At 40.2% G+C, this 72,089-nt stretch overlaps 2 protein-coding genes across 3 annotated transcripts; one reads left to right on the top strand and one right to left on the bottom strand.

The window, feature by feature from the left end:
• The first annotated feature begins 26,131 nt into the window (after window positions 1-26,131).
• On the top strand, window positions 26,132-40,626 carry LACTB (lactamase beta). Its single transcript, XM_065940492.1, has 6 exons — window positions 26,132-26,561; window positions 26,973-27,039; window positions 28,565-28,755; window positions 29,065-29,416; window positions 30,296-30,461; window positions 39,820-40,626. Exons 1-6 carry the CDS (start codon window positions 26,199-26,201, stop codon window positions 40,349-40,351), a joined length of 1,671 nt encoding a protein of 556 aa, XP_065796564.1. The 5' UTR covers window positions 26,132-26,198; the 3' UTR covers window positions 40,352-40,626.
• Window positions 40,627-53,791: 13,165 nt separating this feature from the next.
• RPS27L (ribosomal protein S27 like) lies at window positions 53,792-57,340 on the bottom strand. 2 transcript variants are annotated; one of them, XM_065941254.1, is made up of 4 exons: window positions 57,190-57,340; window positions 56,187-56,295; window positions 55,082-55,192; window positions 53,792-53,989 (listed from the first exon to the last, which is right to left on the bottom strand). In XM_065941254.1, the coding sequence occupies exons 1-4, from the start codon at window positions 57,193-57,195 to the stop codon at window positions 53,961-53,963; spliced, it is 255 nt and encodes an 84-aa protein (XP_065797326.1). In that variant the 5' UTR covers window positions 57,196-57,340; the 3' UTR covers window positions 53,792-53,960. The 2 variants fall into 2 exon arrangements, with proteins under 2 accessions (XP_065797326.1, XP_065797328.1); XM_065941256.1 differs by having other exon boundaries at window positions 56,187-56,291; window positions 57,190-57,240.
• Between the last annotated feature and the right edge of the window lie 14,749 nt (window positions 57,341-72,089).

The following is a 72,089-nucleotide window of genomic DNA, read 5'->3' as shown; positions in this document are numbered from 1 at the left end:
ATATTGTAAAGTAATTAGCCTCCAACTAATAAAAATAAATGGGAAAAAAAAATAAAGCCTCTTAGGACAAAACTTGAAGTTCTTATCTCTCCTGAGGGAAGCTAACCCTCTGACCTCTCACTGTGGAGGATGCTGCTGGAGGCCAAGGCTGTCACTGAGATGAGTTCTTCAGGCCTACAATTGGGGTTGTTTTCCAACATCCTCTTTACTTCCTGTGTAAAATGGCTCTCTGGTCTAGTCTGAAGTCATGTCTGACTTTGAGACTCCATGTACTTTAGCCCAATCTGTCCATGGAATTTCCAGGCAAGAATACTGGAGTTGGTCGTCATTTCCTTCCCCAGGGGATGAAAAGCAGCCCTGTACTTTAGTGTTTCTCTTAAGATGGGAAGATTGGCCCAGTGAACACAGTGTTGAATCCAGAGTGGAAGCCTGAGTCTTAGAATTTGAGGCACTTTCTCTAGGAATCCTTGAGGCATTTGTGTGGATAAGCAACCCAAGGGCAGGAGAAACCCTGGAACAATTAAAGTCTGTTTGGATAAACTTTCCTGGAGCCTGAGGGGAGCAAGATGCCCTTCCCTCATCTGTACCTCAGGAAAGGAGACTGTGTAGAGAAATGAGTTGTTGGGAAGGAATGTGCAAATAAAAAGATGACCTTTGTGTTCTTTTCAAGATTTAGTGATTTCTCTAAAAACATGTTATATGCTAACTTCAGTCACTCTCATGTCCGACTCTGCGACCCCATGGGCTGCAGCACGCCAGGCTTCCCTGTCCATCATCAGCTCCTGGAGCTTGTTCAAACTCATGTCCATCAAGTCAGTGATGCCATACAACCATCTCATCCTCTTGACAGAGGATGTCCTTTTCCTCCTGCCTTCAGTGTTTTGCAGCATCAGGGTCTTTTCCAGTGATTCGGCTCTTCGCATCAGGTGGCCAAAGTATTGGAGCTTCAGCATCAGGCCTTCCAATGAATATTCAGGACTGATTTCCTTTATATTGACTGGTTTGGTCTCTTTGCTGTCCAAGGGACTCTCAAGACTAACTTCTGTCCCCCCAAATTCCTAAAAGTGTGTTAGTTGCTTAGTCATGTCTGACTCTTTGTAACCTCATGACTGTAGCCGGCCAGACTCCTCTGTTCATGGAATTTCCCGGGCAAGAATACTGGAGTGGGTAGCCATTCCCTTCTACAAAGGATCTTCACAACCCAGGAATCGAACCCAAGTCTTCTGTATTGCAGGCAGATTCTTTACCTTTCGAGCCACCAGGGAAGTCCCAAATTCCTAAAGTGAAGCTCTAATCACTAATACTTGGAGGTAGAACCCATTAGGAGATAATTAAGGTTACCTCAGATCATAAGGGTCCAGGGCCCTGATACCATAAGATTAGTATCCTTCTAAGAGACACATGAGGTCCACTGTGTGCTCTAACCAAAAAGAAAGTCTCACCTGAACCCGCCCTTGCTGGCACCATGATCTCAGACTTGCAACCTCTGAAACTGTGAGTAAATAAATATCTATTGTTGAAGTCACTCAATCTACAATATTTTGTCATGACAACCAGAGTTGACCAAATACAAAACAACACTTGGGAATAATATGCCCACCATTTAGTCAGTATCTCCCAATGACCCAAGCCTTGTTTATGTTAGTCTCACTAGATTTGCATCTGTATCAATTTAATCCTCACTCTCCAAGTAAGTGGGTAATAATTTTTGATGTTTTAACAACTGAAATTAGAACAATGAATTCTTTGTATTATAGAATCAAAAAGCAGTAAAGTCCAGAGCTGGGTGGTCTTATACGAAGCACTTACCATCTGAGTGTTAATTTCTCCAGTTTCTCCTACTTCACAGATTGCTTACGAAGATCTTAGCAGCTGCCCACAGTCCCTAATGGAGGGTGTAGGCCCTGATTAAGCAGGTCAGAGTCAAGTCATTTTCCTGGAAGCAAGAATTAGCAGAGACCAGAAAGGAGAGTGTCAAAGAGGTGAGTATCCATGTTCTTAAACCACACAAGGTTCCAGTGCTAAGACAGGGAATAGGAGCTGGACTCAAACAGGAAACACAGGTGAATGCCTTGTTTTAGGGGCAAATGTGCTGGACAGGTAGACAGATAACAGAGCAGAACTGCAGTGGCCATAGCTTGCCTTATAGGATCAGGTAATGTACAAATGGAGTGAGTTGGGTGACTCACCTGTCATGTGGAAATGATTGAGAGCATTACCAAAGGCATGTGTTTGTTTACTAAAACCCCCAACTCCCATACCTCCACCCCCATGATTCAAAGTGCAGGTTGAGAATCACAGATATTAATAATGAAGTAACGGTTTGATGAAGGTCAGGGCTTAGATGTGCATAGATCTCAACTGTGAGATTTCAGAACTTTAGATGTGCATTGGGTTGAATACGATAGTTTTTGTTTGTTTTGATTGGGGTTTTTTATTTATTTTTGACTGTGCTGGGTTTTTCTTCCCACGTGTGGACTTTATCTAGTTGCGGTGCATGGGCTGATCGCAGTGGCTTCTCTTGTTGTGGATCGTGAACTCCAGAGTGTGAGCTCAGTAGTGGTACAAGGGTTTAGTTTCCCGAGGCATACGGAATCATCCTGGACCAGGGGTTGAACCCACGTCCCCTGCATTGGTAGGCAGATTCTTAACCACTGGACCACCAGGGAAGTCCTGGATGCAATAATTATTAACTGCAAATTTGTTTTCATTATTCCTTCCCCTCTCGTAATGTATAATTGAATGTAATGGCCAAGTTTGGAGCTCACTAACCCTACTTCCCATTTGGGAGCCTTCAGTGTTCATCCCAGGATACCCACTTCTCTCCCCACTGCCCCTCTGCTGAGCTCAGAGGTCTCAGATCTCTGACCCTTGGGTAAACAGAATCTGCCAGGATGTTCCATAAGGGCCCACTCACTTTAACAAGTGATTTTAATGAGAAACATCCAGGTGGTGCCAGCAGGATACTTAGGACCAGAGACTCAAGTTTAAAGTCTTAGAATTTCTCTCCCAGTGAAGCAACCAAATTCCGTGTTATAGAAAAGCATATCAAGGAAAATATATCTGTGCAGATTCTCATTAGACCAGAGAATCTATTGTAAGTGAAAAGGGGCAAGGATCCAGAGACCTGCCCAATAAAGACATCTAATCTGAAACAATGAGCCAGAGATTGCTCTGGACTCTGTTGCTTTTGCACCCCAGAGTCATTTGGTTTGAATGACTGCCAAATCCTCAAGTTCAAAAGGCAGTCACAAGTGGGGAAAGAGGTCAGCATTCTTGAGGTTGGATTCCCAGAATTCTTCCATTTATTGTAAGCCTCTCCTTCTAAGGTCAGCCCGCTCTGCTAGTGGTTTGGTTTTAGAGACAGCCCCTCCCTCTACTCTGAAGACTGTGAGAGAGAGTCTGATGGTAAAGTCAGCAACCATACTGTCCATGCAAGGACCTGATCTTGGGTATGTCATTTTCTTCCAGAAGCCACCACATGGTCATGTCTCAGGTTCATAAGGATGGGCAGCTCTCTCACACTGAATGCATCTGTTCTCATTAGGCCTGGCAGAATAAACACTAGAGCAAGCATTTCATTCTTTTTAAGTGTTTGATTGCAATTGAATGTAAACACACATTCAGTTAATAGGAATTTATGTTAGCCATTAAGCTTGTTTTGTCTTTGAAGCCTTTCATTCTTTTGCCCTGCGTGTTAAATGTGCCCTGATGGGTTTTGCCTCCAAATGACCACAAGGAACCAGCCATTTCTTCTTTTTTTTAATTTAATTTAATTTTATTATTTATTTGACTGCATGAGATCTCAGTTGTGGCATGTGGGATCTTTTCTTTCTAGTTTCAGCATGTGAACTCTTAGCTGCGGTATGTGGGATCTAGTTCCCTGACCAGGGATTGAACCCAGACCCTCTGCAATGGGAGCACAGAGTCTTAGCCACTGGACCACCAGGGGAATCCCATGAACCAGCCACTTCTGTTCTGCACTGCCATCACGCTGACCAAGTCACTTTCATGTCTCCTCGGTTACTGTGAGAGCCTCCTTACTACCCTCTCTGCTCCAGTTCTGCACTCCCCTCCCCAACAAAATCTGTTGGCCATGATCTAACCCAAATCTGATTGTGTCAACACCCTCCCCTTGCTAAAAACCTTTTGCTCTTAGGCTAAAACCCAGAACCCTTCCCTGGTCTCTACCTGCCTCTGCCACCTCATCTTGACCCTTTTTTCATCCAGCCGTCTCTGCCTGCAGCCACATTAACCTCACGGCTTTTCCCACCTTTCTCCTCCACTCACCCAATGATTACAGTTCGAATGGAACATCATAGGGAAGTTTCCCATGAGACCCCCTATTTAGGGCCGGTCTCTTTAAGTTTTCACTAACCATGTTTCTTTTCTTAAGAGTAATTACCTCCATTTTTTAAAGGAGTAATTACCTCCACTTTTAATTACACATTCATGAGTGTGATTATTTGATAAAGATTCATCTCCCTACTGGTCTCTAGGCTTTGTGAGACCAGGAACACAACTGCTCACTATCATATCCCTGGGCCCTTACCCCAGTGCCTGGCAGGTAAACAGATTCCCATGGGACATTCTTTGGGTGAATTTCAGAGGTAGACACTAAGTGGAAAACAGACAACTATGAGTAAGAGTTGTTGTTTTAAAAGGTCAGTACATTTGAAGGTAAGGTTAATTATTCTCAAAACTTCAAGACAAGGTTACTCATAAAAATGGACACATGATGGATGAGGGACTTCCAGTGGCTAAGACTCCACACTGCCAATGCAGGGGCCCCAGGTTCAATCCCTGGTCAAGGACCTAGATCCCAGATGCCACAACTAAGAGTTCATATGCTACAATGAAGTTCGAAGATCCTGTGTTGCTGCAACTAAGACCTGGCATAGCCAAATAAATAAATAAATAATTAAAAAAAAAAAAAAAACCTGAAACACATAATAAATGAGATCATCTGTGCACAGAATCCAGGAGAGAGAAAAGTCCTAACAGCTTGTCAAAACCACAGAGGAAAGGCAGAAAAGCCTGGAGTATGTGATCAAAAGTCAGGTGGTGCTAGTGATAAAGAACCCGCCTGACAATGCAGGAGATGTAAGAGACGTGGGTTCAGTCTCCAGGTTGGTAAGATTTCCTAGAGGAGGGCATGGCAACCTACTCCAGTAAGTCTTGCCTGGAGAATCCCATGGACAGAGGAACCTGTTGAGCTACAGTCCATGGGGTCATAAAGAGTAGGACACAAATGAAGCAACTTAGCACGCATGCATACAGTAAGAGGGAGAGAGAGCAGGGAGCGCTGAGGTCCTGGGCTGACCCGGTCTGTCAGACCACCTTAATAGGCACAATTAATGGGGACCGAGGGTGAGACAGATCAGGTTCCATCAAACAACCAGAAGAAATGACTTATTAATGCGCCATGCTGGGGAGTTGGGGTCCACCCAGATCTATAAGTAGAGAGTAGTAACTGACCAATGGCATGTGGTCTGTGTGATGAAAGTGCACGGCATCAACAAGGAGAAAGGCCTGAGTACCAGAGGTTCCCACTCCCTGTTTGTTGGATGGAGGATTGTTGCTTGGCTGGCTCATGTTTGACTGATAACTCTGACCATGGAGATCATCCACACCATGAGGCTCTAGACTCAGTTTCCCCAAGCAGTCCCTGATCATAGACTAGACTTATATGGAGCCTTCCTGCTACAGTGGAGAGAAAAATAGACCCGCTGTGGTTAGCTGAATAATGACCAAAGGATTGGTGAATTGGTTGAATATCATTGGTTGGCCCCCAAAGATATTCACATCTTAATCCCTGGAACCTGTCTCTGTGTTACCTTATGTGGTAAAACGAACTTTGCAGATGTGATTAGTAAGGATTTTGAGGTGGGGAGGTTGTGTTGCATTATCTAGATAAACCAAATATAATCCAAAGGGGGAGGCAGGAGCACAGGGTCAGAGAGAGATGGGGAGATGGCAATGCTGATGGCTTTGAAGATAGATGAAAGGGCCAAAGAATGAAGGAAGGGCGTCTCTAAAAGCTGGAGAACTCAAAGAAATATTCTCTTCTAGAGCTTCCAGAAGAAACGCAGGCATGCCCACACCTTGATTTTAGACCAGTGAAACAAATTTCAGGCTTCTGTTTCCAGAACTGCAAGAAAATACATCTGTAGGGGGTTTTGTTGTTGTTGTTATTATCTTATTGAAGCATAGTTGATTTATAATGTTGTTAGTTTCAGGTGTACAACAAAGTGAATTAGCTCTACATATGTATCTTTTTTTCATATTCTTTTCTCTTATAGGTTATTACAAAATATTGATTATAGTTCCCTATGCTATACAGTAGGTCCCTGTTGGTTACCTATTTTTTAAATATTTATTTATGTATTTATTTGTCTGTCTTGGGTCTTAGTTGTGGCACTCGGGTCTTCATTGCGTGATTAAGTTGTGGGCTCTTTTGGTGTGACACACACTCTCTCGTTATGGCATGTGAGCTTAGTTGCTCTGAGGCATGTGGGATTTTTGTTCCCCAACCAGGGGGTCAAACTCACATCCCCAGCATTGCTTGGCGGTTTCTTAACCACTGAACCACCAAGCAAGTCCCCTTGGTTATCTATTTGATATGTAATAGCATGGTGTGTATTTGTTAATCTCAACCTTCTAATTTATCTCTCCTCCCAGCCTCTTTTCTCCTTGGTTACCATAAGTTTGTTTTCTGTGTCTGTGGCTCTGTCTTGTGTGTAAGTTCATTTGTATCTTATTCTCTTTTAGATTCCACACACAAGCTGTGTCATATTATAGTCTTCTTTCTTTTTCTGGCTTACTTCACTTAGTCTGATCATCTCTAGGTCCCAGTGTGTGTTGCTTGAAGCCACTAAGCTTGTGGCAATTTGTTACAGCAGCAGTAGGAAACTAATACACGGTAATATGAGGATCCGGCCAACAGATTGTTACCTGGATCATGCATAAGTCTCTGGAGAGTTTAACTGCTTTCCTTCAATTCTCCTGGGCCAGACGCCTGCTAGAGGCATAGACCAAGTTTCTGAATCTGCTAAGAACCGGTATGGCTGACCTCAACTTCCCAAAAGGTCCTTCCTTCCCCGCTGGGATGCCTCGCCTCGCCTGGCCTGAGGCACCCCTGGCTCTTCTCTGTAAAGACCACACTGGCCACTGACAGTTACTCATTCGCGGGGGCTGTGAGGGGAGCTCTGGGGACAAAGCACAGCCTGTGGCGCCAGAGAGGCCCGAGTTCAGACCCCTGCTCCAGGCCTGAGATGACCCCTTCCTGATTTTTACTGTGGTTGTGTGGATTGAGAGAGGTGACGCGTGTCTAACACCAAACACGGGATCAGTGCTGGAGTAGGCATCCATTCAAGGTTACCCCTCTCTTCCCACAGGTGCCAGCTCTACCGTGAGTCTTTGCTGTCCTCAGCTTTTTTAATGTAGGTCTTTCCAGCTACTTTCTCTACAGCTTTGCAAACCCAGTGATAGCCCTGTCTCTTCTAGCACCCTAACTGCAGATCAATGCCCTCAGCATCACCCTCCCAGTGACTTGATGTCTAGTTGGAGTTTCCCCAGAAATGTGACCTGAGACAAGGATCCCAGCGATGGTGGTTTGTCTGGGAGATGGTCCCAGAAAATACCAGTGGAGGAAATGTACACATGTCTTTTGATTTGTGCTGGAAAGGAACACCATTTCACCAGCAAACCAAAGGCTGCTTTGTCTGGCATAGGATTTCTATTATACTTTCAAATATCCTACAAAACTACCTCCATCTGGCAAGTTTCAAAGCCAAAATCTGCATATATTAAAGTTTTTTTAAGCCCAAGATAAACTTTTCATCACCTCTAAAACCTTTACTTCTTTCCCCCATTCCATCACCTAAAGGTTACAGCCTCCCAGGGTTACTGTTATTATTACCTGAGAATATTTCCAAATATCCAGATAATTGAGAACCTTAATTAATAAGTCTGGATAGGGACATCCCTGGCAGTCCAATGGTTAAGACTTTGCTCTTCAGTGCAGGGGGCGCAGGTTCAATCCCTGGTCGGGGAGCTAAAAACCCACATGCCTGGCGGCCAAAAACCAAAACATGAAACAGAAACAGTATTGTAACAAATTCAATGAAGACTAAAAGTGGTTCACATTAAAAAAAAAAAAAATCTTTAATAAAAAAAAATAATAAGTCTGGATAATAGGAGGGTCACCGTTTGAAACGTGGGCTGATCATTGCCTGAATAAAGTACAGAGGAGGCATTTCAGATGTGCTCAGTCCTGAAAAGCCGACACTGACATCCTGATGCTGTTCATCATTAAGTGGTATGTATCGAATGCCTGCAAAGTGTAAGGCACTGCGCTGGGTGCTGGGAGGCACTCAGAGAGGCTTGAGAAGGTTTTGGGCAAAAAAGAAGAACTTTCCTTCCCTAAAATAATTCTTAGTCTGTTACAGCTTCCACTGTTAGAGTCTTTTTTTTTTTTCCTGGCCTTATTCGGCATCCCCTTATACAATGAACCTCTCACTAGGAAGGACTGAAGCCTCATATATCATGTGGCTGAGAGGGGCCCTGAGGTCCTGCTGGTGTACAGACAGAGACTCAGAGGGGAGGTAATTATTAGCTGGGAGCGACCCAACCCACAGGTGGTACAGCTTAGTCCTGACATCTTTGTCCCCAGTGTCTGCTTTCTTCACATTTTAAGCAGTTTCCAGACCTTTGCACTTGGGGGTGGGGGAAATTAATTAAGGGTTGGCCTCTGAGATAGCTTTCCAAGAGCACGAACAGGCAAAGTGGATTCCCCCAGCTGTACCTCTTTCCACTTGATAGCTGGCAAGCTCTGCTCCAGTGAGCCCAGCAGACCCTGTGCTGCCTAACCTCCTCTGAACACCCTTCTGTCTCAGTACTGTTTCTTCTCTGACCACTATGTGAATGTGAAAGACGCTCAGTCATGTCTGACTCTTTGCAACCCATGGACTATACAGTCCATGGAATTCTCCAGGCCAGAATACTGGAGTGGGTAGTCTTTCTCTTCTCCAGGGGATCTTCCTAACCCAGGGATCGAACCCAGGTCTCCCACATAGCAGGCGGATTCTTTACCAGCTGACCACTATACCCAGATCCTATAGGAAAATCATTTTAAATGTTCATTCTTGAGACCCTCCCCAAACCTCCTGAATCAGAACTCATCTGTGGGGCTCCAGCCAAGGAAACCACACTTGTAAACAGGCTTTCTGTGTGTTTCAGACCACACCAGAATCTGAGGACCACTCAGTGTGGCTTAGACGACCGGCACCATCTGGCTGTGGCTACCCTCTGACCTTACCTCCATCAGCCAAGTTGAACTGCTCCCTGTTCTAGAAACAGATCTTGTAATGTCAAACCTCTGCATCTTTGCTCACTCTATTTCCCCTGCCTCGTTTGCTTTTCTTTCACTAAACAAGCAAATTCCTGTTCCTCTTCCAAAGCCCTGTTGAAATGTCCCTCAATCTCTGTCACTCCCTGTTAACTCCTTCCCCCAGAAGACTCTCCTGCTCCCTCCTCCCACCTCACAGCTATTGATATCTGCCTCTAGGACAGCACTTTTCTTATTTTACATGTATTTTTAATATTTATGTATTTATTTGGCTGTGTCGGGTCTTAGTTAGGTATCTTTTGTTGTGGTGCGTGGATTATCTAGTTGCAGCACATGAGCCCCGAAGCACAGGGGCTTAGTAGTCGCTGCATGCAGGCTTAGCTGCTTCTCGACATGTGGAATCTTAGTTCCTCAACCGGGGATCAGACCCACATCCCCTGCATTGCAAGGCAGATTCCTAAGCAGTGGACCACCAGGGAAGTCCCACTCTTCTTTTTATATTAATGAGCTCTAAGGCTGTACCTCCAGAGAAGGCACTGGCACCCCACTCCAGTACTCTTGCCTGGAAAATCCCATGGACGGAGGAGTCTGGTGGGCTGCAGTCCACGGGGTCGCTAAGAGTCAGACACGACTGAGCGACTTCTCTTTCACTTTTCACTTTCATGCACTGGAGAAGGAAATGGCAACCCACTCCAGTATTCTTGCCTGGAGAATCCCGGGGACAGGGGAGCCTGGTGGGCTGCTGTCTATGGGATTGCACAGTTGGACACGACTGAAGCGACTTAGCAGCAGCAGCAGCAGCAAGACTGTACCTCAGTCCAGGGCTGAGGGTACACAGCAGGGAGCACACCTTGCTCATTTGTGCATATTAGAAACAGTCACCCCTTCCTTCAGAGCCAGACACACAGCTTGTCAACAGGAGCACAGGCTGCATCCCAGCTCCCTCACCTCTCCACAGACTCCCTTGTGCAGGACAGAGCCTGTCGACTGTGTGCCGAGACTCTCCACCTGTCCTCTCTGCTAACGAAGAGCTCCTGAAGGCCCTGGCACTTGTTCATGTTTGTACATCCCCAGCGTAGATGTCTGGCCCTGTAATGACTCTCTGTGAAAGGTTTTATTAGCTGCAGTGAATTGAATGCAGCCTGTGAACACAGGCAAGCTGACTGCCCACATGTCATCAAATGCTGTGAATTGCAGAAGGCGCTCGGAGCAGCAGAGGCTGGATGAGTTATGTTGTCTATTCTGTTCTCCGTGGATTCTGGATATTTTAACATCTGCAACTGGAAACTGTTTAGAGCTGTGAGACTAAAACAGATGCCTAAAGCTGTCTGTTAGCTCATTCTTTACTTTGTGGACCTGAAAAAAAGAAAAACCATATATATTTTGAATGAAAAGTGGAAGTGAAAGTTGCTCATTTGTGTCTGACTCTTTGCGACCCCATGGACCATGGAATTCTCCAGGCCAGAATACTGGAGTAGGTAGCTGTTCCCTTCTCCAGGGGATCCTCCCAACCTAGGCATTGAACCCAGGTCTCCCACATTGCAGGCAGATTTGATTCTATTATGTTTTGAATAGTAGTCCTTTGTCAGATATGTCTTATGTACAAGTATTTTCTCCCAGTCTGTGGTTGGTCTCCTCATTCTCTCGATACTGTCTTTCACTGAACAGCTTTTAATTTTTAGGAAGTACAGCATAACAATAAATTCTTTCTTATTTAATCATATCATAGGTGTTATTCCTAAAAAGGCATTGCCATACCCAAGGTCATCTAGGTTTCTCCTATGTTTTCCTCTAGGTTTTGCATCCAGATAATTTTGAGTTAATATTTGTAAAGAGTATAAGGCCTAAGTATGTACATATGTATGTGAATGTTCAGTTGTTACAGCACCATTTATTGAAAAGACTGTCTTTACTCCATTGTACTGCCTTTTCTTCTTTGTCAAAGTACAGTTGACTATAACTACGTGGGTCTATTTCTGCAGTCTTTATTCTTTTAAACATTTTTATTTTATATTGGAATAGAATTGATTTACAATGTTAGTTGTAACCATGTTAGACTTGTTAATATTGTAACACAATGTGTTAGTTGTAACCATGTTAGACTTGTTAACATTGTAGCACAATGTGTTACATGTGTTACAATTGTAACACATGTGTTAGTTTCAGGTGTAGGGAAAAGTGATTCAGTTAGACATATACTTATACTCAGTATCCTTTTTCAAATTTTTTTCCCATATAAGTTATTACAGAATATAGAGTTCTCTGTGCTATACAGTAGTCCCTTATTGTTTATCCATTTTTATATAATAGTGTGTATATGTTAATCCGAATCTCCTTATTTCTCCCCTCTCCACCTTTCCTCTTTTTTAATCATGATTTTGTTTTCTAAGTCTGTGAGTCTGTTTCTGTTTTGTAAGTAAGTTCATTTTTTTTAAAAGCTAGTTGAAGTTAATTTCAATCATTTTTTAAAATTTCACATATGAGTGATATTATATGGCACTTTCTGTTTCTGACTTATTGTACTTAGTATAATTTCTAGGTCCATCCCTGTCATTGAAAATGGCATTATTTCATTCTTTGTCATGTCTGAGTACAATTCTATTGTATACATATACATTTTCTTTATTCATTTATCTGTTGATGGATATTTAGGTTGCTTTCCATGTCTTGGCTATTGTAAATATTGCTGCAGTGAACACTGAGGTCCAGGTATCTTTTCAAATTATGGCTTTCTCCAGATACATTCCCAGGAGTGGAGTGGCATTGTTGGCTCTATTTTTAGTTTTTTAAAGAACCTCCATCCTGTTCTCCATAGTGGCGGTAACCAGTCTATATTCCCACCAACAGTGTAGGAGGGTTCCTTTTTCCCCACACCCCTCTCCAGCATTTATTGCTTGTAGACTTTTTGATGATGGCCATTCTGACTGGTGTGAGGTAATACATCATTGTAACTTTGATTTATATTTCTCTAATAATTAGAGATATTGAGCATCTTTGCATGTGCTTTTTGGCCATCTGTATGTCTTTTTGTTTTGTTTTGTTTTTGATATTGAACTTCATGAGCTGTTTGTGTATTTTGTAGATTCATTCCTTGTTGGTCACATCATTTATAAAATTTTCTCCCATTCTGTGGGTTGTGTTTTTTGTTTTGTGTATGGTTTCCTTTGCTGTGCAAAAGTTAAGTTTAACTAGGTTCCATTTGCTTATTTTTGTTTTTATTTTCATTACTATAGGAGGTGGATCCAAAAAGATATTGCTGCAATTTACGTCAGAGTCTTCTGCCCATGTTCTTTCTCTGAGGTTGTTTTTTTCCCTAATATTTATTTATTTGGCTATGCCAGGTCTTTTTATTTATTTATTTATTTATTTTTAATTGAAGGATAATTGCTTTACAATATTGTGTTGGTTTCTGACATACAGCAACATGAATCGGCCATAGGTATACATATGTCCCCTCCCTCTTGACCCTCCCTGTCACCTCCCATGCCATCCTACCTTCTAGGTTGTCAGAGAGCCCCGGTTTGAGTTCCCTGCATCACACAGCAAATTCCCCTTGGCTATCTATTTTACACATGGTGGTGTATATGTTTCTATGCTAGACCCTTCGTTCGTCCCACCCCTCCTCCCTCCCGCTAACCCATGTTCACAAGTCTGTTCTGTATGTCTGCATCTCCATTGCTGCCCTGCAAATAGGTTCATCAGTACCATCTTTCTAGATTCCACATGTATACATTAAATATGATATTTGTTTTTCTCTTTCTGACTTACTTAACTCTGTGAAATAGGCTCTAAGTTCATCTGCCTCATTAGAACGGACTCAAATGCATTCCTTTTTATGGCTGAGTAATACTCCATTGTATATATATACCACAGCTCTGCTCCAGGTCTTAGTTGCAGCACATGGAATCTTCAGTCTTCACTGCAGCATGCAAACTTAGTTGCAACATGTGGAATCTAGTTCCCTGACCAGGATCATACCAGGGGCCCTTTCACTGGGAGCATAGAATCTTAGCCACTGGACCACCAGGGAAATCTTCTTCCCTCCTCTAAGAGTTTTATAGTGTCCAGTTTTACATTTAGGTCTTTAATCCATTTTAAGTTTATTTTTCTGTATGGTGTTAGAGAATGTTCTAGTTTCATTCTTTTACATTAGCTGTCCAGTTTTCCCAGCACTATTTCCCTGTTGTGTATTCTTGCCTCCTTCATTGTAGATTAATTGACCATAGGCACATGGGTTTATTTCTGGGCTTTCTATTCTGTTGCGTTGATCTATAATATAAGAAGTATAAGATATAGACAGAAAAGTACACAGTTCATAAGTGTACAAATTTTCACAACGTGAAAACACTTATGAGACCTTATTTTGGAAAAAAGATTCCTGTTTCTCAAGGGTAATATTTTGGGCAGAACAATTTTTTTGTGAACTGTCATAGATAAACACAGCTGGACGTTAGTTAAATTTGTGAAAGCAGGTTTATTCAGAAACTGACAGTAGAGCGAAAGCTGAGCACCAGTTCTATTTGTGCAGAGGGAACGGAGGAGCAGGAAGGAGGCAGTGAGCAGTGAGTAAGGAAAAACTACAAAGAACTGGACAAAGGTGTTAGTCCACATGAAAGCCATCTCGATTTGCTAACTGGCTTATTGATTGAAGCTTATTAATTGAAAGTTAGGCCTCTACCCTCCCACAGAGACTGAGAGACAGGGGCCCTATCATCAGGTGTTGCTGAAGCAAACAGCAAATGATTCTGGCAGCCTTGGGTTTTTATCAGGCAGACACTTTAAGTTGCCCTTGAACTGTTAGAAACTGTTGGTATTAGTTCAAGACTTTATAGTCAAAGTTGAGGCCTTACATCAAGGAAAGGGCTCAAGGATTTCTCTGGTGGTCCAGTAGCCAAGACTCCACACTCCTATGCAGGAGGCTGGGTTCAGTCCCTGATGTTGGAACCAGATCCCACATGCCACAGCTAAGAAAGAGTTCATGTGCCACAACTAAAGATAGTTAGATCGGTCTCTCAGTCATATCTGACTCTTTGCAACCCCATGTACTGCAGCACTCCAGGCTTCACTGTCCATCACCAACTCCCGGTGCTTGCTCAAACTGATGTCCATTGAGTCGGTGACACCATTCAACCATCTCATCCTCTGTTGTCCCCTTCTCCTTCTGCCTTCAATCTTTCCCAGCATCAGGATCTTTTCTAATGAGTCAGTTCTTTGCATCAGGTGGTCAAAGTATTGGAGCTTCAACTTCAGCATCAGTCCTTCCAATGAATATTCAGGACTGATTTCCTTTAAGATGGACTGGTTGGATCTCCTTGCAGTTCAAGGGACTCTCAAGAGTCTTCTCCAACACTGCAGTTCAAAAGCATCAGTTCTTCGGCACTCAGCTTTCTGTATGGTCCAACTCTCACATCCATACATGACTACTGGAAAAACTATAGCTTTGACTAGATGGACCTTTGTCAGCAAGGTAATGTCTCTGCTTTTTAATAGGCTGTCTAGGTTTCTCATAGCTTTTCTTTCAAGGAGCAAGCGTCTTTTAGTTTCTTGACTGCAGTCACCATCTGCAGTGATTTTGGAGCCCCCCAAAATAAAGTCTGTCACTGTTTTCATTGTTTCCCTATCTATTTGCCATGAAGTGATGGGACCAGATGCCATGATCTTCATTTTTTTTTTTTTAGCAATCAATATTTTTATTTTTTTTTTCCCAGTGGGTTTTGTCATACATTGATATGAATCAGCCATAGAGTTACACGTAATCCCCATCCCGATCCCCCCTCCCACCTCCCTCTCCACCCGATTCCTCTGGGTCTTCCCAGCCCACCAGGCCCGAGCACTTGATTCATGCATCCCACCTGGGCTGGTGATCTGTTTCACTCTTGATAATATACATGCTGTTCTTTTGAAACATCCCACCCTCACCTTCTCCCACAGAGTTCAAAAGTCTGTTCTGTACTTCTGTGTCTCTTTTTCTGTTTTGCATATAAGGTTATCGTTACCATCTTTCTAAATTCCATATATATGTGTTAGTATACTGTAATGGTCTTTATCTTTCTGGCTTACTTCACTCTGTATAATGGGCTCCAGTTTCACCCATCTCATTAGAACTGATTCAAATGAATTCTTTTTAACGGCTGAGTAATATTCCATGGTGTATATGTACCACAGCTTCCTTATCCATTCATCTGCTGATGGGCATCTGGGTTGCTTCCATGTCCTGGCTATTGTAAACAGTGCTGCGATGAACATTGGGGTGCACGTGTCTCTTTCAGATCTGGATTCCTCAGTGTGTATGCCCAGAAGTGGTATTGCTGGGTCATATGGCAGTTCTATTTCCAGTTTTTTAAGAAATCTCCACACTGTTTTCCATAGTGGCTGTACTAGTTTGCATTCCCACCAACAGTGTAAGAGGGTTCCCTTTTCTCCACACCCTCTCTGATCTTCATTTTTTGAATGTTGAGTTTTAAGCCAGCTAAAGATCAGTTAAAGATCCCATATACCAAAACAAAAATCAAAGATCCCACGTGTTGCAGCTGAGACCCAGGGCAGCCAAACAAATAAAAAAGAAGGCACACAGCTGCTTTTAAAAATAGTAAATAAAAAAATAAAAGAAGAGGGCTCAGAGGAGGCTGGTTAGAGTTGGTTGAGGAGAGAATCTTTGTCAGCACAACTGTCCCACAGATTGAGGACTTTAAAAATCATCCCCACCACCACATTATGCAAAAGTAATTAGCTTCATGCATTTCCAAATGCCCTATCCCACAAAAACCACACTAGGTAACATCTAATATGCCTACCAGCTTTGAAATCCTACAGTAATGTCACTGGCTATTTTGTCTCCATTTGAAGATAGAGATAAAGAAACAGGCTGAAAAAAAAAAAAAAAAAAGAAAAGAAACAGGCTGAAAAGACAGACAGTACACAGAGTGCTGGACATGGGGTTGGAAGCTGTAGGAGGTTATGACCTTCCTCTGCAAATTTTCACATGAATGCACACTCCCTTGCCTGTGTTACTTTGCACAGATTCCCAGGAAGACCAGGCAAGGAAGTGGGCAGACTATGGGGTTAACCCTAATTAAAATTCTGATTATGCCATTTAACTTTTTTCCATGAGTCACTTAGCTTCTCCTGGCCTTGCTGAGCTTTGCAAAGTCAGTCTTCAGTGGTTCCTGCTCAAGGTACACGGGCAGCCATACCCTCTAGCACCGGTTCTCCAAGGCTCAGCCAGCTGCATGGCCCAGCAACTGGGAACCTGTACCAACCAGCATTCTCCCTTTCCCCACACCTGCTCCTGACAGTGGGTGTGGGCCTGAAGGACTAGAAGGAAAGGAACCAGGAGATGAAAGAAAGCAAGCAGACAGCTTGGTTAAAAAACAACAAACTGCGCAACTGCCGTTCAAACCCTGCCAGGGCCTCCATGCAAGAGGCACGCTGTCCAACTCCAGGAGAGAGGGCATTAAAATGGACTTGGCAGAGGAAAAAGTACCTAACACAACTGAATATTCCCTAGGAAACACACTATTTTAATAGCTAGGTAAGCCTTAGAAGGTTTTGGACCAAGAAGAGATGTCATAAAGTTCCCTTGTACCTAGTAGGAAAGGGATTTGGCTGAGCAAATTAGATAGCTAGGAAAGACAAACCCTTCTCTGTTTATACTTTGTTGGTTTGAGAACTCTCAAAGGACCAGTTATAGTTGTTAACTACCTCCTGGTGGTGTAAGGAAAGTCCAGACCTTCAGGACCCAGAGGTCTGGCTACCATTTTGGCTGGGGGGAAAATGTGGTTCACTCTTTTGTGGAACTTCCCCCCCCCCCAAAAAAAAAAAATAGTTTTTCTCAATAGTTATCCACATGCCTAACCACAAGAGTCTAGACTTTCTCCTGTTGGTAAAGGGAGGTTTAAAGCATTTCACATGGGGGATAGATATGATTGAGTTTCAAAATATTCATCCTGGTTCCTAACACACCATTTACTGTTTTAGAAAAACTTTTGTATTTTGTTTCTTTTACTTTTAAATAAGCTTTTTTATTTTGAGATAACTAGATTCACATGCAGTTCTAAAAAATAAGACAGAAAGGTCCTGTGTACTTCTTTCTCAATTTCTTCTTGGTAACAGTCTTGTAAAACTGTACTACATTAATCACAACCAGGATACTGACAATGGATGCAGTGAAAAAATAGGAAAGCTCCTTCACTGCAAGGATCTCTCATGTTGCCCTTTTAAAGCAACATCTACTTCCCTCTCACTTCTACCCCCTCCTTACCCCTTGGCAAACTCTAATCTGTTCTCCATTTCTTTACTATTGTCATTTCAAGGATGTTATATAAATGGATCATATAGACCTGTGCCTTAGAGAATTGCTGTTATCACTGCAAAATTCTCTGGAGATCTGTCCAGATTGTTGTCTGTATCAATAGTTTGTTCCTTTTCTGGCTGAGTAGTAATCCATGGTATGGATGTACCCAAGGTTTTTTTGTTTGCATATATATTTTTTTAACTATTCACCTGTTTGAAAGACATTTGGACTATTACGAATACAAGTGATATAAATATTCATGTACAGGCTTTTGTCTGAATATAAGTCCTATTTCTCTGAGCTAAATGCTCAAAATTGCAAATACTAGGTCATATGATATTTGCATGTTTAGTTTTTTTAAATCACCTTGAATCCTTGGAATAAATCTCATTTCATCATGGAGTATATTTCCTTTTACATATTCCTGAATTTTATTTGATGTTTTGTTAGAAGTTTTTGTATCCATTTTCCTGAGGGATATTGTGCTATAATTTTTTGTAGTACTTTTGTCTAGTTTTGATGTCAAGGTTGTTCAGTTCAGTTGCTCAGGCGTGTCTGACTCTTTGCAACCCCATGGACTGCAGCACGCCAGGCTCTGCCATCACCAACTCCTGGAGCTTACTCGAACTCATGTCCATTGAGTCGATGATGCCACCCAACTATTTCATCCTCTGTCGTCCTTTTCTCCTCCCACCCTCAATCTTTCCCAGCATCAGGATCTTTTCCAGTGAGTTGGCTCTTCGCATCAGGTGGCCAAAGTATTGGAGTTTCAGCTTCAACGTCAGTCCTTCCAATGAATATTCAGGACTGATCTCATTTAGGATGGACTGGTGGATCTCCTTGCAGTCCAAGGGACTCTCAAGAGGCTTCTCCAACACCACAGTTCAAAAACATCAATTCTTTGGTGCTCAGCTTTCTTTATAGTCCAACTCTCACATCCATACATGACTCCTGGAAAAATCAAAGCTTTGACTAGATGGACCTTTGTTGGCAGAGTAAGCTCTCTGCTTTTTAATATGCTATCTAGGTTGGTCAAGGTTGTACTACTATATAAAATGAATTCCCTTCTCTTCTATTTTCTGAAAAGGATTCTATAGAATTGGGGCTAATTCTTATTTAAACATTCAGTGGAACTCTCCAGTGAAACTACCTGGACTTGGAGATTTTGCTTGGGAGAGCATTTAAATTATAAGTTAAATACTACCTTATAAAATTATAAAATACTACACTATAACTATTATCCTAACAGTAGTTCATTAGTCATTCAGTTGTGTCTGACTCTTTGCAACCACATGGGCTGTAGCCCATCAGGCTGCTCTTCCATGGGATTTCCCAGGCAAAAATACTGGAGTGAGTAGCCATTCCCGTCTCCAGAGGATCTTTATTCAAATTATGCTTTGGGTAAATTGTGTCAACTTTGTTGATGTTTTCAAAGAGCCAGGCCTTTTTTCATTTATTTTCTCTCTCTCATTTTTTATTTTCAATGTCATTGATATATATTCTTTATTATTCCCTTTCTTCTGATGATTTGGGCTTCTTTTGCTCTTCTTTTTCTAGGTAGGCACTTAGATTATTGATTTGATACATTGACTCTTTCTTAAAAGTATAGCAGCTCCCAATTTATAGGGAGTAGTTCTATAAATTTCCCCGTCAGCACAACTTTATCTCTGTTCCACAAATTTTGATATATTGTATTTCACTTTCATTCACTTGAATGTATTTTTTAAATTTTTCTTGAGGTTCGTCTTTGGCCTATTGATTATTTAGAAGTAGAAAAATATCAAAACAGAGGAAGCGAATATGAAATTCTAAACTGTCAATGCAATTCCCTTGTGTAAGACTCCCTCCATACAGGGTGTTTTTCCAGACATTCGGAAGAATGGTGTGTATCTTGATTCCAAAGATAGATTTGCAGGTCCTGGCATGAAGGAATAGGTTGCCACCTCATGTAGGAGACATGCTTTGTGATGGCTGGTTCTGTAGTAAAGGATTCTTTGATTAAAAGTTAACAGAAACCCATCAGACTAATTTTGGGGAAAAAGGAAAACGAAAGAAGGAATTGGGGAGATTATTGGAAAATTTAAAGGAATTCCTGTAGACATCCCCCCAAACACTGAGAGTCATGGTAAGCTGGAAGCTGAGCCATCAAACTAAAGAAGCTCCTATTCTCAATTGTCTAACAAAGAAACTGCTCTTTGCAGACAAGTTTTCTCTGTTTCTCAGTGCATGAGAGAAAAGGTAGCTATCTGGTCCTCCTGAATCTGCTAGCCCAACTACTCAAGAAAGACTGACCAGAATTTCTGTACCACAGTTACACAGTTCTGGTACAAAAAACCTGATCTGGCCTATCTTGGGTAAGGATTTACCTGTCATCCCATCACTTGTAACAAGTACACAGGCACATGGACTTCTGTCCTCTGCTCAGTAAAAGTTTCTGAAGCAAGCTCTCTCAGAACAGGTTTTGTGAGACAGTATAGGGATGGGATGAACATGAATGACAATGCTGACACAGTATGTGAGCCCTGCATCCAGCTGTTGGATCATGAGAAGGTCCACTGGGAGGTGTGCATGTTCTTGGATCCAAATTGTTTAAGTTCCACCAACCACTGCCCTTTTCTCTGATAAACAAGGAACTCCATGATGCAGTAAGAAAAAATAGCCTGGAATTTCTTCCTAGAGACTTTGAAGCTATGGGTCAGAAACTGCAGGACTTAGGGACTTAAATGATGGGAACTTGGTAAAGGATTGAGCACTCTTAGCAACTAGTACAGTGCAAAGAACACAGCAGTCTTCACTAAATGTGACTGAGTGAATGACAGAATCTTCATAATGACCTGAAAGAACATTGTCAAGAAGAGACTCATCCAGAAATGAGCTGCTAGTGAAATTTGTTTTAAGTTTTTAATTTCACAGAATACATATAAGTGTATTTTTTACATGAGAACATAACAGATAAAACTAATATCCTGACTACCACTTTGAATTACTGCCTACTTTTCCACTCTCCAAGAATAGTCACTAGTATGTTAGATGTATATACCTTGCTAATATTTCCACAAACATATGAAACCACCAGAAATATGTAATATTGTATAGGTTTGAAAAATATATGACTGGTATTAGTCTTACAAATTGCTCTTCAGTTCCCTTTTTTCATTCAAAAAAAAGTCTTTTATTTTTTCTTGTTGACCTAGAAAGAGACCTAGCTCATTCCTTTCAGTGAATGTATGTGCCACAATTTGCCCATCTCCTTACTGAAGGATACTTAAGTTGTTTTCATTGTTTTGTTATCATCAAAAATACTGCAATAAACATCCTTATGTTGTTTCTATATGCACACATGTAGAAGATGGCAAAAAAAAAGTCACAATCTCTACCCTCCTTGTATCCACACACTTTGCAATATGATTTTGCAGCTCTTCCCAACAGATAAAGTCCTTTTCTCCTCCACTTGAATCTAGGATGACCTTGGACTTAATTCCGCCAGTGGAAGGCATGTCAGTGTGCCAATTTCAAGCCTAGACCTCAAGAGGTCTTGAATGCTTCTGCTTTCTATCTCTTGGAGCTTTGTCCAAGCACCAAGTGAATGCATAAACCCAGACCAGCCTGTTGGTGAAAGAGAGACCAAATGGAACAGAGTTGAGCTGTGTCAGCCTAGAGCATCCTACACCAGCCAACCCCCAGTTATCTCAGCACGGGACTGAGCCAGAGGAAATCAGAACCTGCCTAGCTGAGTCCATCCCACGTTGCCAACCTGGAGACCTGTGAGCTAAATAAATACTTGCTCTAACAGTGAAATTTATCTGATTCAATGTGTGCAGATATTTCTTTCGAGTAGATTTTTTTCAAACTTTAGCTTGTATCAGTATCAGCTGGTGGGATTTTAAACTCACTGATTTGCTGAGTACCACTCACCACTCTGATTTAGTAGATCTGAGTGGGACTTGAGCATTTGCATTTCTAACAAGTTCTCAGGCAATGCTAATAATGCTAGGGCCATACTTGGGAAGTCACTGCTCTAGAATATATAACCTAAAAATGGTGTTGCTGGGTCATGAATTATAAGCATGATTAATAGCTAATAGATACTCCCAAGCTACCATCCAAAGTGGATATATGCTCAGGGCGTCCCTGGTGGCTCAGTGATAAAGAATCTGCCTGCCAATTCAGGGGACTCAGGTTCAATCCCTGGTCCGGGAAAATTCCTACATACCGAGAGACAGCTAAGTCTGTGCGCCACAACTACTGAAGCCCACGCACTTAGAGCCCATGCTCTGCAACAAGAGAAACCACTGCGGTGAGAAGCCTGCACACTGCACCTGGAGAGTAGCCCCCGCTCGCCACAACTGGAGAGGGCTCACGTACAGCAATGAAGACCCAGCAAAGCCATAGATAAATAAATTTTTTAAAAAACACTTTAAAAAAACCAAAGTGTATCCTTATAGAAAACTTAAGGGGTAAAAGAAAAAGCCACTGAAACAAAATTTTTAAGCCAGATAGTATGAGGAACAAATGTGAAAAAGAAAGTATCAGTGTGAAGGAGGAAGTAACTCAGTAATTCTTGGGGTTGGAAGGTGGAACAGGAAGCTGATTAACAGTAATACTTATGACCAAAGCACAGAATATGAATGATGAAGTAAACCTGAAATGTTAAGCCAAGAAAATAAATAGTATTTCATAATACTACATATTAGAGTATATGCTAGAGCAGGATAAGAAGCTGCTCTAGAAGAGAATTCCTTTTTCGAAGGAAGTGACAGGGGGAGAGAGATAAGTTCCCGAGTGGTCATTCTGCAGCCTCATCCCTTACCTCACTTTCCCTAGTTCTCCATGCCAGTTTCCATGGTTATCTTTTACTTCCTTTCTTGAAACCTCCTCTCTCCCACCACAGGGCCTTAGGACTTACTGATGTGTGCATGGAACACTTCCTCTTTCTTTCTGCCCTTATTTAACCAAATTAATTTCTATTTAACATTTTAGATCTAATTTCACTTAATCGGGAAAGCCTAATCTCCCAGACTAGATGAAATTTCACCATTATAAACTCTCAACACACTGCATTTCTCCTACACGGCATTTAATATAGTTAGGATTTTACCTTTATTTTTGTGTTTATGTGACTGATGACTGCCTTACCCTCCAGCCTGTGAGTTTCAGGAGGGCTGAGACTGTGTCTCTTCTCATCACCATTGTAATCTCGATATCAACTTTGACAAAGAGCAGATATCCATAAATATGTGTTGCATGAGTAAAATAGGGCTTACAAAAAGCTTTCAGTGAACCTGAGGTCAAGAACCTGAGGTCAATGAGAAACATTCAGAAGAGGGGAAAAAAGAGGAGGAAACAGAATTATTATCTTCAGGATACCACACAGTAGTGGGTCACAGAATAGCAATGATGAGCTCCCATTTGTTTGAACAACCATATCAAAAGAGTACTGGCGAGTGGACCTCTGATCCCCTGGAGAGAAGTTTCCATTGGTGTCCTAGTGGATCCTATCTAAGGTCGAGCCTTTTTCAGTATTTTTGAATTAGAAAGTTTGCCTGTACCATGTTTGCAGATAACATGAGAGTCAAAAGGTTTATTTTGCCATAATTCAGATGAAAATAATACCCAGAACTACAAAGTCAAAACCAATAAAATAAAGGTGAATAAAGATACATATTAAATCAATCTTGCAAGTACCTGATTATGGAAGAGAAGCTGGGTTTGACTACCTGTATTATATAAAAATTTGATTGCTGACAACAAATTCATAATGAGGAAATGCTGTGAGACAATTGGTAAGAAAGGTAACTGTCCAGAGAATGGGAACTGATGGTCTCACTTTACTGGTAGATTTTTGAGTACTATATCCAGTTCTTAGAGCTAGTTTGAGGCCTGGAAACCTTGAGATAGGAAGAATAGCATCTGGAGACAATTAGCCTGCAAAAATAAACACTAGAGGAAAAACACAAACTGACCTTGGATAGAGACAGCTCAGCAAATGTGTACCTCCAACTCAGGAAGAGATACTCTTTCTAAAGCTCTCATGATTTTTTATTTTTATGATTTCTGATAAGTTCTTTTTCATCTTATGTTCTTATTTCACGTCTTATTTCATAATTCCTTGTTTGTGAATATTATAATTCATTTCTCTGAGAATTCTTTGAAAAAACCTTTTGTTTTCTATTAATCCATGTCTAACCAGTGAATGGCTTCTATTCTTTCTTTTAATTTAAGTATTTTTACCTGACTGTGTCAGGTCTTAGTTGCAGCATGCAGGATCTTCCTTGCAGCACGCGGGCTTCTCTCTAGTTGTGGGACATGGGCTCAGTAGTTGAAGTCAGTGGGCTTAGTTGCCCCACAGCATGTGGGATCTTAGTTCCGTGCTGCTGCTGCTAAGTCCCATCAGTCGTGTCCGACTCTGTGCGACCCCACAGACGGCAGCCCACCAGGCTCCCATCCCTGGGATTCTCCAGGCAAGAACACTGGAGTTGCCATTGCCTTCTCCTTAGTTCCCTGAGTAGGGATCAAACCTGTGTGTCCTGCATTGGAAGGCAGATTCTTATCCACTGGACCACCAGAGAGGTCTCCCCTTTTTTCTCTTTTCCTGTAGATGATTTTAATGCTTTCGTTTGCCTGAGCTGATTTCACTTCTTGATTACTGATTTTGGTGCCAGTCTTTCTTAAAAATATTTTCCTCATGTGTTTCAGAAAGTTGGTTTGCAGGTTTACTTTTAGTGGAAAAATTCCCTTCTTCTTTTGCCTTCCTCTGCTTTTCCTGTCATCCCACTCCTCTTCCATCTCGTGGTTTACTTTTCTTCTATTGGTTTCTGTGGCTCCCAGTCCAGAGACAGCTGAAATATTGGAGCTCTAGGCTCCTGCCTCACAGTGATAGTAAAAACCCTGCCACCATGTCTGCCAGTTGCTTGATTAAGTTGCCTCCTAGGCCCTTGATTTTCACGGAGAACATCTATTCTGCATTACCTTCACAGAAGCCATACTTTGAGTGGCCTCTTCCTACTTCTAAAACTGTAGAAGTCCATCAGGATCTTGGCTTTTGCTCTCTATATGGCTCTGTGCTTCTGATTCAAGGAGAGGTGAAGAGTGCATAACATATAGAGTATAATTTTTAAAAGAATGATAAAATGAGAATTTATTGTAACCACTATTGGCTATGTCTTTTACATTCTCTGTACTTTTCTCTCTCACTGAGATGTGCTTGGAGTAGCGGGGTCCCCTATAACAGGAACCTCCAATACCATCCTGCCAGAGTACACCCAGTCCACTCTAACAGCAGGTGGTGCTCCAGGGTCCTCAGTGAGTTTCACTGCAAAAACCTTTGGGTCCTAGGATACCCTGGTCTCTTCAGGGTTGTAGGCTTTATAAACAGCCCATCACTATATAATTATTTAGCTCCAGTATCTTCTGACTAGAGGTGCTTACTATTATTGCCTTTTCCTTAAAATTAAATATTAGCTCAAGATGTTTGGGCTGCCAAATGGTGGCTCAGATGGTGAAGAATCTGCCTGCAATGCAGGAGACCCAGGTTTGATCCCTGGGTCAGGAAGCTCCTTGGAGAAGGAAATGGCAACCCACTCCAGTATTCTTACCTGGAGAATTCCATGGACAGAGGAACCTAGTGGGCTGCAGTCCATGGAGTCACAGAGTCGGACATGACTGAGCGACTAACACTTTCATTTTTTCAAGATGTCCACAACTTTTTCTCTTCACAATAGCTTGTCAAGTCTGTGAATTCTCTCTACAAATTCCACATGTAAGGAAAAACAGGCTCATTTTATACATTGTGTATGCTGCCCCAGTGCTAAGGCTTACAAGCTTTCAGAAATCTTTGGGAAATATATAAATATATTTATTATTTATTTAAATAATTTAATACATAAAATAATATTAAATAGATTTAATACATAATATTAAATATTTTTATTTTAAAAATACTACAATATTTAAAATATACTATAGGTAATATGTAATATATAAAAGATAATTATATATCCCAAAGTAATAAATGTTTAATTATCTTTGAAATTAACATCTCATTAAATGTTGTTAGGATTATACACCTTTTACATTTTATGGTAACTTGAGGTTAGGTTTCTTATTTCACAAGAACCTCTGATCATCTACAGCTGTCAGAGATCATAGCTAACTACAAATTACATGATACTTTCGGCCTGGTAAGAAATCAGATTAGTTGAGTGAAACAAAGTGTTGTGCGCATTGGGGCTCCAGGTGTGGGGAGAGCTCCTAGGGACGGGGCCTACGAACGCTTCTCTGAGGAGGCGACACCGGATCTAAGAGGAGGCAGAGGAGGGGAAACTGGAGGGCAGGGAGAAAGATGAAGAAATATCGAGAAAGAGACAAGACAAAGTTAAAAAAGGAAAAGAGGAAGGACTCGATGCTATCGGCGCTCCGCCCATCGGGCCTTGACTGCTAGGGCCTGAGCGCAGTCACCGCCCCCCTCCCTTCCCCTCCCCTCCCATCCCTTCCTTGAGCCTCAGCCGCCAGCCCGGCCTGCGGGAGCGCTGAAGCTGCCGGCTCGCCAGAGACACCATGTACCGGCTTCTGTCAGCAGTGACGGCCAGGGCTGCGACCACCGGAGGCTGCGCCTGGGGCTGTGGGCGGCGTGCGGTTCATCAGCGCGCCGGGCTGCCGCCACTCGGTCCCGGGTGGGTCGGGGGCCTCGGGCTGGGGCTGGGGCTGGCACTTGGGGTGAAGCTGGCCGGCGGGCTGAGGGGCGCATCCCCCGCGCCACCTGCCGCGGCCCTCGACCCCGAGGCGCCGCCTCAGGCCGAGCCGCTGCAGCCGCAGGAACAGCCACTCGCCCTGTGGTCTCCGCAGACCCCGGCGCCGCCGCACGCCAGGCACTTCGCCAGAGCCATCGACAGCAGCCGCGACCTCCTGCACAGGATCAAGGTGGAGCGACCGGGGGCGTAGGCAGCCGGGAACCCGGCGCCCCACCCCCGGCGTCACCCCGGAATAATGAGCCCCCTTGGTGGTTATCCTTCGGGGCGAGCGGACCCCAGCCCGGTGGCGAGAAAGACTTCCCGTTTCCCGTTCTCCCGGCCTTGGTCAGAAGCTGTTGGGAGGTTGCCCCAGTCGGGGCGGAGGTCAAGGTCCGCCCCTTCCCCCTCAGGGTGCCCGGCAGGCACACCCCTCACCGTTAGCGCCCGGCCAGCTGGCGCCGAGGTGGGCGGGGCCCGGACCGAGGGGGCGTGGTGGGGCGGGGCCGAGGGAAGCCCTCGAGGAAGGCGCAGGCGGACCTGCGGCGGATTTCGGCCTGTCTTCAACTGTGCTCTTGAACTGTGCTTTCCCCTTGGCTCTTAGGATGAGGTGGGCGCACCGGGCATCGTAGTTGGAGTCTCTGTAGATGGAAAAGAAGTCTGGTCAGAAGGTAGACTCAGAATAGCTTTATTTATTGGCTTGTTTTCTGCCAGTCGGTGAATGAAAGAAATCTTGATGTGTTACTGTTCAGAATGAATCCTATGAAGTGGGATACATACTTTAGAGAAAAGTGCCTAACAGAATAAAGAATTGGACTTTATTCTGTGTTGGAATAGAATAGCAAGATTTAAAATGTGACTGTGATGAATAAATTGGAGTCTTAAAGATGCTTTGTTTTTACCCCCACTTTCTTAAAATGCTGAATTTATTGCTTTCAAAGTTGTGTGTAAAACAGTCTGTTAACTGCACGTTTGTAGATAACCCTTATGATTGAATAAGGATGTAGTGTTTTTCTTTTTTAATTCAGTCAACAATTTATTGAATCCTCCGTTGTGTAAAATGCACAGTACTAAGAACTGGGAATATACATGATTCCTTTTCCTCAATGAGTTTACAGTCTACTTTATTTGTTTTTGTTTTTGACTATACAGGGGTGTCAGCTATATTTTCAGACAAAAAGCTAGCAACTTGGGAAGATAGATTTCTACTTTTTATGATACTTTTATCAAAGAATTTTGTAATTTGATTTACTTTTCCATTGTGCACAAATTGGTCCAACTCATCACAGCAGGTTTTTAGAAACCCAGCTTTTAGGAAATGTTGTTTCAAACATCATTTAAAGGAAGGAGTACTTTTAGAAGTTGATAGGAGCAGTAAGGTTTTGAATTTAAAGAAAAACAATTCCTTGTCCAAGTTTAAGCGTAGCCCAATCAACATTTATGAAAGGTATTATAGTAAAAATTATATAAATGTCAGCCCTGTAGGTGAGGGCTTTGTTTTTATGCAAATATTTTTCTGCATAATCTACATAACATTTACAGGTGAAAATAATTATACCTTTTCATTCTTTTCAGGTCTAAGTTATTTATATATCTTAGACTGCAACACTTTTATCCTACGGAAGATGAAACCAAACTTAAAATATTTCCTAGAAGGAGCTTTATTTAAATTAGTTGTTATTCAGTCAGTCATGTCTGACTCTGTGACCCATGAGTTCTTCTTAGTTTTCTTCTGACCTACAGCTGAATTTAATTGATCAGCTTGATTGGTTTTCTGGGGCATCTTTTCACGTTTGTTTTATTAGTCTTTTTAAGGGATTTTGTATAAACTCACTAAAAAATCAAGAATAAATATAATCTGAAGAACAATGATGTTTTCCTTAAAGAATGTAATTTATTTAAAATATGGAATAACCAAATTGTTTAGATAAGCTAAGCATTAGTGACTGAATCATAACATTACTGTTTTGCACAGGGTACAATTTCAGTCTTGTTATAAGGTTAAATTGTTAGGCCTACTGTTGTCAGTATTGCTAAGACTCATCCCTTATATGTTCAGTTTTGATTAATTATGCAAGTGGAATAGCTTTTTCTTTTGATAAGCACATAGAATGTTTTAAGATAGTATTATTTCAGTTTTTGAAGACTACTTTGACTATGAGACCTATTATGACTTTTTGCTTTTTTCTCCCAAAGGTTTAGGTTATGCTGACGTTGAGAACCGTGTACCATGCAAGCCAGAGACAGTTATGAGAATTGCTAGTATCAGCAAAAGCCTCACAATGGTTGCTATTGCCAAACTGTGGGAAGCAGGGAAACTGGATCTTGATATTCCAGTTCAACATTATGTTCCTGAATTCCCAGAAAAAGAATATGAAGGTGAAAAGGTAATGAAGCTCATAGTTCATTTTTCTAATGACATCTAAGTGGTTTAAAAGGTTTCATAAGATTCTTTGATGTATTTTTAAATTTTGTTAATGGATTAAAGTTTTTTGTTGTTGTTGTTAATGGATTAAAGTTTTATTTTATCCTGATAATAACTGAGTGGATATTTTTCTGAAATTTGAGGCTAAAGATGTGTACATGATAGCAGCAGCTTAAAATGGAAAATATTGCTGAAACATTATTCCAAGGCTACTGACTTTTTATTATGCAGTTTAATATCATAGTTGAATTTTCATGTTTTTTACTGTTAGGTGTCTGTTACAACAAGATTATTGATTTCCCACTTAAGTGGAATTCGTCATTATGAAAAGGACATGAAAAAGGTGAAAGAAGAGAAAGCTTATAAAGCCTTAAAGATGATGAAAGGGATGATGGAATCTGACCAAGAAAAAGAGTTAAAAGAAAAAGGAGGCAAAAGCAATGAAAAGAATGACATTGCTAAAGCCAAGGTAGAGCAAGATAGTGAAACCAAAGGCCGAAATTCAAAACCTTGCAAGAAAAAGAATGATTTTGAACAAGGTGAATTATATTTGAAAGAAAAATTTGAAAATTCAATTGAATCTCTAAGATTATTTAAAAATGACCCTTTGTTCTTCAAACCTGGTGAGTGTTAATTTCTTCTTTTTACAAAATCATCATTATTGAATGATTAATTTTCAGAAACTCCAAAATGATACCATCCTGAATGCATTCAATGTGGCTGATGATGGCATGGTTTTGTTAGATGCTTGCCTTTGTTGTCTATAGTTCTTAACAAAGCCTAACATTCAGGCAGTTAGTTGTTTGCTTTAACTTCACTGGAGGCTACCTAGACATTTAATGGGTTCTCAGTATCAGGATATTCATGGAAAAAAATAAGGTGTTCGAATAGCCCTCCAAATAAAATTTGGACCATGCATGATGAAGCACTGCTGATTTTTTGTATGTTGTTAGTATTTAATATTTAAATTATTCAATTTGTTTTATGCGTTCATTTCTTAAAGAAATTAGCATACCCCAGCTTAATTTTATTTCCTAAAAATCTGCTCTATAAAAATAATTTTTTTGTGTTTTTTGGTGTGATGCCTGCCAAAACCACTTTATCTTTAAATTTATTGCAGGTTTATGTCCTTGTATTCCATTTTCATTTTAAAAGTGGTTTGTGGAAATTCCCTAGAGGTCCAGTGGTTAGGACTCCACCCTTTTATGGCAAAGGGCAAGGAGTTCAATCCCTGGCCGGGGCATGGCAAAGAAAACAAAAAGACTAATAAATATATCGATCATTTTATTAACATTCTTGTGTTTCAGACATGGAATAAGCAGGGCCATTGCAAAGTTGACTAAATTTGTTAATATATCATCCATGATCTTCATCTAAATGCTTAAGTAAAATATTCTAGTTTTTAAAAAGTGCCAGTTTTCAGTAGGAAAATATTTTGTGTGTTTTTGAATAATAATGAAGCATTTTCTTTTTTTTTTTCCCCTTTGCAATGATGTCTCAAGGTAGTCAGTTTTTGTATTCAACTTTTGGCTATACCCTATTGGCAGCCATAGTAGAAAGAGCTTCAGGATATAAATATTTGGACTATATGCAGAAAATATTCCATGACTTGGATATGCTGACAACTGTGCAGGAGGAAAATGAGCCAGTGATTTACAATAGAGCAAGGTAAATGATTACCTTCTGGTATGTCTGGCTATATTGCGTCTTCACACTATGTTATCAATTTAAAGTCACACTTTGCTTGTCTCCATGCCATAATCAACTTGCCACATTTTGGGAGCTTTTCTTCATGTCTCTCTTTCCACCTATAATGTAAATAAAATAAAATATATTTTATTTTTCATATATATATATACATATATATATATATGAAGTAATCCAAGTTCCTTAGATAAAAGTTAGCAATAATAATTTAAGCACATGAATAATTAAACTAAAATTGTACTCATCATGGGTATCTATAGTTTGATTTTCCATCATCCCTTATGTTTTAGTTAATGTTTTATTTACCTTTTATTATTTTTAATTATTTTTTTAATTTTGAAATTATCTTACACTTATAGAAAAGTTACACAAACTGGTACAAAGAATTTTCATATACTCTTCAACCAGATTTCCCACATGTTAGTTATTTTACTACATTTGCTTTATCTGTCTGTCTCTATGTTATTTTTTTCTCAGCCGTTTGGAAATCGGTTGGCAATATGGTACCCCTTATACTTAAGTGGTACCCATAAATACTTAAACATGTATTTTCTAAAACAGGGCATTCAGGAAATTTAACATCAACATAATGTTTATATCAAATCTACAGACATTATTCAGGTTTTATCAGTTGCCCCAGTAATTTCCTTTATAACACAAGGAAAAACATTTTTCTTTCTGGTGCAGGATCTAATCTAAGATCGCAGGTTACATTTAGTCATCAGGTCTCTCAGAAGTCACATGAATTCATTGTATTCCTTTACTGGTGATGGTAATTTGAAGTGGTATATTCCAGTTTTCACCCCTGTAAAACTTTGAAAATCATTTTTTTGAAGTAATCAAGCTAAAATGTTGTCATAATTTTTACTAGTAATGTATAAAAAAGGGAGTGAAAGAAAATCTTGTGACTAAAGACTAATATGAGTTTTACAGTTATGGTGTTTTCCCTTTTACTCTTATTATTTGGTTGGTTAGAAACAACACATTTAACAAATCCACTGTTACTTTTACTTTTTAAGTTTCCATTAGAGAACACACTTTACAAATGACTTAATGATACTTGACTAGATGAAATGGTAGATGTTTTTTTAGCTTTATCTCCCCATACTAGCTTTGTTCAGTTTTCTGTTATATTGAGTTAAATTACCATTTATAAATTATCAGCTTATTTAAAAGGATCAAATATGCATTGCAAGTCAGCCTGAAAGAGATTTTTTGAACCTAAAAGAAATTAGGTTAGCAGCAAGCAATGAATTTTAATTTTTAAGTGACCTGTAGGCTTTTGTTGTTGTTGTTTTGTTCTCTTTTTTTTTTAATTGAAGTGTAGTTGACTTACAATGTTGTGCTAATTTCTGCTGTATAGCAAAGAGGCTCAGTTATACACATACACACATTCTTTATTTAATCTTCTTTTCTATTATGGTGTATCCCAGGAGATTGGATATATTTCTCTGTGCTGTATTAGTAGGACCTTGTTGTTTATCCGTTCTAAATGTTAACAGTTTGCCTCAACTAACCCCAAGCTCCCAGTTCATTCCTCTGCCTCCTCACCTCCCCTTTGGCAACCACAAGCCTGTTCTCTATGTCTGCGAGTCTGTTTCTGATTTGTAGATAGGTTCATGCGTGCAGTATTTTAGAGTCCATATATAAGTGATATCGTATGGTATTTGTCTTTCTCTTCCTGACTTCCTTTACTTAGTATGATAATCTCTGGTTATATCCACGTTGCTACAAATGACATTATTTCTTTTTTCATGGCTGCATATACATCGTGTGTGTGTGTGTATACGCACCACATCTTTATTCGTCGATGGACATTTAGATTATTTCCATGTCTTGGCTATTGCAAACAGTGCTTCTATGAACATGGGGGTGCATGTATCTTTTTGAATTATGGTTTTGTCCGAGTGTATGCGGAAGAGTGGGATTACTGGATCATGTGGCAATTCTATTTTTAATTTTTTGAGGAACCTCCTTACTCTTCTCCATAGTGGCCACACTAACTTAGTTTCCCACAAACAGTGTAGGAGGGTTCCCTTTTCTCCATACCCTCTCCAGCATTTGTTATTTGTAAACACTTTAACAATGGAAATGACCTGTAGTTTTCAGACAATACTTATTACATCTAGGTCCACATTATATTCTCCTGGAAAAATAAGAAAAAAATAACACTTGAAGTTATCAGTTGAATCTAGAAAAGATTCTTGTAATGTTGGCATAGATGCATAACCTTATTTTGAGTTAAATCTAGGCATTTGATAACAAATACCTCCTCTTCTATATAAGGGAGATTCACTGAGCCTCTTTTCTCAACTGAAAATTAAGCCTCCATGAATGTGCAGACTGCAAGTCAGCTGTTGTTTATTGTTTTCTTAGTAAGTAATGTACAAATACCAAAACATGGCATGTGACAGTGAGTTAATTTCATCTTATCGCCCATTCTTTGAGAAAAGGCAGTGGGTTTCCATTTCTACCGTTAAAGGTTTCCATCAGCTCTGGGATTTTCTTTATTTTTTCTTGTGGCCAGTGGTGCTAAAGGAGTAAGTGATTCATTTTAGGTAGATTAAATGGGCTACAGAAATAAAGTAGGACACTAAATGGAGGAAATGTTGTTACAAAGGAAAATTTTCTGTCCATTTTCTTTGTTTTTATTTCACTTGATAGAATTTATATTTGGGCCTCTAGAAGCTCAACTCTGATTCTTTTTTATTTTTGTAATAATTATTTCAAAAGGGCTTAGAGGCACCAGCTTCGAGTGGAAGTGCAGGGAGGAAAAGAAATCTTCTCAAAGATGTATGTTTAAAAAAAAATAAAAAACCTTAAAGTAAAACTTAGTAATTGCTTATGTTTCTACTTGTTTTATGGTACAATTTTACAAGAAATAAAATTTCGAGCAAAAGTTTGCAGCTTTGTTATCTAGTCTACTGACCCCTTGGTATAATCATAAATATGTTTGTATTATCTTGATCTAGGCTTTTTAGAGTTACTGTGTCCCAGAAGTAAGTATTTTTATCATCTTTATCACTTCTCTGTGTGAATGTGTGTGTGTCTTTAAAATAGTGCCTCACAGTATCTGTCACCTGTTTGAGGTATTTTCCCAGAATCCCACCCCAAAATACTACCTACATTTCTTTGGCCAGAATTTTAGCGTCAGGCAACATTCAGCTGTAAGGAATGCAGAGAAATCCATTTTTAGCTGGGTACATTGTTGTCCTGAGTGAAACTGGGGTTTCTTGAAGGATAGGAACATTGATTCTGTATATGCAAATAGATACATTTATTCTGTATTTCAAGTATACTCTGTATAAGCAGGTAAACTAAATAACCCTTTAAGCAAAAACCCAGGGGGGAATGGAATGAATGTTCTTGCCACTGAAGGACACTGTTGATGGGGGAATCCTTAGCCAATGCATTAGCTTATTATTAGACACTATTCATATTTTCCCTGTGTTTGGCATAATACTTGCAACGAAGATCTCTTTCATAATTGGATAGGACCAAAATCAAATAAAATGTTTTCTGAAGTATTTGCTGTATTTTGACAGTATAAGTATGGTCTTTACCTTCTCTTATTGTCTTTATTGTTAATTATTTTTATTTTCTCAAGTATCTTCTAAGATTAAGCATTGTTCCTTGTGAAGCTTTGTTTTATGCCTTTAGCCTATGGACTCTCTGGTAGTAGGTTCAGCCCATGTTAATGCTAAATGTTAGAGTGGGATTGGTTTGTATAATACGCATGTTAAATTCTATGGGTTTTTTAACTTCTTAAAGCAATAAAATACAAAGTGATGCATAATTATTTGTAAAGGCATTTAAAAAGGATTTAAAATTATTTTGCATTTATAAGCTTCTAGATGTAGATTTCTATAGTACTATAATGTTGTTGTGCAGAAACTATAGAGATTCTTCAGGATGACTGTTTGTCATCTGGCATCATTCCATCAATTATTCAGTTACAAAGATACTCCAGTAATTTAAGAACTTGTGTCCATAATTCCATTCTTTTAGTGCAGAAATTCCTTAAGAATTTGAAATAGTGAAGTTATCATTCAACTGATCAAGATTATTTTCATGAGAAGTCATTAATTTGTCCTCTCTAAAAATGAATCAAAAGATTAAAGCTTAGAATTTATTTTAAAAGGAGTCATCTTAATTTCCAGCCTTGATGTAAGTGCTTTGAAATGCTGCATTAAGTTGTATCATGCAAAGTTGATTATTAACCAAAATAGATTTGTAGGTCTCTCCTAGTTTACAAACTTGGAGATCACGCTAACAAATATATTTTTCATTGAGAAACCTATTTTTATTATTCTATCATGTGATTTTTTTGAAATTTGATTGACTGGAAATACAAGTGTAATCAGAGTTCAGGCAAAAAGTAACAAGGACCTAAAATACAAGAGTGGCTATAGGAATGAAAGGAAGGGAGAGAGATTAGACAGAAAGCTAAGGTTGAATGATGGGATTTGTCATTACTGAATGTGAGAGTTGAGGGCAAGAGAGGCAAGAAAGATCTTAATGGAGAGGAGAAATATGAGAAGGTTCAGAGGAGATCACTTCTGGACACGTTCATTTTGCAAAATGAGAAGACAATATATCAAATCATTGGCTCTTGGGGAAGTATACTTAGATCTTCTGTAGACTTTTTTAATGTTCAGAGCATATACCTGTGGTCACTCCTGCTTCACCCAGTATTATGACTTGGACTTTTGGGAGACATACAAGAATCATGACAGAGGAAAGAGGAGTCATTTTTCAAATTATGTGCCCACTATCCTTCAGAGTTACGAATTTTGAAGGGAGCGATGAGGCCCCGCTACTCATTCTGGTAAACAACATTGAGAAACAAATTTGAGAATCATTAATGCTAGTAGAAAATCCGGTGGTAAATTTGGAACAGGGATTGTGGTACAGCTGCAGTTTTGTAGTTAATTCCTATAGAAAAGAAGACCTGGGACCCTGGAACCCCTGGTGATGGGAGGGATCTGGAGAATCATGGGACTGAGAGCTAGAAGAGAGAGCACAAAGTGGCCTGTGGGGAGTGTCAGTGATGTGGTGGGTCAGTGCTACAAGGGAAGCTAGAATGAGGGGAATTAGAAGATCCTTGATAACACGCAAGAGAGCTGTTTAGTAGAGATGAGGGAACGAAAGCCATATTCTAAGGAACTGAATGAATGGAGAGGTGAGTGCATGAAAATAGCAGGTGTGGACTGTTTCGTGTAGTTTGACAATATATGAGAGTGAAAAGATTGGAAACTGAAAGTTGTAACAAGGATAAGGGAAAAAAGTGTTTTGTTTTTTTCCCCCTTAGCATATAGAAAACTAGAGCATTTTGTGAACTAAGGTGAAGGTGTCAAAATTCCTATCATGGCAAGGAAAGCCTTTGTGACGTGTGCCCTGTCCCATGTCTAATCCTCTGGCATCACCTTTTGAAGCTCTCTTTGCTTCAGTCAAACTGAACTCTTGCTCCCCAGCAGAGTGAGGAACCATTTCAACAAGTCTTGCTCTCACTAGTGCTCAGGATTCCTCACATCCATCTTGCTAGTCATCCCACAACCTGTTACTCAAAGCAATATTGGCATCACTTGGGAGCTTGCTAGAACTGCAGTATTTGGGGCCCTCCCCAGACCTACTGAAGCGGAATCTACGTTTTAACAAAATCTCCAGGCGACTCATATGGTGCTCTAAAATTTAAGAACTGTCCAACAAGACTGTTTGCCTTTGAGAGCAGCCACAGTGTATGGTTTTTCTTTTCTCTCCAATGCCTTGCAAGGAGTCTCCATTAAGTACTGGGCCAACAAATGATGTTTTCACGTGTTCAACATATTTCACAGTACTCAGTGGATGTCTAGTACTGTTCTAGATGGGAGAAATATCAATGAACCAGGTAGATAAGATTCCTGCCCTTATGAAACTTACATTCTATGGAAATGTAAACTAAGAATCTCCTATATTGATATGAAGAAAATAGAACAGAACACTGGGATATACAGGAAGAGGCTGTTAAGGGGAGGTCTATTTAAAATATACTGGTTTTAGGCCATGTCAGTTGAATTGAAACATGAATAATAAGGAAAGCTATGAAGGAAGACAAGATGTTGTAAGTGATGAGGTCAGAGAGGTAAGCAAGGGCTAAATTATATTGGACAGTGAGTATCAGTGCCTTTAGACCCACTGCCCCTTACTTTAACAACATGTTTTAACACTTCCCTTATTATCTGAAATGAAAATAGGAAATCATATAACCTATATTCAATACTGTAACTAAAATGTAAAAAAAGAAATAAAAGGAATATTATATAATAGATGAATATGGTATATAATAGATGTATCAATATGATAATGTTTACTTACCACAACATGCAAAGATGTAACAAAGTCAACTGCAACTTAATATGTAAAATTATTTTAAATGTGACAAGTAAATGCAGATCAGTACAGGTTTATTGCATTTGGTGCTTCAACTCATGTCCTTAGTAGCTAACTCTGGCTAAAGTTTTGAGCAAAATATAGTGTGGTCTTCAATTTTCACAAAGGCTGCATTCAAGAATTCATCCTAGAGTAAAAATGTGCCAAAAGTAGTTTGTATTTACATGTAAAATGGAGGAGGTTCTAGGCTCAACTAGTTATAAACAGATTTTATTTTGCTTACATGAATATCTGGTAGGATGGTTGATTTCACAGGATATAGATACAGGAGAATGCACCATGGTATGGGACTTTCCCATACACCACAGGACATTTAGGACCCTTAGGCCCCTACCCCATTAAGTCTCAGTAATAGCCATCCGATAATTGTGACAGCTAAAAAACATGCCTCTCACAATTTCCCTTGGGGAGCTAGTCCTGCCTCTACTGAAGATCATTGGCTATGTCATAGACCGTTGTGAGAAATTTGGGTTTTATTCTCATTGCATTCATAACCATTGGACGGTTTTTTAATGGCTGGGAAGAGGAGGCACAATCTGTGACTTCTGCCTGGAGGGCAAACTGCAAGGAGATACTACAATCTAGGAAGTATAACTGGTGAAACAAGGTTGTAGAGGTGATAGGAGGTGTTCAAAGATGCAGGTAGTAGAATTACTCTTGAAAACAATAGGAATTTTTTTTTATAGATTGCATGATGATGTAAATGCATTTTAAGATGAAGATGGGAGTTTCTAGCTCACTTTGGGTGGTCTCAATCTTCTCAGTAAAACAAGGAATATAGTTATCTGCTGACTAAACCTGAAGTAGGATAGGGGACTGAGGGTGAGATTGGGGGTCCCAACTATGAAGAGCACACCAGGGAGTGGGGCTTCCCTGCTGGCTCAGCGGCAAAGAATCTGCCTGCAATGCAGGAGACACGGGTTCACTCCCTGGGTTGGGAAGATCCCCTGGAGAAGGAAATAGCAACCCACTCCAATATTCTTGCCTGGGAAATTTCATGGACAGAGGAGCCTGGTAGGCTATTGCCCATAGGGTTGCAAATAGTTGGACAAAACTTAGCGACTACAACAACAACAACAATACCAGGGAGTACCCAGGAAAAGAACAAAAGGATTTGAGAACAACAGCAAAGACCCTTAGCATGAGTATGAATTTGTAGCAGTCAGCTTTGTTGTATGAATTCCTCCAGCCTTTCTTGGTAGATCCGGGGTACCTAGGTTTATTCAGGATTGATGGATTGGTATAGTGTAAGATCAGAACAGTGAGAAACCGAAAGATGTGGCCTCACTAAAGACCACAACCGAAATAGTTGAAATGACTGATGATATAGTTCAGCCTAGAAGAGAAAATCAGAGGAAACCGCTAGAAACTAAAAGACCTAGGACAATTGAGAAGACTCAATGGGCATGGATGAAGGTGCCATTGAGGGCAGAGAGTAGGTTCATTTGGAGAGCTGGAAGGGTTGGAAGTCATAGTCATAGGAAGAAATTTCTGAGTTTGAGACCCTAGTGATAAAACAGTTTAAAGTGATGGTGAGATTCAGGTCTAACTGTGCTTATGAATAGCCAAGGATGGATGAAGATGAGAGTCATTACAGGTGAGACTCTCAGCAAACTGAAAACCCAAGAGTACCATTTTATTATGAATCTTGAAAGGCAGGAGCCTCAAGAGTTGTGTCCTTTATTTATTTTGTGATTTCATTTTATGTACCTAATGTTTATGGTACAGTCTCCTCATGTTAGAATGGAAACCTCATGAGGTTAGTCTCTTTTGTTTTACACCTTATCCTAGCATCCACACGGTGCCTGGCACATAGTATGTGTTCCATCAATAACCGTTGAATACTTAAGTGAGTAAACGTTTATTAAGTACCTATTAGAAATATGCATGGAGAAGGAAATGGCAACCCACTCCAGTGTTCTTGCCTGGAGAATCCCAGGGACAGGGGAGCCTGGTGGCTGCCGTCTGTGGGGTTGCACAGAGTCGAACACGACTCAAGCGACTTAGCAGCAGCAGCAGAAATATGCAGAATGCTTTATACATTTATTTTCTAACTGCAAATTAGATGTTTTTGTCCCCATTTTAGAAATTAGGACGGAAGCAGAGAGGCAACAGATTGCCTAGATTTTAATCCAGTTCTGCCACTTATAAACTGTGTGGCTTTGGATAAGTTACGTATATTCTCTGTGCCTTAGGAATTGTAATAGTACCTATCTCCTAACATTGTTACAGGAATAAATTAGTTCATATGTCTATATTTCTTAGGACAATACCTGGAACATAGTAAGAAGTATATATGTGTTTATTAATCAAATAAAATAAACATAGCTATTAAGGGTGAGAGTTGGGATTCAGGCTGAGATTTGCTAACTCCTACTGCTTCCACTACACCAAGAAAGTACCACATCCCATCATTATACATAGTATTTCTATGTTATTTTTAACCATGAGATGTAGTCTTCTTATAAATATTAACCTTATTCCTGAACATCCCAATAGTATGTTTTTAGTTATAAAATTTACGTGTAGCACATGGTTCCCTGAGCCCAGAAACTAAAAATATCTACCAAACATTAGGTGTTTCTGCATATGCACAGGGCAAATATATATCACGTGTACTAATCAGTACATCTTTTAACAGTATTAGAAGTTTCATATACTCAGTATGGGCAAGCCTTGCCAATAGAAAAAACAATCTGCTTTCTATACTCAGTAACTTGTGTTTCATTTTATTTGAATCATACTGAAAACTAGTGGTTACTTTCTGAGAAAATAAATTCACTACAATGAAATACAATCTGTCTCATGTATACATTTTTCTATTCATCTTCATGTATGAAGTCAATACTAGACTATCACATTTTTAATGACTATTCTTATTTCATTTTAGATTTTATGTTTACAATAAAAAGAAACGCCTTGTCAACACACCTTACGTGGATAACTCCTATAAATGGGCTGGTGGTGGATTTCTGTCTACAGTGGGTGACCTTCTGAAATTTGGGAATGCGATGCTGTATGGTTACCAAGTCGGGCTGTTTAAGAACTCAAATGAAAATCTTTTACCCGGATATCTTAAACCAGAAACAATGCTTATGATTTGGACGCCAGTCCCTAATACAGAGATGTCTTGGGATAAAGAGGGTAAATACGCAATGGCGTGGGGCGTGGTGGAAAAGAAGCAGACATATGGCTCTTGCAGGAAGCAGCGGCACTATGCCTCCCACACCGGGGGCGCAGTGGGTGCAAGTAGTGTCCTGCTGGTCCTTCCCGAAGAACTGGATGCAGACGCTCTAAATAACAAGGTCCCCCCGAGAGGAATAGTTGTTTCTATCATATGTAACATGCAGTCTGTTGGCCTCAACAGCACTGCTTTAAAGATTGCTCTGGAATTTGATAAAGACAGATCAGACGTACCTTAACATCACAGGTGCAAAACAAGCTGTTATGGTTTTGTTTTTGTTTGTTGATTTTTTGTTTTGTTTTGAAACATTGAAGTCCCCAAATACGCGCAATTTTAAAGAATAAATTTGTAATAGAGTATAACTGAATGCAGAGAATTATGTACCTCTAATTGCCTACTTTTGTAATTGTCTTTTATTGGAGGATGAGTTCTTTATACTCAGGGAAGTAACTATATTTTTACTTTTTGAAAAAAGTGTTAACTCTTGAAATAAAATATTCTGATAAAAATGTACTTTCTGAATGTGTAATATAGAGGAAATCTCATTCAACAGCAGACTCAAAATATTGTTCTTTTAATATGACAGCAGATGGTCCTTCCCTTGTGGTCCAGTGGCTAAGATTCCGTGCACCCAATGCAGGAGATCCAGGTTCAATCCCTGGTCAGGGAAATAGATCACACATGCTGCAACTAAAGATCTTGCATGCCACAACCAAGACCTGCCACAACCAAATAGATAAATATGTTTTAAAAAGAAAAAAAAGACAGCAGAAACAAGATTGTGAGAAATGGTATATTAGTTCTCTATTGCAGCTTAAAAGAACACACATTTATTATCCCGTGGTTTCTGAAGCTCAAGAATTCAGCAGTAGCTTGACTGGATGGATCTGGCACCAGAGTCTCTAATGAGGGTGCAGACATATGTTGTAGTCATCTAAAGGCTTTTCTGGTCCCAGAGGAAATGTTTCCCAAATGCTCATTCACTCACAGATTTTAAGATTTGTGAACTAAAGATGTTATTTGCTCCCCAGCCAGACACAGGTTGGCAGCTGCTTGATTAGTACTCAAGGCCTAAGAATAGTTCTTAGCTCTTGGCTGTGTTCTCTAAACTCTTGGCTCTGCCCTCTGAATTACTCTTTTCATGAAAGGCAACATGTGTTTGCATCCAAGTGGCTTTCTCAGCCTGCTTTCATTTTTGGCCACACCAAGTCACAGGTGGAATCTTAGCTCCTAACCAGGGATCCAACCCATGCCCCCAGCAGAGGAAGCAGAGATTCTTAACGACTGGACCACCAGGGAAGTCCTACAACCTGCTTTCCTACTTGTACAAGTTTGAGGGTCTAAAGGCCTCTTTTATATTCTCCTTTCAGTCTAACTTAACAGTTTTCCTGCTAATGTAATTTTTTAAAACTCTGTGAGTCCCTTACAAATCTCACTGGGGTTCATGCTAATAAACAGAAGCTGTGCCCCCAAATCTCTTTGAACTAAACCCCTCTCTAACTTGTGATTCTGCTAAGATAATTGGAGAAAACACTGTTAAACTTCTATTAAGACCTATTGTTAAAATAGCTCTCAAGACACCATCTTGCTTCTTTCCACAGTCATAAAGGATCTTATATCTCATACCCTCAATTTCATCTTTAGACTGTTTTTTGTTTTGTTTTCTGGAAGTGTCCTAATTTTATCTTTGCCTTGAAGCCATTTTTTAATTTTAGCATCTCTTGTCGCTTGGAGAGTCTGGGAAATTTCTAAACCATCAGTTATTGATGCTTTTTTTTTGTTTAGTAGCCCTTCCTTTAGCTTGTCTCTCTCCTGCTTTGTATTATGAGCAACAAGAAGCAGCCAAGAGTCAATACTGGGTCTGGAAATCTCAGCTTGATTACCAAGTTCATTAGGCACATTTTCTACTTTCTGTGGTCTTGCAGGCAATAGTGTTGCTAAACAGCAGTAATGTTCTTTCTTCCAGTTTCCAGTAACATTTTCTTACTCTCCTTTAAGTCCATACCTGCAGCCTCTTCAAAGGCCATCATACTTCTAAACAATTTCTTCAAGGCTCCTCAGGCATTCACTGACAATTTTTTCAAAATCCTTCCAACTTCTATTCACTGTTCTAAATTTACTCCCCTATTTTGGGCTTTTGTTATAGCTGCACTCTCCTTCCAGGTATCAAAATCTACAATGTAAAAAATAAGTATTTCAGATATAATTCACAATTCATATACTTTAAAAGTCAACCTTTAAAGTGTCCAATTTAGTGGTTTTAGTATATTCACAAGATTGTGTGCCCATTCAATTCCAGAATATCTTCACCCAAAAAAGGAATCTTAAACCCATTAACATTTGCTGGGCATTCCTCTCTACACCCAGGCCCTGACAACCACCAATCTAGTCTCTGTCTCATTTGCCCATTATGGGTATTTTGTATAAGTGCAATTATAATATGTGGCCTTCTGTGTCTGGCTTCTTTAACTGTAATGTGCATTAATTATCTATTGCTGCGTAATTACTGTATCTCAAAAATTCTCTCTTTTATAAGTTTGGGAGCATTTTAGCTGAGCAGTTCTAGCTCAGGGTCTCTCCTATGGCTGCAGACAAGATGTCAGCAGGACTTTCAGTCACCTGAAGGCTAGAGTGAGGCTAGAGGATCTAATTCCAAGATAGTTCAGCCATGTGGCTATTGGCAAGAGGCTTCTGTCACTTGCTGGCTTTTGGGAAGAGGTCTCAGTGTCTCACTACATGGACTTCTCCATAGGTCTGCTTGACTGTCCTATGGCTTCCCTCAGATTGAGTGGTTAAAGAGAGAAGGCAAAAGCCACAGTGTCTTTTATAATCCAGCCTTGAAGGCCATACAGTAACAGTACTACCTATGCCAATTTCTCCTGAGCACACAGACCAACCCTGATTCAGTGTGAGGGAGCCACACAAAGGCTGAATAAATACCAGAAGGTAAGGCTCACTGGGAGCCATCTTGGGAGACTGGCTCCGTGGATGGCTTAGTATAGTGTTGACATACTGGGAGACTTTGTTGTAACGGTCATAGACGATCAGTATTGGAGACTACACTGAATTTGGGGAAACTCAAAAAGCACTGGAAGTTTTTTTATTCTCAAATAAAAGAGGCCTGTTCTATAGTTCTGAGTGCTCAGCCTGTTTCTTCACTCCGCTTTGATCCATAGAGGTAAGTAGATGGGTATTTCTGAGAGGCCAAAATACAGACAGCAACTCCCTACAACAGATCCATTTCATCTCCTTATTTCTTTCTGGCTTCTGACTTCTAGGTCTTCTATTCATATTTGTCAAATTTTTCAGCCCATACTTCTTTGATAAATAGAAAATGCCTTCCTTTAATGTTATTCTTTAAATTTTAAACAATTATTATGACAAAAGGGAAATCAAACTAACAGCAAGTTAAATATTTCTGATAAAAATATCATGTTTTTGGACTTCCTTGGTGGTCCAGTAGTTAAGAACCCACTTTTCAGTGCAGGGGGTGTGGTTTCAATCCCTTTTCTGGGAACTAAGATCACATATGCTGCGCACTACAGACAAAAACAAGTTTTTTCTTTAATAATCATGTTTTCAGTTTGATCATGTGATACCAATGTGAGCTTTGAACCTTAACACAGACCATAGAGCGAAATGCTTGGACCTGCCAAGGAGGTGACATTTACACTGGGAGAGGAGGAAAGCGCATTGTCTGAATGTTGGAGAGAAGTGCCATGTGACTGAACTGTCTGAGGGGGGTATAGCCACAAAGTGTGAAGAGATCTGTGAAGTTGGTTAATGTGTACTATGAACAGGGCACTTGCTTTAGACTAGTTTTTCACTTTTTAGGATTCTTGTTGAAGCTATGAGAAAGAGCTGGGAACTTGCTCAAAGTGAACCAATGTACAAATGTCAGGGGTTCACTGACTCCACATTAAGAATTCCTATTTACCATAATAACTAATTTTCTTAATGCTTTGATACATGCTAGATAGAAATGTTAGAAATGCTTTGATGAATTTCCTCATCTCCCAAAGTGGTAATTGCAGTGTGACTGATCTTTAGGGAAAAGAACTCAGGAGAATTTGACACAAGTTGCTTACATTTTTGTTTTTGTTTTTGTTTTCTGCAATTTACAACTTGTCAAGGGTGGTTATTGGCTACAAATGATTTGCTTTACCTTCCTGTGGTAGAATAAAATATTTCAAAATTCTGCTCCAGATTTGAAAGTTGAGGTTCTGAAAATATGTCTTTGTAGTTTTTATAGAAAAACTGTAAATCTTAATTTAGATGGGTTAGAGTTTATTATTGCATTTTATTAAGAAGTTGCTTTTACTTATAATTTTACCTTATTGCTTTACCTTATTTTACCTATAATAACCTCTCCTTATAACCTTTAGGATTTTACAGCTACATTTTCACAACTATAGGCATAAAGAATTATATCGTTATTTGCTATTAATTCAGGTTTAAATAGTCTGAGTTCTATTCTTAGGAGATACTGGAATAGCTACTTGATATTTTGTTTTGCCTTGGCTGTGCCATGAGGCTTTTGGATCTCAGTACCCCAACCAGGGGTTGAACCTGGGCCCTTGGCAGAGAGAGCACAGAGTCCTAACCACTGGACCACTAGGGAGTTCCCCTGATCTTTTGTTTGTGTGGGGAAAAAAAACACTAGAAAGCATAAGTTTCACATTGCAAATACCCATGTAATCCCAATACCCAGAGTTAAAAATGCTAACATTTAGTCAAATTTTCTTCATTTAAAAATAATAATGAGTAAAACTTAATAGATAAAACTGAAGACCCCTAGAACCCAAAGCCCCACTACTTTTGCCCTGCAGGGACCTGCTGTCAGGAGTTGGTGTATATTCATCCACTCCCTTGTTTAATACTTTCACAGCCAAGTATATACATATATTCTATGTGTATATTATGCATACTATGGTGCTATTTGTATAAATGTAAATAAACCATTTTCTACATTCCCTTTTTAAATTTAACATTGTTTTTTGTGATCTGCTCAAGTTGATAAATATAAATCCAGTTTATTTTCACTGCTATAAAATATGATATTGTATGACTATATCACATTGCATGGGCTTCCCTGGTGGCTCAGCAGTAAAGAATCTGCCTGCCAATGCAGGAGATGTAAGAGACACAGGTTTAATCCATGGTTCAGGAAGATCCCTTGGAGAAGGAAATGGCAGCCCACTCTAGTATTCTTGCCTGGGAAATCCCATGGACAGAGGAGCCTGGTGGGCTACAATCCATTAGGGTGGTAGAGTTGGACACAACTTAGTGACTAAGTAACAACAACAACAACATAATCACATTATACTCTCCATTTTTTAACTAATTTTTTTTCTATTATATACAGAGCTGTAAGGAACATCCTTTTCTTTGAGTTGAACCATATGAATTTGTTATTTTTCCAGATCAAAAGATGCTTGAATATAGACAATTTTATGTAGCTGATCCTAATTCTGTTGTTTGTATGCCAACACTGACTTTTAATTTTTGACTGAGCAATGGATAGGAAATGATATCTGATTATTTTTACTTGGATTTACCTATTGTTAGTGAAGTTAAACTATTTTCACACATTCATTGGCCACCTGGATTTCCTCTAATGTAAATTTCCTACCGATGTTTGTGCCCATCCAGGATAGGGGAAATGAATAAAGCATTTCTTTAAAAATTGATTGCAGACATGTTCATGGGGTTGGAGAATGAATAGCCTTGATAAGTATTGGAGTTCTCCCAAAATGTAGTAAAACTTTTGATGGCCACAAATTCCTCCCATTCCATTTTGCATGCTGCTTTGCAATGTGATTTTGCCTCTCTTCTCAGCCAAAGATGGTGTCTGTTTCTCCACTCCCTTGAACCTGGGCTGGCCTTGTGACTCGCTTTGACCTATGAAATGTTGTGGAAATGATGTTGCCTAAGTTCCAGAGCTTAGGCTTCAAGAGGTCTTCAAACTTCTATCTTCACCCTCTGAGAACTCTGCCTCCAAGACTGCCAGGTAAGAAAACCAGACTAGCTTATTACATACCTCAGCTGACAGCCAGCACCAGACATGTGACTGAAGTCATCTTGGACCTTCCAGTCCAGTTGAGCCTCTAGATGAAGGCAGCCACATGATAAGCCCAGGTAAGATCAACTCACAGAATCATGAAAAAGAATGTAATCATTATTTTAAGCCACTAAATTGTGAGGTGGCTTGCTTTGCAGCAGTAGTTAATGCAACTATGCTCAAGTGTGGTAATGAGGTGGGTAAATAATTTGAAAGAAAAAATAGAACTTGATAGTTCTTGATTTTGAATAGACAGGATCCTTTTTTATTTAAAAGAATACTATTAACAGAGCATTCACTATGTGTCAGGCATTGTGCTAAGAACTTTATATATGTTAACTCATTTTATCTTCAAAACAACCCCATTAAGTGGAAATTATTTTAGTTATTTTGCCCAAAGTCACATAGCCATTAACCATTAAAACTCATATCAAATCCAGGCTTATCTGACTCAAAAGGCTGTTCTAAAATTATCTTGTCTTCCTGCTAAAAAAAAAAAAAACTCTAAAAATTTACAGAACTAATAAAAGGACATTTGGTAGCATGCAACTTTATAGATGAAATATTTAGTAAAAAAATATATATATATATAAATTGAATAAAAATAAATATATATTAGGATTTTAAATAGTAAATCTGGTTGCAAATAAAGAATATACACAACTTCTGTTATTCTTATGCAAATTAAAGACAAAAATGGCACAGTAGAGTCATGCTTTTAAACACCACCTCTCTTATATACATAGCATTATATATAAAATGTGAAGTGAGAAAAATGAAAAAGATACTCATGGACTTAAGAATACAACCACAAAACAGTGAGCAGGGCTGAAACTGGTGTCTCCTGAGCTCTGGTGCAGATGGCAGTGGCAGCTCCAATATTATGCTCCTATAGAATAATCGAAACTAACCTGCTTCCCAAGAAAAATTGAGAGTTTTTCCTATGTTGTTCTCTTATCAAGAGAGAGACTCTAAAGAGAGTCTTAACCACTGGACCACCAGGGAATTCCTAGTCTTTAAGCAATTTTGAGTTTATTTTTGTGTGTTCCAACTTCATTGATTTACATGCAGTTGTCCAGCTTTCACAACACCACTTGCTGAAGAAACTGTCGATTCTCCATTATATATTTTTGCCTCTTTTGTCAAAGATTAGTTGGCCATTCAGTTCAGTTCAGTTCAGTCACTCAGTCATGTCCGACTCTTTGCGACCCCATGAATCACAGCACGCCAGGCCTCCCTGGCTATCACCAACTCCTGGAGCTTACTCAAGCTCATGTCCATCGAGTTGGTGATGCCATCCAACCATCTTATCCTCTGTTGTCCCCTTCTCCTCCTGCCCCCAACCCCTCCCAGCATCAGGGACTTTTCCAATGAGTCAAATCTTCACATCAGGTGGCCAAAGTACTGGAGTTCAGCTTCAGCATCAGTCCTTCCAATGAACACCCAAGACTGATCTCCTTTAGGATGGACTGGTTGGATCTCCTTGCAGTCCAAGGGACTCTCAAGAGTCTTATCCAACACCACAATTCAAAAGCATCAATTTTTCAGCACTTAGCTTTCTTCACAGTCCAACTTTCACATCCATACATGACCACTGGAAAAACCATAGCCTTGACTAGATGGACTTGGTGTAGGTTCATTTCTGAATGTCCTATTATGTTCCATTGATCCATGTGTCTGTTTTTGTCCCAATACCACGCTGCTTTGATTATTTTAGTTTTGTAGTATTGTCTAAAGGGTGGGCATAGTATACCTTCAGCTTTGTTCTTTTCCTTCAGGGATTGCCTTGGCAATTCTGTCTTTAATGGTTCCATATAAATTTTAGGATTATTTCTAGTTTTGTGGGAAATGTCATCAGTAATTTTATAGGGATTGCATTAAATCTGTAGATTGCTTTGGGTAGTATAGCCATTTTAACAATATTAGTGCTTCCAATTCAAAAGCATAGGTTTTCTATTTCTTTGAATCATTTTCAGTTTTATCAATTTGTTATATAGTTCTCAGCATATAAATCTTTCACCTCCTTGGTCACAATTATTCCGACATTTTTAAAAGTGATTTTTTTAAACTTTCCCTAATATTTCACTGTTCATGTAAAGAAATGCAATAGACTTCTGTATATTAATCTTGTATCTTGGTATACCTTGATGGCCTCATTTATCAGTTCTAATAGTTTTTGTGTGGGGTCTTTAGGGTTTTCTATATATAGTATTATGTCATCTGCATATAAAGACAATTCTATCTCTTCCAACTTGATACATTTTTTTTTTGTCTGATTGCTATGGCTGGGACTTGCAATATTATGTTGAATAGAAGTTGTAAGAGTGGGCATCCTTATCTTATTCCAGACTTTAGTGGGAGAACTTTCAGCGTTTCATCATTGAGTATTATGTTGACTGTGGTTTCATCATAAATAGCTTTTATTGAGATATGTTCCCTCTATACCTACTTTAGTAAGAGTTTTTAATCATAACTGGATTTTGAATCTTATCAGATGATTTTTATGCATCTATTGAGATGATGTAGTTTTTGTCTTTTCTTTTGTTGATGTGGTTTATCACATTGGTTGTGTATGTTGAAGCATCCTTGTGACCCTAGGATGAATCCAACTTAATCATGGTGTGTTGTTGGATTCGACTTACTAATATTTTGTTGAGAATTTTTGCATCTATATTAATCAATAATATCGACCTATGATCTTTTTTGATATGGTCTCTGTTCTGATTTTGGTATCAGCGTGGTAGTGACTTCACAGAATGATTTTAGGAATGTTCCCTCCTCCTAAATCCTTTGGAAGAGTTTGAGAAAGATTGGTTTAAGTTCTTTTTATGTTTGGTAGAATTCCCCAGTGAAGCCATCTGGTCCTGGAGTTTTGTGTTTTTGTTTTTGTTTTTTTTTTGCAGGGAGCTGTTATTATTACCACAGACAGAATCTCAATTTTCAAATCTGGATAGAATTTTTCAACTTTGTATTCTATGAGAGGTAGAATAATGGCCCCCTAAAATGTCCACATCCTTATCTCCAGAATATGTGAACGTTACCTTACATAGCAAAAGAATTTTGCAGATGTAATTAAATCAAGGATCCTGAAATAGGTAGATTAACCTGGATTATCCAGGTGAATGCAGTGTAATCACAAAGGTCTCTATAAGAAGGTGGGAGGTTAGAGTCAGATGTGATGATACAATTAAAGGATGGAATAATCTGGGGCCAGTAACCAAGAAATACAGGTAGCCTCTAGAAACCAGAAAAGACCAGGAAAGATTCTCCCTTTAGCGCCTCCAGAAGAAACATACACCTTGATCTTAAGTTCAAGAGATCCATTTTGGACTTCTGATCTCCAAAATTGTAGGATAATAAATTCATGTTTGTGTTGTGTTGTTTTTGTTTCTAAGCCACCTAGTTTGTTGTAGTTTATTAGAGCATCAGTAGGAAACTATATACCTACTATTTTTAACCAAAATTCTAATCTGAATAATTTGTTATTATTGTTAAAAAAAAAAAAAGAATGAATCCTAGGAAGACAGTAGCTTATTATGGCTTCTTTCCACTTCTAAACTCATCAGTAATCTAGATATACAAATTAGAGTGTGTTAGTCGCTCAGTTGTGTCTGACTTTTTGCAACCCATGGACTATAGCCTTCCAGGCTCCTTTGTCCATGGAATTCTCCAAGAAAGAATACTGGAGTGGGTTGCCATTCCCTTCTCCAGGGAATCTTCTCAACCCAGGGATTGAACCCAGGTCTCCTGCATTGCAAGCATATTCTCTACCATCTGAGCTACCAGGGAAGCCCACAAATTAGAGTAACTGATAAATAACCCTACAATCACCAAAGTGGCACAAAAAAAAAAAAAAAAAAAGAGGGTTCCATTTATTTATGGAAGATGGGGAAGGGGGAAAATGCTCTCATATATTGCTGATAGAAAGCAATCTGGCATCACTTGATTAAAAATATATTTATCTTTCTAACCAGCAATCTTACTCTTGTAAATCTAAGCCACAGAAATAAACGCGCTATTATTAAGGAATACTTAAATATATTTATGGCATTGATTATAGTGGGAAAAAACTAGAAACAAATTGCCCGCCAATAGGATAATACTGAATAAATTATGGTACTTCCACACCATGGACTGTTGTGCTGCCATTAAAAAGAATTAGAGAATGAAGTTGGATCCCTGCTTCCCTTTCCCATATGCAGAATTTATTCAAAGCAGATCAAACCTAAATGTAAGAATGAAGACTATTAATCTCTTAGAAGAAAATAGGCACAAATCTCTGTGACCTAGGAATAGGAAATAATTTCTTAGATACGGCACCAAAAGCACGAGAAACAAACAAAAAAGATTAGATAAATTAGACTTCATATAAATTAAAAATGTTTGTGTTTCTAAGGACAAAAAATGAAGAGACAAGCTATAGAATGGGAGAAAATATTTGCCAACCATATATATAAGGGATTTGTATCTAAAATATGTAAGAAAGCTTACAACTCAAAAATAAAAAGGCAACACAGTTAACAATGGACAAAGGATCTGAATAGACATTTCTCTAAAGAAGATATACAAATAGCCAATAGGACATTTAAATATAGTCAACATCATTAGTCATCAAGGAAGTGCACATTAAAACCCTAATGAGGTAACTCTTCACAAACACTGAGATGGCTATAATTAAAAAACAAACAAAAACAGACAAGGATGTAGAGAAAATTGGAACCTTTGTGCTTTGTTGCTAGTAGGAATAAAATGGTGCAGGCACTTTGGAAAACAGGCAATTCCTCAAAAAGCTAAACAATTACCATCTGATCTAGCAATTTTACTTCTATATATATATATCTGAGAGAATTTAAAATATGTCTACACAAAAACTTGTACATATAAATTCATAGCATTATTCATAGTAGCTAAAAAGTAAAAAAACATAAATGTCCATTGACTGATTAATGGGTAAACAAAATGTATATTCTTACAACATAATATTATTCAGTCAAAAAGGGAATGAAGTACTGATACATGCATGAATGGCTATGATATATATTTGTTAGTGAAAGCCAGACACAATAGGCCATGTATTGTATAATTCCATTTATATAAAATGTCCAGACAGGCAAATCCAAGGAGATAGAAAATATATTAGTTGTTGCCAGGATCTGGGAGGAGGAAGCAATGGGGAGTGAATGCTAGTGAGTATGGAGTTTCTTTTTCTCATCATGAAAATTGCCTGGAATTATTAGATATTGGCAGTGGTTGAACAATATTGTGAATATAATAAAAACCACTGAATATTATATCTGAAACAAAACAAAAATTAAACTTTATCAGATGACTCACAGAGGCAAACAGATAAGAAACCATTTGTTATCTGATCAGATCAGAAGCCAAGAATTTAATTTTTAGCTATTTTTATGTAATTTTTTTCTTTCTAATTTATGGAATAGATAGGTTAACCTTTCCTTACATTAAAAAATGAAGACAGTGGTTAAGACTCTGCACTTCCATTGCAGGTGGCATGGCGTTCCACCCCTGGTCAGGGAAACTAAGGTTCCACATGCCCTGTGGCAAGGCCAAAATAAAATGAGGACAATATAAATGATAATATTAAAGAAAAACACTCAGTAAATAATAATGTATGTGGGAAACCTTTAAGCTTGGAAAAGTCGGAATGTTCTCTTCTGAGCATTTTTCAAATCAAGTAATACTGTTTAATAATGAAATAAAACTTAATATACCATTCAGTTCCCAGTGCCAAATATCTCTTTAAATTAACTCTTAGATAGGTTCTTTAAAGTACCATACTTTCTTTTGATACTATTTCCAAGAAAATTTGCAAGAATTTGCTGTTTATCACAGGTTTTGCCAAAATTCCTAAACTGTGCAAGCTGAGGTGCCTTGGAGCAAATGTTGACACCTGACATCTTTTGGAGACCATACAAACTTGCAGTTCCAGGTAATTATGTCACATTTAGATAGCACCACATTTCCTTTGGTGATACATCTTTGTGAAGCTGGCTTTTGGGTCATTGCTGTGATAAGAATCTAATACTATGCAAAAATCAATGTGGGAAAAATGAAGATGGCATTGTCCAATGTGATCCAAATTTTGAAAAATATTCAGTACCCAGAAGGCACACTCATTCCATTAGCAGGTCACTTAAGAACGAAGCAAAAAGTATCACTTTGGTTCTAATTTACATGTAGTTTTTTTTTTACTTTAGTACTAAAGTTTCTATAATTTAACTACTTAATAAATTTAACCATTAGCTATTTCTTTTGGCCAGGGGACTCCATGAAAAAAATTACTGAAACTAGAGGCTATATACCAAGAAAGTTTGGGAAGCCCTGAGTTATCTGCTTCTCATACAATACACCCCAAACTTTCCACAGTTCTTCAGTTCTCATGCAACATTCCTCTGATATACCAATGAGTATTGTTAATGGATCAGTCTCTCGGATTAGGGGTGTATATATAGGAACACCTCTTGGTAGAAAATGTCTGTCTTAAGTGCCTGGCTTAAAGATAACAGGTAACAAGGGTGAACAGATCACCAGCCCAGTTTGGATGCATGAGACAAGTGCTCAGGGCTGGTGCACTGGAAAGACCCAGAGGGATGGGATGGAGAGGGAGGCAGAAGGGGGGATCGGGATGGGGAACACATGTAAATCCATGGCTGATTCATGTCAATGTATGGCAAAAACCACTACAATATTGTAAAGTAATTAGCCTCCAACTAATAAAAATAAATGGAAAAAAAAAAGATAACAGGTAAAACAGAAGCAGTTATCTTCCCAGTCTAATGGGCAGTCATATAAGGGCTAGAAAGGGAGAGATATACTCTACTTCCTAAGTCCCAAGGGTCACTTTATAAACCATAAGAATGACAATGAGACTACAGAGCCACTTAACATATTTTGCAGTCACCAGTGCTAACCTGTCTGGACCAGAGAATGCAGTACTATCTACTGCCCCTGCCAGGACATCCTGGAAAAATCACAATACTCTTGATTCCTCCTCTCAAATTTTCTACCCCTGAAGAGCTATACTATTAAATATAACTCAGATGGCAGGTACAGTTACTGTACTAAATTATGCAGTATGTTATGGGCACATAAATCCAAGGCATTACACTGTGATTGTTACTGCATTAAATATGTACTTCTATACATGTTTCCATAGTTACAAAACCAAACTACATTTAGAATTAATAAATAATGAACTTTGCATTTGTAAGCTTCCCTGGTGGCTCAGATGGTAAAGAATCTGCCAGCAACGCCTGAGACCTGGGTTTCATCCCTGGATTGGGAAAATCTCCTGGAGGAGGGCATGGCAAACCGCTCTAGTATTCTTGCCTGGAGAATTGCCATGGACAGAGGAGCCTGGTGGGCTACAGTCCATGGGGCCACAAAGAGTCAGACACGACTGAGCGACTTAGCACAGCACAACCCCTTCAGAGTAATTTGAAAAATGACATAAAATAAACTCTGAGTTTCTGTTCCTGAAGTGAGACACAAACTAATCAGAATATGCTTTTAAAAATATTTAAACCAAACTCACATACACAGTATATATAAATGTATAGCATATTCACACATACTTTAAAAAAAGCAAAGAAGCAATTTGCCCATAATCAAAACTTTATTGAAAAACTGACACCAAAATAGGAGAGTGCTGCTGTATACCTTACAAAATTAAAAGTAATTACATTATCTTGGTAGATTAACTGGAATTACTGAACTGATAAGGCTTTCTGCGATAGAACACAAATTCAAGAAGTTGTGTGGATCACTAGTGTTGCTTCCTTCTAAATGAACAGCCTGTGAAAGAATCACAAGAGCATATTAAACACAAGTCTGTTCTATCTCTGGTATAGAGTTTTAAGGATTAAAAGTACTTTTTACGTAAAAACTTAGCTTTTAGAAATTTTGAATACTCATTAAGTCCTCTCAAATGTTATGATGAAATTCATTTAAGACCATGAGTTAAAACTTTAATGTAAGCTGTCCGACAATACAAGCTTAATTTTTAAGAACTATTCTGAATTCTTTTCTCCATAAAATAACTTTCATTAGAGTTCATCTCAGATCTTTTAGGAAAACTCTGATACATATATATGTACCCTTTTAATCACCTGTCAGCATGTGGGCACAAATTCCAAGATCATTGCGTGATAGGCAGGTTTTGGCAATCTTGCAAGTACATGTTTAAGCGGAGTACTTCACTTAAATATTATGCTGACTTCAAAGTTAGAGCTCACCAGGTCATACTAACTAGATCTTGGATTTGTTGCCAATTCACTTGTAACTCTTCCAGTGAGAATAATATGGAATTTACTGTGTTACCAAAAATATCACAAGCCAATTTTAAATATCATTATTGAATTGTAAATCCCTAAGTACTACTATGGAAAATTATATACATATGTATTATTTCTTCTCACTGCACAAAAGTGAAAGAATTAAAAATGAGACTATCTTAATCATGAGTTGCTCACAGAAATCAAACCTCTAACATATTAACTATAGTTATCTGTTGCTTAGCTAGCAATGATAAAAACTATCTAAATCATATGTACCAAATACATAGGAAACAAAATACTTACATGTATTTATTCTTTTACTCCATTCTGATTTATGTCTAATATTCCAAGTTAAGCAAATTTACTAAATATAATACAACAAAATTAGATGTTCTAAACTAAGACAAATAACAGATTATGGAATTCTTTGCAAAGTCACGAGTACAAACTTATCTAATTTAAAAGGGCACTCTCTACTAAAAAGAGCACACAAAGATAAAAATTATTTTGGTAATTATGAATTTATCATTTCTTTTAAACTGATTTTTTGTAAAAAGACTCTAAAATCATAAAATCTCATCACTGGGTTAGAAAATGCCAAATGATTTACCTTCTGTGAGTCTGGCCTTTCCTCCTGTGGGCTGGCACAGCACTGTTGAACAGCCTACACAAAGCACTACAGTCTGAGCATGGCTGAAAACCGTGGTGATCTTGTAGCAACCTAAAACAGGGCAGTGTTAGAAGTGAAAAGCATAAGAAAACACAGCACCTGTTCACTGTATTTCTAGTAGAGACCTTGTAAAAGATTAGGAACTTCAGTGCTATGCAAACCACATCCGTAACAAACTTTTCTAGTAGCCACATTAAAAACAAGTGTTTTTTTTTTTAAGATGAAATTAATAATATAATCTATGGAAGTCTGTATTTCCAAAATATTATCATTGCAACATGTAAACAAAGCCTTTTTTTCTTTTTCTATACTATATCTTCAAACTCTGGTGTGTATTTCACACTTTAAAGATATACCATGAATAAAGAAAAAAGATACAGCCTAGTGGCTACAGTTAATAATACCATACTGAAAAAAAAAAAAATAATAATAATACCATACTGAATATTTGAAAGTTACTAAGAGGGTATATCTGAAAAGTTCTTATCACAAGTAAAAAAACTAACTATGTATAGTGATAGGTATTAATTTAGACATATTGTGATCATTTCCCAGTATATACAAATATGGAATCATGACATCATACACTTGAAACTATAATGTTTTATGTCAGTTATACCTCAAGAAAAAAAAGAATGAAAAAGAATTTTTCCATTCTGACTAGCCACATGTCAAGTGCTCACTAGCTACATATGGCTAATGGCCACCACACTGGATCCCACAGCTTTACAATGAAGAATGAATATACTTAATTGAAAACAATGAAAAAGAAAACTTAGCATCTGAGCAGCTTAAAGACTTAATAAGTTCAATGCCACGTCCCTTGTGGAAATCCCATCTTCACAACCCTCTACCCATATGTTTCTGAAGTGCTTTATTATGAAAATAACCCTATGACATTCCAATTCTGTAATCCCACTTCTACTCCAACAGAGGGTCCTAATATCTAAATGTACTCAACAGACTATGAGCAGTCCTTAGAGAAATTCTGTTAGTCCTTTAGAGAAATTTTCCTTAGGAAAGGAATTAAAGTGTGAAGTTTCACCTGGACATTTTACATCCATGAAGTAAGAATTTGGACTTTGAACCAGCCGTTTCTTTTTATGTTTTTTCTTTTCCTCTTCCAAGGAAGGATGCAGTAAATCTCTAGCTAACTGAATAAAAAAAAAACACAGTGAGTACTAGAATGACACCACAACTCTGGCAGATTTAACCATATGTAAAATATACATGCAAAAATAGGAATAACAGTCATACTCAGAACAGACAACACTTTAGTTTTTTGGGTTTTTTTTATGCCTGTTAACTTTCATCAATAGTTTTTATAATGCTTGCGTTCTCTAAGTCCCAGTTAAGGGGCTTTACAACGATCCGGAAACAGATGGTAAGGTTAACGCCGTTCTTCGTAACTAACAACAGTCGCCAGAGAAAATAAAACTGTGGTGCTAATGATTCTGACCCTGGTGGACCCGCTGAGAGAAGAAATTGCTGAGGCAGACCCGGAGAATGTCAACAGCGAGGTGATTTCTGCCCCCTGGGTTCAACATCTGATCTGACAAGAACTCTTAAGTGGCTGACGCTTGACTGTCCCTGATAGAGTTAATTTGTATGGCAACTGCGAGAACAGTTTTTAAAAAGGAAACAAGCAGAAAATCGCTTCCGAGAGGAGGCAGAGGGGGGCAAGAGCCACAAAAAGGAAAGCAAGAAGACGTAAACGATCATAGTTTCGCGGGTGCCCACCGAAACCCAGGAGGGCTGAGTAAGGTACCCAGGGAGCAGTCCCCTGCCAACCAGCAACTCCAGACTGCAGCCCAGGGCGGCGGCGGGCTTCCAGTTCCACGCCCTGGCAGGGCACGGCTCGCCGCGCCGCCCGGGCAAGTCCCAACAAGTCCGCCACGCGCGAAAGAGCCGTGCCATCCGAGGCGCCGAGCGGCGTTCGGCAGGGAAACCCGGGGCCCAGCGGAGCCATGGATCTAGCCTGTCCTCGGGGCCCCTCGGGGGACAGAGAAGGCCGACACAAACGAGAAGCCCGAAAGTAAACAACTCACAGGCATGTTGATCCTTTCGCAAGCCCAGCCCGTGCAGATCTCTAAGGCGACACCCCCAGCGAGCAGCACGCGACGAAGCGCGCGGCGTCAACTTCCGGGATAGAGGAGGCTGGGAGGAGCGAAGCGGCGGGCTCGTCCACTCTAGGCGCACCTCTCGGTGGTAGGGGCGGGCTCGGGCCGGGATCCGCGAGTGCCGGGAGAGGGGAGGTGCTGAGGCGCGCGCTCCTCCGACACCGCAAAGCCCAGGATTCTAACGCGCTCCAGGGCTAGGGCCGCCGGCCTCAGGTGTGTGCTCTGGGCCCAGTGGTGCTTACGGTCGAGCTCAGGCGGCTCACTCTCGGCTGGGAAGCCGCCTCGGGCTTCGGGAGCGGACCAGGGTGGGCACGCGGGGTCCTGTCAGCGGTCCCGCGGTCAAGACACTCTCCGCTCTCCCCTACTCAGCGGGCAGGCACACGGGCGTTGCCTATGTCCTGTTGTTTTATGTATTAAGTATTATTAATTAAAACCATTAACACGTGCCAGCGAGATTATGAGAAAGCCTCGTTTATTTGTGCATCCGGCTGCGAATTACTGGTTATTCTTTGCGGGGTGTGGCTGTGCTTTGCAGTTTGCTTGGTCTTGAAAAAGTTTTTAAGCAGCAACTATTTGCTGCTTAGTTCATTGTGTGGCTCCTTCCTATCCTCCGTGGGTCACACTCTCCAGAGTGGACAGCTGGGAATTGAAAAAAACAGCGAGTGTCACCGATGGCCAGACTTGAAATATTTTTGATGAAGAGCACCATCCTGTAGATTGAGCGAGTGTTGTCAAAAGCTAAACAATACTTGATCAGAAAATTGTCCTAGGTAGACGTTCTCGATCAGCTTTTATTTCTCTTCGAAAACATGATGCATGTATAGTGTGTATTTTGGAAAATGGAGAAAAGCAAAAGAAATTTAAAGTCACCATCCAGAGATAAATATTGTTACTATTTTGACCTATATCCTCTCATTTTTTTTCACTTGCATATAGGTTTGTTTTGGGATTTGGTTTTATGTAATTGGTATCATCTTGTGCATATTCTTTTATAGAGGGATCCCCATACACACCTTACTGTACAGTGAATGTCACTCCATGTTACTATATATTCTCCTACATTATGACTTTAAGTGGGCACATAGCATTCATCCTGTGAATATATATCCTATGTCATCCATACACTAAGATAGACATTCAATTCAGTTCAATTGCTCAGTCGTGTCCGACTCTGCGACCCCATGAATCGCAGCATGCCAGGTCTCCCTGTCCATCACCAACTCCCGGAGTCCACTCAAACCTATGTCCATTGAGTCGGTGATGCCATCCAACCATCTCATCCTCTGTCGTCCCCTTCTCCTCCTGCCCTCAATCTTTCCTAGCATCAGGGTCTTTTCAAATGAGTCATCTCTTTGCATCAGATGGCCAAAGTATTGGAGTTTCAGCTTCAACATCAGTCCTTCCAATGAACACCCAGGATTGATCTCCGTTAGGATGGACTGGTTGGATCTCCTTGCAGTCCAAGGGACTCTCAAGAGTCTTCTCCAACACCACAGTTCAAAAGCATCAATTCTTCTGTGCTCAGCTTTCTTTTTAGTACAACTCTCACATCCATACATGAGCACTGGAAAAACTATAGCCTTGACTAGACAGACCTTTGTTGACAAAGTGATGTCTCTGCTTTTTAATATGCTGTCTAAATTGGTCATAACTTTCCTTCCAAGGAGCAAGCATCTTTTAATTTCATGGCTGCAATCACCATCTACAGTGATTTTGGAGCCCAGAAAAATAAAGTCAGCCACTATTTCCACTGTTTCCCCATCTATTTGCCATGAAGTGACATTCGGGCTGGTTTTTAAATGCTTAAATATTTAAAATATGAATTTTATTAATTAATTTAAAAATATCTATTAATATTAAATTTAAAATATTAATTTAAATATTACATTTAAACTGTTTAAAATATTAATGTTAAATAGTTTCAGACAGATTCGTGTATGGAATAAAACAATTGTGTATGCAGAATCATGGCCCCAAAGACTTTTTAATCCCCAGCACCTGTGCTTAGATGGCAGGTGGAATTAAGTTTGATAATTATCTGGCTTTAAGCTAGGAAAATTATCCTGGATTATCTGGGTAGACCCAGTGTCATAGCAAGGGCCCTTAAACATGGAAGAGAAAGAGAGAGATGTGGTGATGAAAGAAGAGCCTGAGACATGCCACGTTGTTGGCTTTAAAGATGGAGTAATGGGGTGGCGAGTGGAGGATTGTGGGTACCTCTAGGAGTTGGGAAAAACAAGGAAAAGGACCCTCCCCTAGGCCTTCCTTAGAATCAGCTAAATATTTGCCTAAGTTTTGTTTTAATTCTTTCGTTGTAGTATTTATAAGTTTTTAATTAACCTGGGAATTTGCAGGGGTGGGGGGGCCGTGTGTGGGGCTGCATCATACAGCTTGCAGAATCACAGTTAACCCCTGGTCAGGAATTGAACATGGAGCACAGCAGTGAAAGCCTGGAATCCTAACCACTAGACCACCAGGGAACTCCCTAACCTGGAATTTCTTTTGGCATTTGGTGTGTAGTGCGTCTCAGAACAATGTCTAACGAGCAGGCCTAGTTATTGCTTCAGCTTCTTAACCAATGCCCAGTACAGTGTCAAAACCCTTTCACTTCTGAGACACTGTAACAGTGTGAGAAATAAAACTCAAGGTCAAGAAGATCTGGACTCTATGTATGATTCTGCCTGCTTGTCCAAAGCTCAGTCTCTCCTAACATGTCCCCAGGCCCTTGCACTGATGATAGATAGAGACATGTAGGCAGTTGCAAGGGTGCAGAGTCCCTTGGTCTTGGCAGCCTACTCAGGGATCCTGCACAAGGAACTCTTGCCTGGCTTCCCAAAGGACTCTGAAGTGCCGGCTGAAATTCTGTATGCTGCCTGAGAACTTTCCAGCTGTTCTCTCTAGCCAGGTCTGAGAAGGTGCTGCTGAACCCTCCATTCAGCATCCAGCCCCCTTCACCTTAGAAATGCGAGGCCATTTCCAGTCGCTTCCTCCTTTCCAAACTTCAAAGGCTGGGAGAACCCACAGGTGTTCTACCTTAAACCAAATCAGAACCCAATGATGCCTAATTTCAAGCCGGCCAAAATTGGTTCTAAACAGATTGGTTCCCCACTTTGACCTGGGCTGGAGTTCCTCAGGCTTATACTCTTCCCAGAAAAACGGTGAGAGGTTTAGTTTGGTCTCAGCTTTAAGAAATTCAGGGTGTGAGGTGGGCCCCTAATGTTAACTTTTGCTCCCACTGCCTGTCTAAGGATTTTTCTGAGAAGCTAAGGAAATCCATATTGTCATCAAACTTTAACCAATACAGCATTACTTTTCTCTTCCTCCTTCTGTCCGCCTGTGGGCAGGTTGCAAAGCACGTGTGGCTCTTTCTCAACACATTCTTGAAAGCAGCAGCGACTTCTGAAACCCACCTCTTTTCTGCACATCAATTCTCCAACAGGGACATAAACACTGTCCCCAAAGCTCTACTGTTGGGGTTGCAGTCCATCTGCCACTCATGCGGATGTTTGACACTTCCAGTAAGTTCCCGGCTCTAAGGGGTAAGAATCTCAGATGCAAACTCTGACATAATTTTCTTTATTTTTCATACCAACTTAATTTCTGACTGAGGCAGCACCCCCATAGGGATAGTACTATAGTGTGAAAGTGAGTGTTAGTTGCTCAGTCGTGTCTGACTCTGCTATCACAGGGACAATAAATAGCCTGCCAGGTTCCTCTGTCCATGGAATTCTCCAGGCAAGAATACTGAGGTAGGGTGCCATTTCCCTCTCCAGGGGATCTTCTCAACCCTGGGATCAAACTTGGCTCTCCTGCATTGCAGGCAGATTCTTTACCATCGGAGCTATCGTGTTTATGTCCCCATAAAATTCCTATGTTGAATCCTAATCCCTAATGTGATGGTATTGGAGGGTGGAGCCTTTGGGAAGTGATTAAGTCATTAGGATGGAGCCCTCATGTTGGAATTGTCAAACCTAAGATCGTGTGCCCAACACAGTGAGGCCAAACAAACTGAAACGCTGGAGTTGGGAACAGAGAAAGGTTTACTGTGCAGCCTAGCAAAGAGAACAGGTGGCTCCTGCTCAAAAGACCTAAACTCCCCAATGGGTTTCAGGGAAGTGCTTTTAAAAGTGAGGGCGGGGAGTGACAGGGTATGTGAATCAAAGGATTACGGTTGCTCGTGAGGTAACCGGTGGTGTCAACAGAGGTCAACATTATCAATCCTCAGGCTTTGGGGGCTAAGTCTTCATGGTCATCGGATAGTTAACTTCTTCCATTTTGTGGGGGGTTTTAGTATCTGTTAAACAATGCAGGAAACGTGCATCAGACACTGTTACCAGGTACTTCAGGGAGGGACTAAAAATTCTGTGACTGCTGTATGGCTGATTTACTATTTAAATTCTCAGCAGTTCTCCTGGCTCAACTGCTTTTTGTGTCACTACATATTCACATCCTTTCAATAGTTAATTCTTGAGCCAGGCTTTTGTGACTCAGGGGAGGCCTGGAGACTACAGCTTTTCTACAAACAAGAGGCAGGCAGGCTGAGGACATGGGGGGAGAGGTCTGTTCCAGGAAGGCCCCTAGGCCCTGGTCCATTACAGAATTAGTACCACTAAAAAAGACGCCCCAGACAGCTCCCTCACCACTTCTACCGTGCAAGGACATGGTGAGAAGAATGCCCTCTGTAAACTGAGAAGCAGGCTCTCACTAGACACCAAATCTGTTGATGCCTTGGTCTTGGATTTTCCAGCCTCCAGAACTATAAGAAATAAATGTGTTTAAGCTAGCCAATCCAGAGTATTAATATTTTGTTACAGCAGACCAAACAGAGATAGCTGGCCTAGCAGAACTTTTCACCTCATTCTTTTCTTTCTTTCTTTGGCACCCTATGGCATGTAGGATCTTAGTTTCCTGACTAGGGATCAAACCTGTGCCCCCCTGCCGTGGAAGCATGGAGTCTTAACCACTGGACCACAAGGGAAATCCCAGTATTTTGTTATAGCAGTGAAACAGACCAAGATAGCTGGCCTGGCAGAACATTTCACCTCATTCTTGGGGATTATGCCAGGTTATCTGTAACATACAGATATGTTGTTATCTGTATGTTACCCCTCTGTGTCTGCTCTCCACCCCTCACCCTGCTCTGTGCCCAGGAGGCTGACTTTGGGCTGTATCAGCTGACTTCTCTTGCCCTCTGATTTCTAGACCCCATTTGAGTGAGTCATCTGTGATCTGCCAGGATCCCCTGCAGGGATATGCTCCCCTTTTAGTGTAGAAAGCTTTGCAGATGGGGACCATCTGCTTCTCAGTCATAAGTCTAAACAGGTCACTGCACAGCTGTCCACTGTCCCTGTCTGTGGAACCCTTCAGGTCTGACAGATTGTGACTCCTCCTATTCCATGTTTGAGATGCACGTGGAAATTTTAAGGGAGATGGCCTAGAGTCGTGGCCATGCAGATCTCTGCCACTTTGGGGGCCCGCAGCACTGGGGTCACCTAGGAACTTTTTGGAAATGCAGACTCTCAGGTCCCATTCAGATCTACTGAGTCTGAATCTACCTTTTAACAAGATCGCCTGATGATTTGTGTGTGTATCCCAAGGTGAGGGGAGTCTTTCTACCTTCCCTGTGGGGCTGCGGGGAAGCCAGATTCCTACTACTCCAGGATAGTAAATCAAGCTTATTTCTTTAGATTGAAATAGGGAAGCTCCCCACCTCCTCTGTTTCTCCAAGATACTTTTGTTCACTCTAGCAAGTCTCACTTTCTCTTTTCATGTCTAGGAACCCTTTAAATACTCAAACTTGATTGCACATTAGAATCACCAAAGAAGCATCCTGGGTCAATTCAATTAGAGTATTGGGTGTGGGACCCAGGTGGCAGTCTTAAAAATTCCCCAGGTGATTCCAAGAGGAGCCAGGGTTGAGAACCACTGCTTTAAGTTCTCTGAAGGGCTTCAAAATGTCAAAAGCAAAGCCCAAAAAGGACTCCAGGCTACTCTTGCTTAAAGGTAGAAAGAGGGAAAAATAGAGAGAGAGAAATATCATTAGCTAATAATTCATAATACCCAGGCTCAGTAGCAAGGGGAGTTGTCTCAGCACTGTCTTATGGGTCTTGATGATCAGGTCTCTGGTCTTCTCAGGGAAGAAAGGGAGCTCCTTGGAAGCCAGGTGCTCTCTCATATTTCATTGTCTTCCTACAACTCATAGTAAAGAGGTTTTGTGAAGGTACTGAGGTCAGCATAAATTTATACAAATATAATCACTTCCTCTTCTGAACTTATTGCCTACATTAGCCATTTCTCAATAACCACCGCTATCCTGCGTGCTTTTTCTTTTTACACTCTCATGCTGTGAATTCATTTTCCTATGTCTATGTGTCTTTGTCTTCTCTTCCCTAAAAGCTCATAGGTTTATCAAAATCAGGGACTTCCCTGGTGGCTCAGATGGTAAAGCATCTGCCTGCAATGTGGAAGACCTGGGTTCAATCCTGGGTTGGGAAGATCCCCTGGAGAAGGAAATGGCAACCCACTCCAGTACTCTTGCCTGGAAAATTCCATGGAGAGAGGAGCCTGGTAGGCTACAGTTCATGGGGTTGCAAAGAATCAGACACGACTGAGCAACTTTGCTTTCTTTCGCTTTTCTCAAAATGAGTATTTGGTGTCATCTCCCCCACGCCTAGTATAGTGCTTAGTAAGCACAGAACTCTGTCCATTGAGTGACATACTCAACAGAACTGACCTGTGGTTGCTCTTTGAGGACAGTTTCCCTCCTAGTTTATCTTGAGCACTTTTTTCCAGCCATAACTTTACTAGGTTCTTCTTTTTTTAATTTTCTTTTAGGGTCAAGCTCATTTTTTAAAAAAGTTTATTTTATTGAAGTACACTTGATTTATGTTGCTAATTTTTACTGTATGACATAGTGATTCAATTATACATATATATCCATTGTTTTTTATATTTTTTCTATTATGGTTTATCACACAATATTAAATATAGCTCCCTGTTGCTATGCAGTAGGAACTAGATTCTTCTTCTTTTTGGAAAAAAAGTTTTATTTATTTGGCTGCGCCTGGCCTTAGTTGCAACATGCAGAATCTTTAGTTGCAGTATATGAACTCTTAGTTGCTGCATGTGGGATCTAGTTCCCTGACCAGGGATTGAACCCATGCCCCCTACATTAGGAGCTCAGAGTCCTAGCCACTGGACCACCAGGGAAATCCCAGAACTAGGTTCTTCTTAACTCATGCCTTTGGTCTTTTCTCTGCCTTGACTTGGTGTGATAAAAATATCAAATATGAATTCCAGCTAAGCCTTCATTAACTTGTTTCTAAAATTGGGAAAATAATTGTGTCATTATAGGGTTAATGAGATATTAGAGTGAGATCTGCCCATGGAATGTGTGTAGAAGCAAAGTAAATGGAAATCATTCTGATTTTCCATTAGATTAAAGCTGCTTAAAATTCTAATAGGTCAAAGGGCTGAAAGCATTAGGAAGAATGGTGCTCTATTTATTCACATTAAAAAACTGATTGAACTATTTATGGAATGTCTGCTACATACAAAGCAGTAGGCAATGTAAACCCTGTTTCCTAGGAGCACAGAAACTTTTTAGCTCTAATAGCCGCTTAAACACTTAAAGTTGTTTCCCCATCTGTAAAATGAAAATATTGATACCTATTAGATAAGGTTAATTGAAGATAAAATGAGACAATGCTTATAAAGTGCAGAGTATACTACACATGCTCAATAAAAGCCAGCTGTAATTCCTAGAGCTTGTTGATGGTAGAGAAATCAGTTGGAGGACTTCCCTGGTAGTCTAGTGGTTAAGCCTTTGCTTCCACTGAAGGGGAACGGGTTTGATCCCTGGTCAGGGAGCTGAGATCCCACAACCCTCATGGCATGGCCCCCAAAAAATAAAAGTCAGTTGACTATGGGAATCTTCGACTGATGGTCATTTCCCTCACGACAATGTGTACAGGGCAAATTTTTACAATAGTTCTGCTTTAAAGGAGATTACGAATATGTTCCACCTGCAGAAAATACTTGCTGGAATCTCACCTTTGAATTGAGGTTGAGAGATTGTTCTTTCAAAATCCAATAGGGGGCACAAGGAGCACTTGTGCAGGACAAGCACTGGCCTGCTTTATCTTTATCTTCCCACTTCCAGGAGACCTTCACCTTGCACATGTCTTCCTAGTCTGTTACAAGGTCACTCTAGAAGAAGCTGTGCAGAATAGACTGTTCAAATATACAGACCATGGTGATTGTGGGTTTTCCTTAAAGAAAAAGAGATGTGGCCTAGAAGGCAGTTAAGAATGAGCCCAGTCTTCCCCAGATATTTCCCCCTAAATATTCTACTCATCTGAAACTAATTATAAATAAAAATAAAAATAAATCACTTAAATTCCAGATTGCCCTTATATGGAAGTTAAATACCATTATCTGTAAATATATTTCTTATAGAGACACATGGTCAAGAAATCTAGTAGAAGGTCGATTGTCGTTTTTGACAGTGCCAGCTCTGTCATCAGAGAAGGCAATGGCAGCCGACTCCAGTACTCTTGCCTGGAAAATTCCATGGACGGAGGAGCCTGGTGGGCTCCAGTTCATGGGGTCACTAAGAGTCAGACACCACTGAACGACTTCACTTTCACTTTTCACTTTCATGCATTGGAGAAGGAAATGGCAACCCACTCCACTGTTCTTGCCTGGAGAATCCCAGGGACTGGGGAGCCTGGTGGGCTGCCGTCTATGGGGTCGCACAGAATCGGACACGACTGCAGCGACTTAGCAGCAGCAGTGGCATTTCTGTCATCATTGGGTAGGGTGGATGCTAAAGCAGTGGGCACTGGTTAATGAGCTGCAGGAGTAGGGGAAGATGATTTGCTATGTTTGCTAATTTCTGTAGCTCTTTCCACCATGGCCAGTTTCCTTTTCGCTTTCCTCTAATTAAAAAACAGAGTCGGAATGAGAAGTGGGAGGAAGAATAGACATGTGTATCAGCATAGCCTAATGTCATGTAAGATGTTTTGGCAACACAATGACATCACACTCTTGATTTACAAAAAATCATAGCTGATTAAAGTCTAAGCCTTTTTAGCTATTATTAATCCTCATAACCTTTATGCTATAATTCCATTTTAAGAAATATAAGTTCGGTGAATATACTAAAAACCATTGAATTGTACCCTTTAAATCAGTAGGTTGAATGATTTGTAGATTTTATCTCAATAAACCTGTTAGAAATACAAGTTCAAGATAGAAAGACATGTGTTTTATTAAATACTGAATTTGATGGGGACTTCCCTGGTGGTACAGTAGTTAAAACTCCATGCTTCCACCACAGGGGACACATGTGTGATCCCTGCTTGGGGAACTAAGATCCCGCATGCCATGCTGTGCATCCGAAAAGTGAAAAATTTGGTATTTTATTAAATAACTACTAAATTTTAACAGATATATTACCTCATATAATTCTTTCAACACCTTTGAGTCCTACAGGCATTAAGGACCTGGGGGAAGTGGAGGAACTCGGGTCTGCCCAGGATGCCCAAGCTCATGTTGTGGTCTTTGCACCGTGCCACACCATCTCCCTGTCCCCTGCTATGTGTGAGGCTTTGTGACTGGCGCCCAGCTGAAGTCAGTGGAGGAGTCTGCCAGGCAGGCAGACCTGCAGGACCACGTGGTTCCTGAGAGTAGTAACAGGTGACATAATAATTGAGAGAGATTCAACTAGAATCAATTGAAATTAGAAAGATCCAGAAGGTAGCAAAATGTAGGTGTCCTATACACGGAACAAATGTGATCATTGGCAGTGGTGAAAGTAGATGGTGGCATGGGGGAAGAACAGTGTGAGTGCCCCAGACTGGCAGTGTCAGTCAGACAGGACAAGCGGCAGTTTAGTGAGTTCCCAGCTTGGTTCGCATTTCAGGTGTGATACCTGGAGAAAATAGATGTAAACAAGTTAAAAGTCCTGATTTTGAAAAGGCCAGGGTCCTGGTCAGGTTATGGAAGAGGAGCTAAAACCTGGGGAGTCAAGGACTCAGACTCTACAACAGGGAATTAGAATAAGGACTCAATACCAGGTTGAAGGCAAAAGTCGAGAGGCCAGAACCAGGGCACCTGATCAGGACAAATTACAGGATATCCTAATTATATCCTGAACTACCAAAACAGGGCTGCTTAAGGCCTTCAGCTAAAGACAGGATTTGACCCTGAATCTGGGGAAGGGCCAAAGCTACAGATGAGTGTCCAGTGACCCAGCGATGGGGACTTACAGCTCCTTAGAAGAGACCAGTGCCTATCCAGCTGTGCCTTGTTTTGTCTCCTGCAACATGCATGACCAATGACAGCTGTAGGTACATGTACCCCTTTAAAAATATTCAGGGTTAGACACAATTCTGGGTGTGCCATCTACGATGCCAGCTGCTTCCTACTACACAAGAAAGCATTTCAGGAAGTGACTAAGAGAGAACATTGTTTTGGAATAACTATGAATCTGTTCTATTCAGTTTTATCATCAGCAAAAATCACTTGTATGCATGTCTGATTTTGGCAGACCAGTGTGATGGGACCACCCCACTCCCACAGGGGCATCCCCGTGTGGACGCTGCCTGTGCAACCAGAATGCCTGGCTTGGCCTCTCTTTCTGTGCCAGCCCACTTGCTTAGCCAAGGCTCCTTGGGTTTCATGTAACAGATACAGCTCAAGCTTGCCTGAGCTAAAATGGAGAGTGGGCTGGACATGGGCCAGGGCCGGAAGGGCAGCTGGGCCTCATGGGGGTCAGAACAAAGGCCTGAGAGGCCCCTGGGAATGTACACAGCTATTCTCTCACCCCTTCCCCTTTTCTTCCAGGGGCAACCTGATTTCCCATCTCTACTTTTTTCTCCCTGACACTGTTTTAGTTGTCTTTCTCTACATTCCAGTTTTTCCTGCCTCCCAGAGCACATAGTGAAAATGACCATGCCAGCCCCTAATTGCATGCTGTCCTGGATCTGGGGTCAATAGTGACTGACTAGAAGGCCCGTGTCTGCCATTCCAGATGTCCTGCAGAGAGAATCTGGCTGTCTCAGTTTGGGTCAGGAGTATCTCCTCTAATCAGCTGTGGGCCCTTGGGGTGGTAGTGACTCCTGGGGCCCACCCCTGAGGGAGCAGATGGTACAGAAGCTCTTAAAACAGGAGACCCAGACTGAACGAAGACCTCCTAAGGTGCCTACTCCCTCCAAACTGTCGTTAAGACAGCCAGTGGCTCTAAGACCCCCTCCACCCTGTTCCAGCTGCCTCGCTGTAACTCTGCCTTCTCCCTGAAAGGCTGAACAACTGAAAAGACCTTCATCACAAACTTCAACAAACTGATGATGAAGATTTGCAAGTAAAATATTATTTTTCATATAGAATAATCTAGCAACTATACATTAAGGGGCAAAACCAATTTAAAGTAAAGACCTACCAAGTACAGTGGAACTGAGCCTGTTTTACAGGGATCTACATTGCCTAACAGTATATTTTTTACAGGCAACAGAATTACTTAGGTATAGGTACAAGCAATTCATTTGCAAAGTGCCTTTTAAAACAGCCCTCATATTATATCTGAATGAAAAGTATAATATTTATACTTCTCTAGGTATCCAAAGAATAAAACCTGAAATCAGAGACTAAAAGCAGAAAACCTAGAGGTTCTAACATAAATGAATTTGTGCCTCAGATTAATAAGGTAGCATTAAGGGTACTATGGAGCAGGTTTTTAAATCTGAAGTCTTTAAAAGAAACTTTATTTGGCTGCATAGGGAGGATCTTAGTTGCGGCACACAGAATCGTTAGTATCTTTTGTTGAGGCACGCCAGCTTTTAGTTGTGGCATGTGGGGTATAGTTTCCCAGGCAGGAATTGAGCATGGAGTCTTGGGAGCATGGAGTCTTAGCCACTGAACATCCAGGGAGGTCCCTGAAGGCTATACTTTTAGGCTCAGAAAGCAACCAAGACTCCTTCCTTACAATCTCCAATGATTATGATGATGATGATGATGATGATGGTATTATCTGAGCACTAATTTTGTGCCAGGCACTGTGCTAAGCATTTTACATAGATTATCTCATTTAATGTTTATAATATCTTTATGAGATGGATAGTATTATTTTCCACATTTTACAGATGAAGAAACTTCAGGCACCATGCTAGTCAAGCTCCCACAAATGGTAACTTGCAGAACCAAGATAGAAGCCCTTCTGGCTGAAGCTGAAGAACTTAACCAATATAAAATGTTTAGATCTTTCAGCAGGAAGTATTTTTTATTGAAAATGAAGTTCCCTAATGGACAGAAGGAGTTCCTATCTTTTTTTTTTTTTTATCTCATGAGGAATTTTCATTTTCAATGCATCTAGGCAAGTTTGTTTCTTTTGCTTTTGATCAGAGTACATCATGAGAAACACTGGGTTGGATGAAGCACAAACTGGAATCAAGATTGCTGGGAGAAATATCAATAACCTCAGGTATGCAGATAACACCACCCCTATGGCAGAAAGTGAATAAGAACGAAAGAGCCTCTTGATGAAAGTGAAAGAGGAGAGTGAAAAAGTAGGTTTAAAACTCAACATTCAGAAAACTAAGATCATGGCATCCAGTCCCATCACTTCATGGCAAATAGATGGGGAAACAGTGGAAACAGTGGCTGAGTTTATTTTTCTTGGCTCAAGGATCACTGCAGATGGTGACTGCAGCCATGAAATTAAAAGACGTTTACTCCTTGGAAGAAAGTTATGACCAACCTAGACAGCATATTAAAAAGCAGAGACATTACTTTGCCAACAAAGGTCTATCTAGTCAAAGCTATGGTTTTTTTCAGTAGTCATATATGGATGTGAGAGTTGGACTATAAAGAAAGCTGAGCACTGAAGAATTGATGCTTTTGAACTGTGGTGCTGGAGAAGACTCTTGAGAGTCCCTTGGACTGCAAGGAGATCCAACCAGTCCATCCTAAAGGAAATCAATCCTGAATATTCATTGGAAAGACTGATATTGAAGCTGAAACTCCAATACTTTGGCCACCTGATGCAAAGAACTGACTCATTGGAAAAGACCCTGATACTGGAAAAGATTGAAGGTGGGAGGAGAAGGGGATGACAGGATGAGATGGTTGGATGGCATCACCGACTCAATGGACATGAGTTTGTGTAAACTCCTGGAGTTGGTGATGGACAGGGAGGCCTGGCGTGCTGCAGTCCATGGGGTCACAGAGTCAGACACGACTGAGCAACTGAACTGAACTGAAGAAAGGCACTTATGTCAAGGGGAATGAAAAAATGTTTAAGACCCTCTTGGGGTTTTCAAGGAGCTCAGGGTCATCTAATATTGAGCAAGAGGATATACAAATAGTTATAAGAGAACACTGAATATGAGGTGCCGTGACAGTAACATCTTAGCTCCATGAGATGAAGGGACGGAACAATCTTGTCTACTAAGTATATAAAAGTTATGACTTGCTGCATATGAATGTTGTTAGCTGAATCATGTGATTGACAGAAATCCCTTGTTAGCCAAAGTAATCAACTATTCTCAGGTGTGATTCTCAGCAGGACCACTATAACTTCTGGTTAATCATGTACCTGTGTCTTTAAGTGAACCGTGAGCTGTGACCCTTTGTAATAAGATATAAGACTAAAAGAAGCAATGGATCTTAGGTTTGATTCTTGTTGCCTGTTCTCAATAAACAAACACTGTCTCTAAAGAAAGCACCTCTACCGTGAGCTGTCAGCCAGCAAACCTGGGACAACAGGGAGAAGTGCAAAAAAAAAAGCTCTCCCCACAACACAAAACTTTCAGTCTCAAGATGTTTCCAAAACAGCCCCAGAAATAAATGAATACACCTGTTCTTTGTCCTTTGGTTGCAGAAACCAACCCGCCATCTGCAGCCAGCTGGACCCAGTGGATCTTGGTGCTGCCTGCCATCAGAAATCTGAACCGAGCACTGATGGCTTGCTCTGCGCTCCACTTCCAAGACCAAACCCGCTTTTTGTTCAGGTAAGGTGAGCCCAGCTGTTTTTTCTTCACCCCTGAAGTCGGCAGTGGTCTGTGAACAGGACTTAGAGGCTTAACTGTGGCAGTAGAAAGTGGGATGAGTCTACGGCCATACCACCCTGAACACGCCCGATCTCGTCAGAAAGTGGGATGAACTCCAGACTCTGGATAAAATAGCTCTAATGCTCCTTTTCATTTGTATACAACTTTACATGACAAAGGCCATCACAATCGCCATTAATTAAACCTACCATTCATTGCCCTCTGAGCCAGGTCTGAAGTCGTCTGCTCATTTTACAGCTGACAAAACAGATAGATAGTAAGGCTTAGGGATTTGCTGAGGTGAAGTGGTACTCAGCCAAGGAACCCTGCCCCAGTTCCCTTTCCAGTTCATTCTTTTCTTTTTTTTTTTGGCCTGGAAGAGTCCTTCAAAGCGCCCAGTTCTTAACTCCAAGCACCTTAAGGACATCAGCTGGCAAGAGCTGTTTGGCAGCAGAATGACAGCCGTTATGATCAGAGCACAGTGTGTGACTTGAATTATTTGAAAACAGCCAACTCTTATTTTCTGGCTCTCAGTGGATGTTAAACCCATATGCACATAAAGTTTCTCCCGTCAGGCCAGAGAGGAGGCCAGAACACGTGGGCAGTTGTAGCAATGCTGCCTTTGACATTTGACCTGGTGGAAAGCAGCCTGCTCGCTACCCACTCTTCACCCCTCTTGTACCAGATTCTTTACATTAAAATTTCAAATGAACTCAGAAGCGAACCTATTCCAAGAGCAGGCCTAGTCTCATATTGGTGGGATGTGGGGAAGAGGAAAAC

The sequence above is a fragment of the Muntiacus reevesi genome, chromosome 7 (assembly GCF_963930625.1).
Source record: "Muntiacus reevesi chromosome 7, mMunRee1.1, whole genome shotgun sequence".
Lineage (NCBI taxonomy): Eukaryota > Metazoa > Chordata > Mammalia > Artiodactyla > Cervidae > Muntiacus > Muntiacus reevesi.
Note: the sequence above shows the minus strand (reverse complement) of the source record. Positions and strands in the feature narration are given on the sequence as shown.

Bases quoted from the DNA above. Each gene is read 5' to 3' on its own strand.
- LACTB (XM_065940492.1), top strand. From the start codon at position 26,199: ATGTACCGGCTTCTGTCAGCAGTGACGGCCAGGGCTGCGACCACCGGA. The intron at 27,040-28,564 runs GTAGACTCAGAA...TTTCTCCCAAAG, and splicing joins AAAAGAAGTCTGGTCAGAAG to GTTTAGGTTATGCTGACGTT. The intron at 28,756-29,064 runs GTAATGAAGCTC...TTTTACTGTTAG, and splicing joins AAGAATATGAAGGTGAAAAG to GTGTCTGTTACAACAAGATT.
- RPS27L (XM_065941254.1), bottom strand. The intron at 55,193-56,186 runs GTGAAACTTCAC...GCCCTGTTTTAG, and splicing joins CATGGATGTAAAATGTCCAG to GTTGCTACAAGATCACCACG. The intron at 53,990-55,081 runs GTAAATCATTTG...ATTCTTTCACAG, and splicing joins AAAGGCCAGACTCACAGAAG to GCTGTTCATTTAGAAGGAAG.